The sequence below is a fragment of the Phacochoerus africanus genome, chromosome 1 (genome assembly GCF_016906955.1).
Source record: "Phacochoerus africanus isolate WHEZ1 chromosome 1, ROS_Pafr_v1, whole genome shotgun sequence".
In the NCBI taxonomy this organism is placed as follows: domain Eukaryota; kingdom Metazoa; phylum Chordata; class Mammalia; order Artiodactyla; family Suidae; genus Phacochoerus; species Phacochoerus africanus.
In genome coordinates, this window is record NC_062544.1 from 43,965,257 (window position 1) to 44,037,345 (window position 72,089).

Below are 72,089 nucleotides of genomic sequence, written 5' to 3' on the forward strand. Positions count from 1 at the left end.
GAGTGTCTTTTAACTTGGGCCCCTCTTCTCTCTGCATCCACTGGGGGAAGGAAAGACTTGAACATGACAGCTGTCAGCTATGAGGATGCAGCTGCCATGCATATCTGATGCCATTTGAGGGGTGAGGGTTTCTGAGGCAATTTGCAGGTTGTTATTCCCCATTACTTTGTTACCATCCCTTAAGGGCCAGAGTGGTCTTCTGTGTACCTATTACACCCATCCACCCTTTGAATTCTTCCTCCTTCACACATACACACACACACACACACACACACACACACACACACACACTCATACACCTATCTGTGTAACGTTAGTCGTACACTGCCATTTTCCTATCCTCATCAATCAAATGTCTATCAACCCATTGATTCTTTGATTCACTCACTGATTTGTTCATTTGTCTATTCATTCATTTATTCGTTCTTTTGTAGATCAGCATCAAGAAGATTTATATGCAAGGATAACTCAATCCTAGCACAGAGTGCTTTGGAGAGTAACCTGCATTCTGCATTCTCTCTACCATTTCCTTTTCACTGTGCTTCCAACTCTGACTTCCATTAGAACTGGTCCTTTTCCCTCCCCCATTCTTATTGTCTACTTCTCTCACATTTAAACACCTCCGATGGGCTTTAATCAAAGCTGGCTGCCTAGAAAGCACACTAGTGGCAGGCGCAAGGTGGCACCAGGGAGCACTGAAGTCAGCCAACAATCAATTGCAGAGAATATTGTGAATTTTGAAAATGTCAAGCCAGTTCCCTTTGTGGCTCGTTGGGTTAAGAACCTGACTAGTATCTACGAGAATGCAGGTTCAATCCCTGGTCTCGCTTAGTGGGTTGGTTAAGGATCCAGCATTTCCACAAGCTGTGGCATAGGTTGCAGATGCAGCTCAGATCTGACATTGATGTGGCTGTGGTGTAGACCAGTGGCTACAGCTCTGACTTGACCCCTAGGCTTAGAACTTCCATATGCTGCAGGTATGGCCCTAAAAAGAGAAGAATGAGTTCCTATTGTGGCTCAGTGGTAACGAACCCAACTAGTTATCCATAAGGATGTGGATAATCCCTGGCCTTTCTCAGTAGATTAAGGATCGAGTGTTGCCATGAGCTGTGGTGTAGGCTGGTAGCTGCGGCTCTGATTCAACCCATAGACTGGGACCCTCCACATGCCACATGTACGGCCCTAAGAACCAAGACAAACTAACAAAATCTCAACCAGAGAGTTTCCCACCTTTTCCTTTATGTGTAATAGCTCTGTGGTATGACCCGTGGGGCTACTCCAGGAGCAGCACATGGGAAGGGAATGTTCTGCAGCCCAGGGCCTCTGACATGTGTGGTACCATGCTCACTGTGGGGCAGCAGAGGCAGTCAGTGATCCCACTGCCTACTGCAGTTGACATCCCCTGCCTCTTTCATCTAGTCGGAGCCTGGTGTCTTCCTTTTTCTCTCCCCAGAGAGCAGCCTTTTTACTCCAGCTCAGCTATAGACAACCTATCTAGAGATCTAATTTGTTCCTGTGTTCTCCATCTTTCACAGGCCCCACTTCTTGAGTCTGGGCTTCTGCATTTGAATCTGTTCTCAGTAACCTGGGCCGTGTTCCCACCTCCTCTTAGATCAGGAGCCTCCCTTGGCCTCTCCAGTCCATAGCCCTGGGATCAGAATCATAAATATCCCCAGTGCTGACAGGCTCCTGGCTGGGGGTCCCAGACTGCTCACGGTGTTCCACCTTGAATGCCCCACTCCTGTGCTTCACATGCTTGCTGAGTTCCTCTTCCTTCCCAACTGCCTGCTCAGCCTTCTCCAGTTGCACAAAGCCGGAATTCACTGCGGCTGCAGCTGCCGGGTCCCTCTCCCTCCCTCGTGTTTGACCCTTTGGGACAGAGATATGTCCAAGCCCTGCTGCCTCCTTTCCTTCCACCCACCGGTGAGTGTTGCCAGGCCTGGCTGAATCCCACAGAATGACACAGGAGACAGTCATGCATGAACTAAAGGTTATGGCACTTGCTGTTCTGTAGATCCATGCCACAGACAGAATGGCCAAAACTTGAACAAGCAGAGAAATGTTAGGGTAAAAAAAGAAAGGACAACTAGTGAGTAGTTTCACTATTTCCCAATTTTAAGTTCTGGGACATGACTTTAAAGGTATTCTTAAGATATATGCTGTGCAGCTTCCTGTCATGCCAGGCTGTCTTATAATGTGATTATTTTGTATTAAATGTCTTTAAAACCTGATTAGTAGCCCAATATCTTTACTGAAGGAACACTGATCTGTGTTCTGGCCCAGTCTCTCTGAAACATACCAGCTATTTAAGCCACGTAAAGCATTAACCTATGCTGGGTTCAGTTTTCCCATCTGCGAAATGAGAGTAGCATTCTCATCTTGTCTGGGGAAATACCAGGGGCAGGGGATGGGTGGTCTATGAATATATATGCTTATATTTATATACATTAAAAAAAAAACAAGTTGTTTTCTTTGACAATTGCTAAAGACTTTTAGGTTATTTGTAAACCTTTCTGAAGTTGCCTTTATGTTATCATTTTATTACAAACCATTTTGTGAAACATGTTGAAAAGTATTATTGTTTCCATTTTATGGGTGAGAAAAGTGAGTTTAAGAAAAAGTCAGTATGAGATTGTACCCAAGATATTGTAGATTAAGCAGTAGAACCAGGGTGAGAACCTAGTTCTTGTGTTTCCCTAGACCAGACTTCATTTATTTTCTCATTTGGGACCTTTCTTTTTTTGTTTGTTTGTTTTTAATTTAATTTTATTTTTTATTTTTATTTTTTGCTTTTTTAGGGCCACACCCGAGGCATATGGGGTTTCCCAGGCTACAGGTCAAATCGGAGCTGCAGCTGCTGGCCTATGCCACAGCTCATGGCAACACTGGGTCCTTAACCCACTGATTGAGGCCAGGGATTGAACCCGAAACCTCATGGTTCCTAGTCAGATTCATTTCCACTGCACCACAATGGGAACTCCCTATTCAGGACCTTTCTTTAACCAGCTATAACACCTATGTTCTCCCTTCATCTAATCCCCTCTGGGCCAGGGGCAGAGCTATAGCAAACACTTAGGTGCCAGGCAGAAGGGTGAGATGCTGAACACTAGTGGATGGGCAGGGCTGGGTTCTCCAGAGAAGTGGACCGATGTTGAATTGCAGGTGACAGCAAAGTTCAGATATCCAGCCAGAGATCCACTACCAAAAGAATAAAAATAAAATTCTTGGTGGGTAAATATGACAGATGGAAGCAGCATAAGCAGCTGACCAGCTGTAATATATACACAAGTCAGATAAGGAACAGAGTGGTCTAGATTAATTTTCTGGGAAGGGATCTGTTTGTGCCTCTTTGAAGTCTTGGGGCCTGACTCTGAGGCTATGTCCTCACTTATCTTAGAGACTACTCATTCATTTAGTCAATTTGCATGCATGTACCAACCCATACCTACTTACTGTAGACCATGAGTTGTTAAGTGCTAGAGATAAAATTGTCAATAAGCACCTATGTGATTACTGTTCTCCTAAAGCACACAGTTTAGTACAAGGTTTTCCTCCAGGGCACTATTGACATTTTGTTGTGAGGAATGTCCTGTGCACTGTGGCATGTTTAGCATCTAATCACCAAAGACTAGTACTATACCTCTCTAGTTGAGACAGCCAGAGATGTCTCCAGATGTTGCCAAATGTTCCTGGACTGGGGGAAGGGGGGGTGGGAGCAAGGGGCAGATATCCCAGGGTTAAGAGCCACCAGTCTAGTATTAATAATGTTTATAAGGGAGTTCCTGCCATGACTCGGTGTTAACAAACTTGATTAGTATCCATGAGGACTCAGGTTCGATCCCTGGCCTCGCTCAGTGGGTTAAGAATCCGGCATTGCCATGAGCTGTGGTGTAGGTTGCAGGCTTGGCTTGGATCTAGCATTGCTGTCACCATGTATAGGCCAGCAGCTACAGCTCTGATTTGACCCCAACCTGGGAACTTCCACATGCCATAGGTGCACTCCTAAAAAGGCAATAAAAAAAAATATATCTATATCTATCTATCTATCTATCTATCTATCTATATATATATATATAAATATAACAACTACTTAACACGCATCAGGTGCCAGGCCTAGTGTTCAGCACAACAAGACAAAAGGCAGATAACGATGGAAACTTCTAAGCAGACCCCACTAAAACCACTCATCAGATTCTCCAAGGCTTTCCATTTCCTCCATGACCCACAAGGGTGAATTCCAAGGCCACATGAAGTATTTATAGCCAAGGATTCTGGTTTGCCTGTGCACTTCTGCTCTCACATATTGAGTCATATACTTAGGAAAAGAAATTGCCTTTGTTCTCAAACCTGTCTGTGCCTATTGTACTTGCTACAATCATGCAATTTGATTAAATAGTACATAAACATTAAATGTGATTGTGAAGAGTTATTCCCAAGAAAGTTAAATGGACTACTTTGGAAAGATATGATAAAAAAAACTTTAATCAATTAAATATGGATAAGGACAATTGTAATAGGTAGAAAAAATTTGTAAAAATCTAGAAGAAAGAAATTCATGACATACCTTAAAGACTCCCAAACTGGAAATGATTACCAATGCATTATGGATCAGATTAGGGAAGAAAAAAGATGTGATGTATAGTTAGCCAAAGAAAAGGTCTATATAAAGATGTATAAGTACATATTGTATATTTTAAGTCAAAAGAAAATGTTTAATATATTTTTGGCATTTTATGATTCTCCATTTTTAGTTGATCAACTGCTTATCCCAGTTGCTACAAATGGACAGGATTCTCTTATATTACACCCATTTAAGAGATGAGAAGTTGAAAGAGACATAACTTGCCTAGATGTGCACATCTAGGAGATGGTAGACCTTGAATGAAGTCTGGGTGTTTCTGGCCATGGCTCAAGCTTTTGACCATGATGTGTTACATTAACAACCCTCTCCTTCCCCTAAGATTATTGATATGAAAATGAATGATTTCTGTTCAATCCAGGATATCATGGTAAATTGGGAGATGTTTGCAAAGTCTAAAATTAACAAGGGCTCAGTATCTAGACTATACAAAGTATTCCTTAAAATCAAGAAGAAGAAGAAAACAATCCCAACACAAAAATAGGCAAAGAATATAACAGACAATTTACAGAACAGGAATCTCTAAAGACTAAAAAGCATGTAAAGAAATGATAATAACTTTAGTAATCAGAGAAGGGAAATTTAAAACAACAGCAAGATAGCACTCAATGCTTGTTAGATGGACAGAAATGTGTTGATACTGTCACAGAGACGTAGAGATGAGAAGATAGAGGAATCCCATGTGTAGCTGTTGAGAATGCAGGTGGGAGCAGCCCCTGCAGGGAGCAATCTGGCCCACCTTAGGACCCAACAGTTTCCCTCCTAGACAGTACATCCCCAAGAAGTCTTCATACAACTTTATTAGGGAACACACATGGGAAAGTTTGGTATAGCATTATGGATTAGCCTTCATCTTCCAGAAAACAGATACTAAGATGTAGATTAAGTCAATTACATGTACAGAGACTTTATTGGGGGCTATGCCTGTGAGAGAAAAGGGGAGCATTGGGGGGACTGTCATACCACGAGACAAGCCTCATCCCAAGTGAAGGAGAGAGGGCAAGACCATGGGTGGAAGTGTCCTAGACTGAGGCACAATCTAAGGAAGGTCCTTCAAGTTCACCAGGAAGTCTTCATGCCAAAATCAGCTATAAGAGGAATCCCATGTCTCTCAGGAAGGGGCCTGTCTAGTGTCCCTGCTGCACGAAGTCACTGGCTGGAACAGACGGTGGGAAGTGTGACCTCAGGTGAGACACAGAGATGGATTTCAGAGTGCAGCAGCTGGGGCCGTTGCCGTCACCCTTCCTGTGACTGGAGGTCTGTGAGGATCACTCTCACAGATGCTGTGTATTACTGGGGTAGCAGAGAGAGGAAGGCAGCCTGTGTGTCAGTCATGCGGAGAGGGGCAGGTAATAAGTAGTGGACATATACCAGTGGGCAGTGGGAAACAAAGATGTACACCTGACAGTGTGGATATGTCTGTGTGCAGAGTGGAAAAAAAAAAGAACCAGAATGAGATGACTGATGAAACAGTATTTACTAAATTTAAGAATACATGCCTACAAAACAATAACACTTGGTATGCGCGTTTACACATACAAACCAAAAGATGTTCTTTATGCCCACTTTATGCTCGGATGGAATATAAGAGTAAAAAGAAGGAATATAAAGGAATATATCCCCCACTCAAAAGGCCTTATATGGGATCACTGAGGATAAAGTGTCTTGAACTGACTATGAGTAATTCATTTTCCTATTCCTGAGGACCTAAAAAAACAAATCAACAGGGTGCTCACCATTTGCCCTCTGAAAAGACCTGAACACAGAAACAGCCTCTTGGAACTTTCTGATAGCAACTATAGAAGCAGTGTTCTGCCATGAAAACAGCAGCTTGCTGTACAGTAGTGTCTAGCTCATCCCCGGCCCTTTAAATTGAGCTTGACCTATCCGTGTGGCAAATACAGACCTGCAACAGCACACAATACCTGGCCTAGGAACTGTCTCGGGCCACCTGCTTGCTTCCTCCTCCTCTCTGGCTAATTTCTAGGCTTTCCATTCCTGTCCTGATACCCTGTTTGGTTTTTCTTATAATAACATTATTGAAATATAATTCACATAACATATAGTTCATTAAAGTGTATAGGTCAATGACTTTTAGTAAATTCAGAGTTGTATAACCATCACCACAATCAATTTTAGAATATTTTCATCACCCCACAAAGAAACATTGCCCTCCTTATCCAACAACCCCCAAACCTTCCATTTTCCACTCCCCCCCCCACAGGTAATCATTAATCTACCTCTGTCTCAGTAGATTTACCTATTCTGGGATTTCATGTAAATGGAATTATACAATATGTGGTCCTCTGTGACTGGCTTCTTGCATGTACCATAATGTTTTCAAGATCCGTCCATTTATATCAGTGATTCATTCCTTTCCATTGCCAAATAATATCTCATTGTATGGATATACCACATTTTGTTTATCCTTTTTTTCAGTTGATGAACGTTTGAGTTGTTTCCACCTTCTGGAGATTATGGATAAGGCTGCTCTGACATTTGTGTGCTAGTTATCTGTGGGCACGTTTTCCTTTGTCTTGGAAGTACACCTAGGAGTGGAATTGCTGGGTTATGTGGTAACTCCATGTGTAACCTACTGAGAACATTCAGAATGCCTTTCAAAAGAGCTGCACCATTTTACATTCCCAGCAGCAGTGTATGAAGGTTCCAGTTTTTCCACATCCTCATCCACAATTATCTGTCTTTTTGATTACGGTTCCCTAATTCTTGCTCTTGGCTCCCAGTATCCCCTAGGCTCCCTGACCTTATTTGTCCTTCCTTTTTTCAGGGCTCTTCAAATTTCCCTGCAAAAGAAATCTTCCATCACAGAGGCAAAGGCATCTTCCATCACTTAGGCATCCAACTAAGGAAGAGGGATTGTAGGTAGTGAAGTTCATATTCCACTCCCAAAATCAAAGTGGAGAAAGAGGAAAGTTGAATGTGATCGACAGTTATCTTAGCCCTTTTCATTCTTTTTTGCTCCAGTTGCTGGAATGACAGGCTGAGGGGTCCAGGAGGGGCTGACTTGGGGACAGCAGCTCTTTTGGAACTCCAGCCTGAGAGTGACAAGGATGACAGCATGGCCAGTGCAGTTACCAGTTTAGAGGTACACTCTCATTTCCTTGAGTCTTTTCATTTTCTGCAAATGCAGGGATAAAAGAGGAGGGTCAGCAGTAGTCATGGAAATAATAAATCACAGTTTTTACTGATAGTAACTTATAATTGATAATGTTAATTTTTCCTCTTATCAACAACTTCTCTTTCATGGCTGGTTTATTTAGAAACAAGTGTTGGCATTTGTACCATTTCTATGTGTTCCAGGCTGGAGAGTCCTAGTTCAGGGTGAGACAGATTTCAAGATTATCACAGCTAAGGAAGAATTGCTATCAGCACAAAGAGAAAAACTGTCTGAAAATTCAGGGGTTGTGTTTCTGCTTAACCCTTTATTCTGAGGCTGGGATCATTTGAGTAGAGTTTCTCTCTTGGAAATCTGAGTTGGGTTTGGCTTTCTCAAACATATGTGAATTTCACTGTAGGAAAATGGGTCCAGTGAGTACACTTTCCTACAGTAATGATTCTATACACAGCAGAAGCCTTTACTTAACAACCATTTAGACTTGGAAATAGATTAAATTCATTAACTAGGCTGTGTTTTCTCCCTACTGTGGTCATTATCCAAATTGCTCGCTTTTGTTGTAACACAGATAACCATGTTTAAAGATAACCAGACCTACTGATTTAGCATTTTTATTTTAATAGGCATGACTAGAAAATACATTCTCAACCTATTTAGTTTCATAAAATTCTACTCTAAACTTTTAAACAAAACTCTTGAGGTCGAATTCACTTACATTTAAGTGCACTTGTTTTAAGGGCATTGATTGATGAGTTATACATTTGTATAGCCACTACCGTAATCAAGATATGGAGTATTTCCATCACGCTTTCCTCCTGCCTATGCTGTCAGTCCCACCCACTTTCTGCTGCCAGGCAAGCACCAATTTACTTTCAGTCACTAGATAGTTTTGTCATTTTGTGAATTTAATGTAAATGGAGCCATAATGCTTTTGAGAGTCATCCATATTGTTGCATGTTGTTCATTCCTTTTTTACTGCTCAATAAGATGAGTGTATCTTACAATGGGAATGATAAAAACATATCCCAGGAATGAAAGATTGGTTAAACATTGGAAATCACCATATTGCCAGGATAAAAGTGAAAAAACAGGGAGTTCCTGCCATGGCTCAGAGGGTTATGAACCCAACTAATATCCATGAGGATGAGGGTTGATCCCTGGCTTCACTTAGTGGATTAAGGATCTGGCGTTGCCATGAGCTCTGGTGCAGGTCTCAGACACAGCTCAGATCCTGAATTTCTGTGGCTGTGGTATAGGCTGGCAGCTGCAGCTCTGATTCTACCCCTAGCCTGGGAACTTTTATATGCTGTGGGTGGGCCCAAATTCAACACTTATTCATGATACTCTCAGCAAACTAATAATAGAAGGGAATGTCCCTATATCTTTATCACGTTACCTATATCATGGGCATATACAGGAAACATGATACTTAATGGCTGTATTATTTATCTATTGTGTAAACGGTTACCCCTAAGTTGAGCAGCTTAGTAAATACTTATCATCTCATAATTTTTGAGGCTTAGGGATTTGAGAGTAGCTTAGTAGGGTGGTTCTACCTGAGATTCTCTGAAGTTTATGTTCAAGACATCATTTAGGGCTATAGTCATCTGAAGACTTGACTCTGGCTAGAGGATTTTCTTCCAAGATGGTTCATTCATGAAGCACTTGGGGTAAGGCTTCAGGTTCTTATTCACTCTTTGTAGAAAGCCTCAGGTTCTTACCATATGGAGCTCTTCACAAGGCTTCTTGAGCATTCTTGTGGCTTGGCAAACGGCTTCCCCCAGAGTGCGTGAACCAAGAGGAAGGAAATAGGCAGGAAGCCAGAATACCTTCTATGAGCTGGTGTTTTGGAAGTCACACACCATCATTTCCATCAGAGTCTATTCAGAAACAAGTCAGTAACTATGGTCCACATTCAAGGGGAGGGGTATTAGGCTCTGCTTTTTGAAGGAAGAAATGTTACAGAAATTTTGCATGTATTTCATAACCACCACATTGGTAAAAACAAACAACAACAACAAAAAAACAAGATGCCTTTCACCAGGAATATCAGAATAAGGAAAGATAAGTACTCCCAACACATTTTTTTTTCAACATTGTTGACCCTAGCCTTTGCACTACATCAAGGAAAAGAAAAATGATATTTGGATTAGGAAGGCAGAAGTAAAACTGTCTTTTAAAATTTTTTATTTTATTAAAAATTGAAGTATACTTGATTTACAATTAAAGATAATTGAAGTATACCTGATTTACAATCAAAGATAACTGAAGTTTACCTGATTTACAATTAATTAAAGGTATCTTAATTATAACTGACATTTTATGAACAGAAAATCCTATGGATTCTACAAAAGAGCTATTAAAATAATAAGTTTAGCAAAGTTGCAGGATACAAGGTCAATAAATAAAATTTCTTTAAATATTATATACTGGCAACAATCAATGGTGGAATGAAAATTTTAAAAAGCCATTTAAATAATATTGAAAATATATAAAATATTTAAGGGATAAGCTTAGTAAAAGATATGAAAGACCTGTACACTGAAAACTATAAAGCACTGCCAAAGAAAATAAGATCTAAATAAATGAAGAGATACATCATATTCATGGATTGGAAGACTTCCTCTTGTTCAGATGTCATTTCTTTCCAAACTGATCTATAGATTCAATGCAATCTCAGTGAAATATTGGTAGGCATTTAGTAGAGATTGATGAATGGATTCCAAAATTCATATGAAAATAACAAAGGATGCGAATCACTAAAATAATTTTGAAAAAGAACAAAGTTGAAGGTTTATACTATCTGATTTCAAGATTTATTTACCTCTTACTATAAGCCATCAAGATGGTATGGAATTGTCTTAAGGATGGACATAGAGAACAATGAACCAAAATATGAAGCCCAGATAAAGGCATTTTATATATAAAATATAATATATATAAAGATTAAGTTAAAGATTAAGGTTAATTTTTCCATATACATATGCAGTTGTCTTAGCATCACTTGTTAAAAAGCTTTCTCCATTGAAATAACCTGGAAGCTTTGTCAAAGTCAGCTGAGAACAGTGGTCCCTCAGTATCCAGTGGGGATTGGTCCCAGGATCCCTTCTTCAGATACTCAAGTGCTTTGTATAAATTGGTATAGTATTTGCATATAACCTAAATCTTCCAATAGACTTTAAATCATCTCTAGATGACTTATAATACCTAAGACAATGTAAATGCTATATAAATAAATAGCTGTGAATACAATGTAAATGCTATGTAAATTATCACCAAAGTGTGGCAAATTTAAGTGTTGCTTTTTGGAACTTTCCGGAACTATTGTTTTTTTTTTTTTTTTAATATTTTCTATCTGAGGTTGGTTAAATCCGTGGATGTGGACCCACCAGTATGGAGGGCAGACTGCATTACACAGTTTTACATAAGGGACATGAGCATTTGTGGGTGTTTTTTTTTTTTTTTTTTCCCCAATCTGTGGATTTTGGTATCCATAGGTGGTCCTGGAAACAATCCTTCAGATACCCAGGGTGACTATATATAATACATATGGGTGTGTATAATATATATATATTACATACATAAAAATATCCCAAAATAGAGCATAGGTCTAAATGTTAAAGTTAAGGAGTGCCTGTTGAGGCTCAGCAGTAACAGACCCAGCTAGTATCCATGAGGATGCAGGTTCAATTCCAGGCCTCGTAGAACATAACTTTAGGGGCCTTGGTGGAAGGGTTTGAGAAGAAAGTGAGATGGATTAGGAAGAAGTCTTGAGGATAGAGGACAGAGAGTCATGTTTTAGACCATGGCTGTAGGAAAACAAGGACAAAAGTCCAGGAAAATTTAGTCCTCATGTTCTCCTAAAGCAGTAGTCTTCAAACGTTTTTGCTTAAATACTTTCACAAAAAGATTTTGAAGAAAACCTTTACTTTTTTGGCTTTTATTACAATATAACTTATAAAGGTCCCAGATTTTAAGTGTATGGCTCTATGAATTTTTTCGTATTTACACACTCATGTTACCACACCCCGAGATCAAGCTGTACGATGTTTCCAGCACCCTACCAGGCTCTGTCATACTCCCTCCTTGTTGATTCCTGCCCTCTCTTACCCATAGATGACCTCTGTTCTGGCTTCTACCCCCCACCTCACATTTTTAGGTTAACATGTACATTTTTAAATTACAAATCTAGATAATTGCAAAGGATGTCATTTCTGGCCTACGGATTTTGCCAATTAAGTTTATGGAAATGTCTGCTCTATAACTGAAATGGCAAAGCCAGTCCTCATTACCCAGATTGCATTTTCAGTCAGAAAAAGTCTGACTTCATTTATCACTTCATATAAACATGTTCATCAGTTTCCCTGTGATCAACTCATTTTAGATTCCAAGACCTATAGATGGCTGCATAAGGTTCAGAGATTTGCCAGGAGTTTGTCACCTGCATGAAACAAGGGTTTAATGTTTTTATGAAGCTCTTTTGCTCTGCACCCAGGGAGCTGCCTCATGGTTCTTCCTCACAGGAGAGAGCCACACACTCAAATTGTTCCTTATTGGTTGCTTTGGAAGTTTCTGTACCTGGGAATATGTCTTTGGGATTTGGGGAAGGGTTATTGTAAAAGGAAGGTGGGAAAGGAGAATTGGCAGACTGCGGAAGACCCGCTTTAGGAAAGATTACAAATGGAGTGGAAGATAAGCAACCAATCAGCTTGGAACAACCTGTGCCTGCTCACCCTGAGAACACTATGCGTACCTTTAGGGAGGGATTTCTCAATCTCAGAATTACTGACGTTTTGGGTCATTTAATTCTTTGTTGGGTGGGGGGTGGGAGGATGGGGAGTTCTTTCCTATGCATCATAGAATATTTACCAGCATTCTTGACCTCTGCTTACTAAATGACAGTAGCAACCCCCTCAACCCAGTTATAACAACCAAAAATGTCTCCAGATGTTGCTAAGTGTTCCTTGAGGCGGGGGACAAATGGCTCCTGGTGTACTTCAGTTTGAGGACTACTGTCCTGGGAGATAGTAGCTTCACAGAACTGACCTGCAACCTGGAAGAGGGGCCTGCTGTTGCAGCGTGGGACTGTTTTCCTTCTCTTTTGATCCACAGAGGTGGAACTTGATCTCATTTTCCAATAGGCTGCATGGCAGCAGGAGCAGGCAGCTGGGCACGTGGACCAAGTGGTCCATCTTGCAGGGGTGAGCAGAGATGGTGGGGAGTGGTCTTCACCCTTGCTTCTGGCCTTCGCCACTAAGGAAGGGTGGGGACCATCTATAAATGTGGTTTGATGACATCATCAGAGATGTCCCTTAGAGACCCCAAGAAATAACTGAAAAAGATTTCGGAGGGCTGGGGATCATTCAATAACAGAGAAGCAAATGTTAGAAAATTTCTTTCCTACTCTTAAAATAAGCCATTTTTCAAACTCCATTCAAGTGTGGCTTAGGGCAGGACTGCTCAAAGTGTGGATCCATGAACTGTTTGGACTAGAGAAGAAGCTTGAGCCAAAATATGAATCAACACACTACTTCCTTCATTGAGAATATCTTGCTATGAAAAAATGTCAGCTGAATTCAGTGCTTAATGACTTTAGTGCATAGTGACAAAGTTTATTTACATTCTGGCTCCAGTTCCCTAACTTGTCATGGTGGCAGCCCACACTTAGAGCAGCTAGGAAAATGAACTCAGGGTCTTTAGAGGGTCATGAAATCAATTTTGGGACTTGAAACCTTTTGTTTAAAAAAATCTAATGAAATATAAAGATATCAGAGTACATGCTACTTAGAATAAGTATTGTTTAATGAAACTTTTGTTTCAGTTATATGTGTAAGCATACACACACATACACATGTGTGTGAACATGTGTTCACAATATAAAAATATATTTCTAACTGTGGATATTGGTTAGAAAAATTTGAAAAGCACTGGTCTGGGGAAATATGAAAGCACAACTGTGCAGATTTAAGGCTAGATTGTGGCACATTATGATTCCCAGATCTTTTTCAGTTATACATCAGCAATAGATACTGCCAATGTCTGATCCATATTCTTCAGTCTATCCTGGAGTTGCCTTTAGATGGTACCTGTTACATACCTAGTCCGCATCTCTCTGCCTAAGGTGGTTCTCTGACTGCGATGGTGAGGTAGGAGGGCAGGCCAAAAGTGCCTAGGAGTGGACGTCAGGGGGATCTTCAGTGAGCATGGGTATTGGTGGATAAAATTTCAGCTTCCTGACCCCTCAGTGGGACAATGCTAAAGTATTACACATTGTTTGTAAGAGGGTTGGAATACAGATTGAAAAGAGGAAACTGAGTTTCAGAGTTTCAGATAAATTACTTCTCCAAGGTAACATGTGCTAATAACATTTTTATTCCAATGTCCACTGTGCAGTAGTGTACACACACACACACACACACACACATTTCCCCAAAGGTACAGTTCCCTGACCTGTAAATTTATTGACCTTCTAACCATTTCTCCAGGTTAACCCAGCTTGTTTTCTGGGCCCTTCTTTGCCCTGTGCTGTTGATTTCACTCTATATCCTTCCCTTGAACTTCTCCATACAGCAGGTGCTACCTCCTGCAGGCTGCATTTCCCAGGCTCCTGGGTCAGCAGGCTTCTCCCCAAGTTCAGGAAATGGGAGGAACTGGTAGGAAATTGGAAGGGGAAGAGAAAAGCCAGGGTATTTGTCCTCCTCTACTCTGTCCCTGGATGCATCTCCAGCTCAGCTATATCTTCAGCTGTAGCTAGTCAAGCATACAATAGCTCCAGTTTACCCCAGTGATGGACCTCTGGGCTGTGGTAACACCAATTTTCCTTTTGTGACTCCAGCTTAGAAATGGTAGCACTTTCTACTTTTGTAAATCTGTGTTTGCTTCACAGTCCTCTCTTTGACATCTCAGCGTTTGCATGACCTGTGTAACCAATTGATGGATTAATTCTTTTGTTTTAAATCTTAGAATGTTTTCTGTTTCCCCAGTTGGAACCAACTGTTATACTTTCTATTCTCGTATTTCATGAAGATTGATGACAAGCCCTCTAAACACAACATATATAATGTAGGAGCATGTTATTGATTAAATAATATTCAGCTCAGAATCTGCTCTAAGATGTCTTGTCAATGTTTGTCTCTAATAACAGAGGTTTTGGGTTTTTTTTTTTTCCCCCAGTCTCATTTTCCAGCTGGCAGGTATGCCAGGGTTCTATCCTAGATTCCCCAGAAATAGAGCTTAAGGCAAGGATCAGAGATGATGGTTTGGGCAAGTACAAACCCATGGAAGCCAAGAGTGAGGAAAAAAGGAAGTTAAGGGCACAGTGGGAAGCAATGCAAGGTGATGCATGACCATGCTGCTCATTGCTTCTTGACAAAGGCACAGGAGCTCCAGCACATTGCTCACCAAGTGTATATACTGGATATCTCAGGGGAGGCTGTGCGCAGAAATGCTGCCCCGGAGTCATCCAAGGGAAGGAGGAAGGGGAATTTAATTGCCTGGCACCCTTCAGTCTCCTCTGTCCCCATTCATCCAAGTTTGCCTCCTATGCCTATGGAATTAAAACTCTCAAGTTTCTGGCTTACACCATCTAACCACCCCCACTCCCCAACAGTCACTAGGGAAGCCAGATTCCAAGTTCTGCCGCTGGTTTATCATCTGAGTGCCGATGTGGCAGAAGCCAGACACCAGCACAAGCTGCCAGCATGTTGGTTGGTCAACAACAGTGGAGACTGCAAGTTTGAGAGGCAGATGGGGTGGGAAGAATTTGAGGGGGCACATTTCATAGATTGAGTCATTTCCCCCCAAAATCATTTGTTCTAATTCCTCAGTACCACAGGCCCTGACTATACTTGGACATAGGGCCTCTAAAGACATGATTAAGTTAAATGAGATTGTTAGGGTGGCTTCTAATCTGATGGATGTCCTTAGAGAAAACGCAGACACACAGAGACACCAGGGATATGTGCAAACAGAGGAAATGCCATGCGACTGTACAATGAGATGGCAATTGTCTCCCAACCAAAGAGAGAGGCCTCAGGAGAAACCAAACCTGTGGCCACCTTGGTATTGGACTTCTAGCTCCAGAACTGTGAGATTAATTTCTGTGTTTAAGCCATCCAGCTTGTGGTACTATGTTCTGGCAGACCTAGCAAACTAACACAGTACATGAGATGTTTCTGATATGATCAGTTCTTAAAATTCCTTCTTTCTATTGAGAGAAGTTCTCCCAAAATTTAGGCTTGTTTTTATTGTTTGTTTGTTTGTTTGTTTTTGTCTTTTGCCTATTTAGGGCTGTACCCAGGGCATATGGAGGTTCCCAGGCTAGGGGTTGAATTGGGGCTGTAGCCGCTGGCCTATGCCACAGCTACAGCAATGTGGGATCCAAGCCACATCTGCAACCTACACCACAGCTCACGGCAACGCCAGATCCTTAACCCACCGAGCAAGGCCAGGGATTGAACCCACGTCCTCATGGGTACTAGTCAGGTTTGTTAACCACTGAGTCACAATGGGAACTCCAGGCTTTTCTCATACAGCCTTTTTTTTTTTTTTTTTTTTTTTTTTTTTGCCACAGTATGTGGAAGTTCTCCAGCCAGTGATCAAAAAACATCAAACCTGAGCCACAGCAGTAACAATGCCAAACCCTTAACCGCTAGGCCACCAGGGAACTCCTCTTATACAATTTCGACATAGTAATTTTGGAGAGAAATCCACCCAGTGGTGGGGTGGATTCATTTGTGTGTAAATATAAATGTTGAGTGTAAGTATTTCAAAGGTTGAAATAAAACTTAGTGAGGAGAGCTGTTTTGCAATATAGATTTATAGTGAATCTCCTTATAGATCCCAGCACACTGAGATCACATGCTTCTTTTTCTCCACAATAGAAGGCCAGGTAGAGTTGATGTGGCCAGTATGGGGCTTATATGGACCAGGAAAACTTACAGTTATGGATGAATGGAGGTCTTAGGGAGAACACTGAGTAAAAGCCAAAGAAGCATGTCACAGTGATTCATACAAGTAAGGGACATGGCTCTGTGATGTGACATCAAGGAGAGTTAGGCATCTGAGACATAGGAAGGATAAAAGACACAACAGCTCAGAACAGGTAAGCAGGAGGGCTGCCTGAATGCACAGTGGAGTCAGAGGGCTGGTGTCTGTGACTGCGCTTCCTGGTCCATGTATCACATGGGCAGGCCCAATCCAACCAAAGGCCAAAGGTGGAAATGGTTCGTAAATGGATTAATAAGTGAATGAGTTTTGCCTCTATAATGCCTTTCCAAATGATGCATTAGGACATGTCGCCTATTATCATCATGACTATATACCTTAGGTCATTTTCCTCTAAGGGAGCAGCTACCATTGAACTAGATCCTGATTCATTCATTCAGACATACTTACTGCGTGTGCATGCACTATGTGCCAAGAAGTGTGCTAGGCCAGATTATGCAAAAAGGGACTGAGAGGGACATGGTCTGTGCTCCCTCACATTACCACCTTTTAAGTATTGTATAACTTGGATGATTTACCTTCCTGTACTATGTTTAGGATGAACAGATCTGGTACACATTTTTCTTTTATCCAGTTTCACAAGTTATTGTAAAAGTCCCTTCATTTAGCACTTTTTATTTCCCCAAGAGATTGCTTAATTTCCTTTATAATTCAAGATTTCACTTAAATGCTATCTTTTTGTTTTTTAATTGTTCTTCATTTAGTTGTTAATGTTCAATATGAAGAAAAGAGGTCAGGCTTTAAATTCAAGCAGACTTGGGCCCAGACTCAGCTCTATCATTTATAAACTATTTGAATTTGTCTGAGCCTCAGTTTCTTTATCTATAAAATGAAGACACTAACAACTACCTCCAAAGTAATGATGGAGAAGATTATATGAAAAAATATGTACTCAATAGGTACTCAATAAATGCTCATAATGTGACACTGTGTTTACATTTAGTTGTGTAAATGAAATGAAAAGAGGAAAAACTATTTAAATAGCATAATTTTGATATTCCTGAAACATTTCATAATAATAAAAAGAAATTAAACTGAAAAAAAAGTCTTGGGAAAGTGCCACATTGAAAGTGGACATAGAGCCTCTCAAAAGTCCAAAGGAGCCAATTTTTCTTCAGCTGAACACCAGATAAAGGAGTAAAATACTAAGGCTTGTATTTGTAGACCATGCTATACCAAAAAAAAAAAAAAAGTATCCATATCTGGAATTATACTCAAGACAGCAAGAGTCTCACACTGTGAGAAGTCAACCAAGAGTACAAAAGATTCCAGTTTCCCATCTCAAGGTAAACCCAGAGTATAATTATTCAGGGGAATGGAGAGCAAATTCACTGGCATTCTTTCTTTGCGATAACTTACACAGCCATTAAACAAGTGTAGTTCTGCTAATACTTGCCTTGGGAAAAACTAGTATTTCTCTGTCAAGAGAAGTCCCTGTTTTTCCCTTGCCTTGTGTGTTCTATCTCAAATCCAGTTCTCCAAGCTAGTTGCGCCCAGTTATTTTTAGCTAAAATTCTAACATTGTCAAATTAAGTTTTTCCAGAATTTTTTCTAGCTTATATTCTGTTAATACAAAGCAATTGTCAGTACTTGTTGTTCTGTTCAACCTGTTTTGGTCAATCTTAGAGAAATTTAAAAAAATTAATCCAACTTAATAAGATATAAGAAAAAATCTTCACAATATATTTTTAGAAATACACATTGAAATAAAAGGAATATATCCTGTGAAATTGGATTGTGATGATCTTTATATAACTACAGATGTGATAAATTCATTGAATAATAAAAAAATTTTTTTAAAAAAGGAATATAATTAGCCTTTAGGCCATTTTTAATACATGTTAAATCTCCCTGTCTTATATAATTTTTGTTGAAGATTAAGCATAGTGTGAAGAATGGAGTATTTTGGTCCTTGTTGGAATTTTCTGATATCAGAGACATATTGTGGAATGTAGGTAGTGAGAGGGAGAACACTTTTTATTTAATGACTTTCTTCTCTCTCTTGATCGTTGTCAAAGACTGCATTGCTCTCGAAGGAGGATTCTGGAGAGAGCAAAGTCAAATATTGCTAGGAAATACTAAAAAACTATTTAAATTTTAGCAAGTAGTTTCAACTAGTCTCAATACTCAATACCATTTCTTTGAGAGAAAACTGAAATGTTTTCAGACTTCTGCATTTCTATGAACAAGAGATAAAAGCCAGAGGTAAAAGTCCTTGTATGATTTCATCTTATAATGTTTTTCCACTTCCTATTAAAAATAAAATGAAAGGCTAACTCCTGGGCTGATTATTTTTAGCAGCATATGTCTTTCTCTGATACCAAATACGTAAGAACAGTTTGAACACAAATGGAATTAATGGAGTATTTCTGATTTTTTGTTGATACTTCTTTTTTTTCCTACAGCAAATAAGTTCAGTAATAAATGTACACGTGGTTACCAAAGGAATACTGTGCCTTTTATCATATTCCTTTTAATATAAATCACTAAATTTTAGCTACATATTACATTGAATGATAGCAAACTAAGTAATGAGGAACTGTATATTGATTAGTCTTTTTTTTTAACTTAGAAAATGAATAAACTAATTCTATTAGATCTTACATCATTTTAATCTTGAATTGCCTCCTTTCAATAATGAATCTTAGAGTACATGGTTTGCAATTTATTTCTCAGTGGTTTTTAACATGCTTCAAAATAAGATTTAATATGCTCATTAGGATGAAAAAATGAAGTCAGGCTTTTCTAAGAGAAAGCAGGTCTGACGGCACTTTGGTTTGACAAAGAAGATAGTCTTTGATAGTTGGGTTATTATGGCAGAGAGTTTCCACAAACTGAAAGGGCTAAATTCACAGTTAGAATTAATACAGTTATTCATAGTTCATTTGAGGATGTCCCTTAAATTAAGGGACATTGCTAAGTTGTTAGATCTTACAGTTGGGTTGCCTTCCAAAGATATGTGATCCTGATACATCCATCTTGTTACAAGGTCTGGTGGATTCTGATGTTGTGGACCAGGTTCCTTTTTCCTTTGTAATGATCTTAAGGTTCTGATTAGAATGTTTTAATAAAAATATATTTAAAATGTGTAACACAATGATATAAATTTTATTTAAAATGATATTCAGAAGAAATTATTGAAATTAAGAATATTTAAATTTTCCCTCTCTTCTCTGAATGTGTTGGGTTAAACAGGTGTTTCTAAGTGAAAAAATTGCAATGAATAGTCATTTGATAAGTGTTGGCAAAGTCTTTTCTGGTATTCTTCATCAAAATTGGAGTGATTATAGTGCAGGACTATAAGGGCCGGGTAACAAATCCTTTTGCAAGTCAGGTAGCTGCTAATTTTTTGCTTTCATTAAGACTGAAGACAATCAAAATATCAGTGTAAGATCATTAAAAATGTTTGATAGAAGATCATAACATGATACATTACTAAAGAGTTCAAACAATTGAGTGATGGCTTAATAATAAAACCCTTCAATTCCCAACTTCTTATTTTATGAGTATAGTTTCTCAGCGCTTACAAATAAAGAATATGATTGATGTTGAACTTATTCTAGCATTGAGTAATATTCATCCATACGTACATGAACTAATTTTTTAAAGGTGCCATTCATCTTATTACGAGATTGATTTCCAATGTAAGTTGTATTTTTGTTCAATTAGATTTAATCAAAATTTGTAATACATTTATATTATTTTGATCAATTGTGAATTAGTATGATTATATTGATAATCTGGAGGAAAATTACTTAATTTTGAGTGTCAGTTTAGAGAGATATTTTTGTGGCAGAGAAAGATAGTAGGGTATCAACAAAGACTTCTAGGCATCAAGGATATAACACTGGGATAAAATTCTTCAGAGGAAATAGAATGAGAATATGAATTCAAGAAGAAAAAGAAATCATGTAAAATTTCCTATTGTTGAAGAAATATATTCTTTTTTAACAGAATGATGGACATATCAAATTGCTATGCTATTTAGATTCCACTGCATACATTTTTAGTGTTATATAATAGCTTTATTTTTATATGACTACCATTACAATATGTTGGAAAGTATATCCTTTGCAACTATTTAAATTTATAATGAAAAAAATTAGATGTCTATTTGGATATGTGGAAAGGGATACAGTTATTCAAAATCTTTTGAGAATGTCCCTTAAATTAAGGGACATTACTAAGTTGTTAGATCTTACAGTTGGGTTGCCTTCCAAAGATATGTGATCCTGATACATCCATCTTGTTACAAGGTCTGGTGGATTCTGATGTTGTGGACCAGGTTCCCTTTTCCTTTGTCATGATCTGAAGATTCACTGTCTCTTTATATCTCTGTGAAAACTCTTTTCTTCCTCTCTCCCTCTCTTTCTTTCTCTTCTTTCTGTCTCTTCTCTCCTTCCTTCCTTTCTTCCATTAGTTATCACATAAACCACCTTCTTTCTGTTAACAATCTTTGGGCAAATCTTACTACAATGAATTAGCTTTCTTAGAGAGTAGATATCCATTCTGTCAAAAAATACTTGCGTTTTCACACAGGAGAAGTGGGTATATGTAGAAAAACACAAGAAATTTGATGTGATGGAGGGCTGAGATGTTGGTATTCTAGTCTGACCCAAAGGCATGTTGAAAAGTAAGGTTAAGAAGATAACCTCGAAGTTCACAGTTAACATGATTTACTTAACGTGATTTATTTGACCTACCCTGTGTTGAACATTTTTTTAATTAGTTGATAAATTTTAAAAACCAGGAGATTCCATATAAAAATGTAGCTTTCCAGCTGTTCTTGGAAATTGAGAATGCTTGGAAGCACTCAGCTCACCTTTTCACAAGGCAAAGGCCAGCCTGCTGAGACTGAGTTAGGGGCTGTTCCTCTGGCAGGGTTACCGTCTCCTGGTTTGCTATTGCCCCACTTTACCACTTTAGTCTTCACAATGGCCAATTTCATTCATTTAGTGCGCCTGGCTGACTACCACAGACACTTGAGATTGAGGCATTAACTTTGGATAGTCCATTATTTTCCCTTGGGTTAGATGGAATTTGTAGAAAGCTAAATATTTGTATTGCATTACCATGGCCCTATTAAAACTGCTTTCAGTAGGTCATACATCCATAGGCTGCCCTCCACTTTCATGGATGATCTCTAAAAGAAAGTGTTATAAACCCTGCGAGTGCCCTTTGAAGATATGGAAGTAATGTAGACTTCCCTCTACATTACTACGTTACTATATAGCTCAAGCAAGACATTTCTTTAAAGGTTCCTAAAAGCTTTATTTCCATGAAAGAATTTGTACATTTCTTCTCAGGGACAATGAGAATGGAGCAACTGATTATATTAATTTTTTATTTTTTGCTTTGGCTCCAGAAAGTTCTCAGTCAAATTTATGGTTTAACTCTCATGTTGTACATTACACCTCATTATCTGCACATTTTTTTCTTTTAACTTTTTCCCTGGTGTTAAGCTCCTAGGTTAATTTGTTTCACTGGTCCTCATTTTTTTAATTTATACTTTCTTATTTTATTGTACATGTTTACTGTAACACATCTCAAACCACTCATTTATGATCTTTTCTTTTCTTAAATGATTTTTATTTTTTCCATTATAGTTGGTTTACAGTGTTCTGTCAGTTTTCTACTGTACAGCAAGGTGACCCAGTCACACATACGTATATACATTCTTTTTCTCACGTTGTCATGCTCCATCATAAGTGACTGGATATAGTTCCCAGTGCTATACAGCGGGATCTCATTGCTTATCCATTCTATGATCTTTTCTTGATTTATTTCTTTTCTAAAGATGGCTAGAGGATCTATTACATTTTGGTTCTCCTTAGGGTTACCATGGTTTTGGTTTTGAGTTTCCCTTGCTCTGGTTCCCATCCACCACATATAAAAATTACTCAGATACATTGTAAGCTTTTAACAAGGACTTTTATGGTGATTCCATAGTGTCCAATGTCCAGCATAAGACTTTCTATATAATGCCACCTGTTGTGCAGTGACGGTATAATAATAACAACAGTAAAAAGTTTTTTTTTTTTTAATTTCAACTCCTAGAACAAGGGGACTTTTTATCTGTACCAACTCCTGGAAGTCTTGTCATCAAAAAGAAAGATCCATGTACAAACAGTAGACTTTACACACTTTATCATAAAAGGAATGTGTTATGTAAGACTGGGTGGAAAACTTTTTCCTTAGGGATTAGGAAAGGGAAAGTAGCTCTGTTTTCTTAAGATGCAAATTATTTTAGCTTCATTCTTCTATGAATCCTTATGTAATACCTTGGACACAGGCTATGCAAATGACATACTAGGATGGAGAGTCTATAAGCAATCAAAATTACAAGTGCCTTTACGAAATCTTTACAGATTAATAAAAAGAGAATCTACAGAAACTCTACTAAGTTTATGCAAGTACTTGAGTCCATATATTTCTCAAATATGGCAAATAGAACCTAAGGCTACTTTTATAGTTTGGAGTAGCCACATTTTGCTATGAAGAAGACATTTCTTCTTAGTGTTAGGTATGACAAGGCAGGCTGCTAGAAATCTTTTCTTTCGGACTCGGATCCCAGCTCCAGTCTGGTGAAGCTCAGGGCACTGTTTAATGACTCTGTCCACAGGGCGTGCTCACTGCCACATTTCTGAAGTGAATCACTTGCACTTAATTTCAAGCCTTTTTTTTTTTTTTTTTTTACCTTGAAAACTCTAAACGCCTCATTGAGGACAGTACATACAATGTGTGCCAAGCCCTCTGGTTTCAAAGTTCAGCTGTTTTTGTTATTTGACTGGACAAAAGGTCGAAAGATAGCTTTCGCAGCAGGGAAAGTGTAATTTTCCATGTCTTTATGATGTTTTGAAATGGTGGAGGTGACTGTTCTCCTAAAATTTCCATAAATAAATAACTTTTACCAGTGGGGTAACTTTAATTTTCAGATGCCTTGCTTATAAAGGTTGAAAGTAACCCTCTCCCCTCCTATCCATAATCCAGTCTCCAGCCTCATCCTCTGTATGTGCCCTTGGAGGGGAGAACTGAAGGTGACCCCAGATTAAAATCCAGACCTTTCATGCTTGGACTCAAAGTATGGAAAGTTTTAGCTTCTAAAAAAATCCCAAAAATCTCAATTTGTGAGATTACAGCAAATAACCACATGCTTTTATTTAATATTAGGTACTGCAGCAATAGTTAGGAGAAGAGCTTTGATGTCTGAGATTATGTTCTTCTCCAAGTTTCTGTAGGGCCTGCCATACTTCTCTGATTGTGTTTGCATCTCACTTATCCAGGACCTTAGAGTAAAATTCTCTTTTCCACATTTTTTCTTTGTTTTCCATACATATTATTTCTGGTCTCCTGCCTCAAGACAAGCCATGTCCCAAGGCATGCAGACTTGATTTCTTGCAGGATTTGCCTCTGTGAGCTACCAATTAGTTGTTGGTGAATATTTTTGTGCAATTTGCTCAAAGTTATTAATTGTGAAAATGGACCTGCCAGGAGTTACACTTAGGTCTCCCGGTGAAGATCAAATGGCCATACCGCATGCTTAGGATCAGGTACACCTCTTAAGCCTTGTTCTCCCTCCTCAACCCATCCAGTGCCCACAGGTCTCCTTTCCCATTTGACCCTAAGCAAATGTTTGACCTTTTTGGGAAGGAGGTGGGAGGTCGAGTTTTGGGACTCAGTTCAGAGCCTCTGATATACTACTATATTCCTGCCCTTCCATAGGTCTATCAAGTGTGTACCTCTGGGTCATCCCCTGGACTATTTGGTGATTAACAACCTCTAGCACTGTTCAAATTTTCTTTTCGCACGTGCACAGTTTATATTTTGTAAGCATCTCTTTGAATTGTGCCAAGTCTACTCATCATCACTTCCTTGCCCTGTTATCTTTTGTCTTATCTTCGGTACTGTCACGATCTTCCAGAGCCTGTTTGGTAAATGACGACTTCCACCATGTACTCCATGGGCTGATCAGCATCTCCCACTCCTGCAGGTCTCTTAGGCGAAACTGAAAAATGCCTGGTAGCTGTCCTCTCATCCTGGATTGACCCTGCCGTCCATCAGTCTCCTCTCCCATTTCTCGGGGCTTCCTCTCAGCCATCAATATACTCCGTCGACCACCTCCTCTCTTCTAACTTACGAAAGTCTGTCGAGTTGTCCCTCCAAGTCTGTCGCTCACTTCCCCCACGTCCTCCCGGACCGGAGTATCGGTCGGTTGTTCCGTAGCCACCACGGCTGGCTCTTGGGCCTGGATTTGCTGGACGTGGTCTGTCCCGCGCTCGTGTTTCCATCCGTCCCTGTCCGCCTACAATTTGGCAGGAACTTTACTACAGCCAAGAAGGGAAAGGCGGGTGAAAGCGGGTGCGGGTCGACCGGTCCGCAGTGGGCGCGGGGAGCGGCGAGGGGCGCCGGGAGGGGTGTGCTGACGAGCGGGCCGGGGGTGTCGCGGGCCGCCCTGCCCTATAAGGGGCCGAGCCGCCTCCGCCGCCGGGCGGGTGCCGGGCGGACCGCGGCGGCGGCGGCGGCTGCGATTGGCTCAGGCGCCCCATCCGGGGACTGGGCTCGGCGCTGCTCGTTCGCCCTAAAGGTACCAATATGGCGGAGGTGAGCAGGAAAACCGGGCAGGAGCGGCCGGGCTGGAGCGGGCGCCCGGCGGCCTCTCGTGGTCCCCGAGCCGGCTTTGGGGGATCCGGGGCCCTTCTCACGGCCCCACGGGGGGCGGCGCGGCGGCGCGGGGCTGCAGGGCGGCGACGGGCGGCGGCGGGGCCGGCCGGGGGGCGGGAGCGGGCGCGGGAGCGGTCTCCCTCCGGGACTAGGCCGCGGCGGCTTCGGCCCCTACCCGGCCGGGCGACGGGGCTGGCCGGGGGGCGGCGGCCCGCGGCAGCGAGCCTTGGCCCAGGGACGGCGCCGTGCCTTGCCCTCGGGCAGCTGACGCGGGCCGCCGAAGCCTCCGCGCCGCCTCCCGGGGCCGGGGTGGGTGGAAACCGGCCGAGCCCCCCCACCTCCGCGGCCGGATTGCAAAACGGGGAGCGGGCTGCGCCACTGCCCTGCGGGAGGAGTGTTCTCCGTCCCCAGCCCACCGGGTCCAGGCTGCGGCGCGGCGAAGCCTCACGCTCCACTTTGCTCCGGGCTCGGAGGCGAGCGGGATGCGCGGCCGCTGGGCTTCGCGGGAGGCGAGCGGGACTCTCCGCCCCGCAGCCCGGGAGGTGCGGGAGCTTCTGGGGCTAAACGGGGAGGACCGAGACCCTCGACGCTCTCTCTCACGGGCTCTCTCCACTGGGCTGAAGAAGGGAGGCAAGGCGAGCGAAGATACCCTGGCCGTGTCCCCAGGGACTAGTGAGCTAGGGGGACGGGGTGGCGCTACAGAAGCCCCTCGACTGGAGCTGCTGGGGCGAGGTGCTCGCTGGAGGGCTAGGGGAGCGACTGAACCCGCTGGAAGAAACCAGCATCTCTAGGACTGCGAGTTCTCATCTCTGGACGCGGGAGAGAGGATGGGGGGCTTGCGCTTTGGTTTGGGGGCAAGTGTCCGGTTGCGAGCTGGCCTACGCTCCAGAGCAGAGGACAGCCCCGGAGTTGGGGCTTCCGGGCCCCAGGGGGTGGACTAGGTGTTCGGAGGGCGAGTCCCCTTCCTGGAAAGGGTATTGGGTTTCGAGGTGTTGTTTCGGGCCTGGAGAGCCGGGTGGGATTTGGGGGAATCCTGAGATGCCAGGGTATGGGGCACTGATGCTGCGAGCCGACTGCTCTGGGTTCTGCTTCTCTGCTTTGTAACTTGCTGAGCTCCAAGGGGCGGCTTGGAGTTGCCTGTTATATTCCGGGCTTCGTCCCGGGTCTGCAAGTTTGTACACTAGGGACTTGGGGAGGAAGGCGAGGCAGCCAAGAGGGGCCCGAAAGGGGCCGGGAGCGATCCGAGCGAAGCTATGTCTCGCACTTTTGGCAGCTGCGGAGGAGCGCTGGACTCCGCCTCCTCTGCGCCCTGTTGCCGGCGCTGCCTCTTGCCTTGGCTGCGCGATCTAACCGCACGTTTTCTTCTCTCTCCTAGGCTTCTTTTGGAAGTTCGAGCCCAGGTTTGTCCTGTTTTCTTACTTCTTCAATGGGTCCCAAGGAGTAATGGGAGCTCAGAGACCTATTTCTCAGTTTTAACAACAAAAAATTTGTCTTGCGAGTTTTTCATGATTTTTAAGAGTTTCGGTGTTCATTTTGGTAATTAAGTTGTTCAAGGAAGGAACAATTGCACCACTTTTTTTTTCTTACCTGTTGAAAAAAATACTTTGTTATAAAGCTGCTGACAAATTTTTAAGTAACATAGCTTTGATTTTCACATATGTTGTTTTTCTCTCCAAGTCTGAAACAGTTAATCCTAAATCTTTCCCAAACTTTCCACTAACTTTATCAGTTTAGTTTAGATTTTAACTTCTTTGAGGCATGGACTCTCTATTTGTCAGAACTTTGGTGATGCTTATATTGATTATTAATCATCACTCCCCGTCTTTATTTTGTCTCATACATTTTTCACATTTGAGAAATGTCTGTAGCTATGTGTTAAACTGAAAATTGAGAGTTAGGTGAAGCTGCCCTAATCAAAAGAAACACTTTCTGAGTTTGGCACAGAAAAGTGGTAATAGAATTTTTCAAGTGAGACAACATTAGATCATCCAGGACAGTGTTTCTTAATAGTTTGGTGTCAGAAACCCCTGTCAGGATCCGATGAAAGCAAGGGCCTCTGTCTCCAGAACTCTGCCCATAATGGATAATTGCATACAATTTGGGATTTGTGGAACCCCTGAAACCCATCCATGGCAAAGACCTTTCCTCATAGGCTAAAATGTAAGGACAGCTTTGTTTCAGTTTCTCATCCCCTTTCCAGCCCCCTCTTGGCTGCCTCTTTTCCCTCTCATGGTCTCCAGGAAAAGTGCCTCTGAACTAGTTCAACTCCCTTATTTTATACTTAAGACTTTTAAAATAACTCTACTGAGAGTCACCTAGTTAATAGCAGAGCCTGGATGGGCTGCCAAGTCTTCTGTTACCACATGTTGCCTTGGAGTGAACAATCCATTTCTTTGCATATTATTTTGTGTATTTAGTCAACCTTAAGGGTCTCACTTGACTATCATTTATGGTAATATAAAATAGTCAACACCAAGTAGAAGAAATTTGTGGCTGTTTGAAAATAGCTGTGTCCTTACATTTAAAAATTGTTTTAAAAATTTTCTTTAGTTTTGAGACAAACATTTCTTTGTTATAACTGATTTCAGGGAAGGAATATTTATGTGCATAATGCCAAACATCTGGATGATAGTGGAATTTTTCCATTTTGCATCGCTCTGCTTTTAACAAGTTGTAATCTAAATAAAAAGCAAAAAGATGGTGTGGTTTTGGTGTTTAAACAAATGTATAACTTGTTTTTAATCAATTAGCCAATTTTTGAGAGAATTTTAGGACCAGAAGAGACTTGAGGTCATCTGCAAATGAAACTTTGGATCCAGGCCCAGAAAGTTTAAATGAGTTGCCTTGGGTCCCAGAAAGCCAGCGACAAAGCCAAGAGTAGACCCTCAGGCCCTTCAATTTCTGGTTCTTGTTGAATGAATACCTTCTACTTTAAGGGGAAGCCTTAAAGTGTGCCAAGTGATATGGGGATTGTGAAAAAGGGTAGAGCTCTCTGTTCTCAAAGATGTAGAAAAGTTACCATCTATTTCCTACTTTACACTTTGGTGTACCTAAGAGATTTCCAGAAATTTCTCAAAAAAAGAAAATTAGTAATTGTGGATGTTCTGCTTTTCAGATATTTAATAAATATTCATCTTTCTCTAAAATTAAACCACTTTTAGAATGAGCAGGTTAGTATCTCTAGCATTCAAAAAATAATATCATAATGTAAACTTCCTAAAGAATAAAGTCCCATAGAAATTTTATTATTTTTAGGACTGATGACTAGAGTTCTCTGAACTCAGAATTGAAAACATTGAATTGTATCTGTGGTTTTTTTCCCCTAGTGAAAAATCTTTGGTCTAATTCAGTGTTTTGATAATGATCTCTCATCCTGTCCTTAAATGTTTGAAATGTTAAAATATTTAATAGGTCAAAATTTTTGTGTAAAATATATCCTTCATTTCACTTCTCTCTTTTTCCACTCCAAGATTCTGATACTTCTTTCCACTCCCTGCTCTGGGAATCTTTGGTCTATACTAGAGTAAAACAAGTGGTTGAAAATCCTGTTTTTCATAAATTTGATTTCATTCTTTTAGGATTATAAATAGTATTCATTCTTTGCACCTGGTTTTCAGGGTATCCTGTGGACTTCAGATTTGCCATAAAAAAAGCATTACCATTTTATAAACAGGTTTAAATTGACCAAAACAACTTGCAATGGGATACATCTTCCAAAAACCTTTAGATATGATTTTTTGCATTCTTTTCACTTCACTTCATTCCTACTAACAAAATAAGAACTTTATTAGTCATCCCCAAAAAAGCATCCTCTTACGGTTTAATGTTAGGGAACTTAAAATACTGTTAAAGGGAGTTCCCATTGAGGCGGTAACAAACGCAACTGGTATCCACCAGGACGCAGGTTCAGTTCTTGGCGTCACTCAGTGGGATAAGGATCTGGCATTGCCATGAGCTGCCGCCTAGGTCTCAGACATGGCTGGGATCCTGTGTTGCTGTGGTTGTGGCCTAGGCCAGCAGCTGTAGGTCTGATTAGACCCCTAGCCTGTGAACTTCCATATGCCTGTGAGTGCAGCCCTAGAAAGACCAAAAAAAAAAAAAAAAAATTCTGTTATAAACATGAAAGGTGAAGTACTGCTGTACTCCTTTTGTTGGTCAAATAGCTGTATAGCTGCTTTACTGGAACTTGTATTTGTTCTAAAAACCAGATTTCTGTTGTGTTTTAAACCTTTATTTGAGGGCTAAAATTTGAGTAAAATTTATATTTTTCATTTTTATTTATTTATTTATTTTGCTTTTTAGGTCTACACCTGTGGCAAATGGAGATTCCCAGGCTACTTTTTTTGGATTACTCTGTTTAAATCACTTTGCTGCTATTATAAGTCAGGTGTCTAAGTGGAGCTACAGATGCCAGCCTACATCACAACCACAGGAATGCCAGATCCGAGCCACGTCTGTGACCTACACCACAGCTCACAGCAACCCTGGATCCTTAACTCACTGAGAGAGGCCAGAGATCAAATCCACAACCCCATGGTTCCTAGTCAGATTCGTTTCTGCTGTGCCACAAAGGGAACTCCAAAATTTATAATTTTTTTACAAGTGGAATTTATATTCACTTCTCCTTTTCACCTTAGTATATAACAGATTCTTGTGAAATCATCAATTCATAATCCTGACATTTTTCTACTGCTTTTAGACAAATGTATTAAATTAACTTACTAGCAAATTTGACTTTTCTATTGGAGCATTTTTTGGACTACTCTGTTTAAATCACTTTGCTGCTATTATAAGTCATGTTCTCATGACTTACAATAAAAGTGGTTATAAATCAGCCTTATTCTTTTGCCGATTGAGATATTTTTTCAGAACTGTATGGTCTTACCTTATAGCCTGTAAAGTACATAGTAATTCATTTAATAGAGCTCGCATATAATCCTTGAAAGGAACTGGCAGTAGAACACAAATTATTTTCTTTTGTAAATAGCTTTGTGAATCTGTAAAGTGATTGTTTGTTTCCTTCCAGTTGGGTCTTTGTCTTCTGAGGATCATGATTTTGACCCCACTGCTGAGATACTGGTCCATGACTATGATGATGAAAGAACTCTTGAAGAAGAGGAAATGATGGATGAGGGTAAAAACTTCAGTTCTGAAATTGAAGACTTAGAAAAGGTAAAGGATTTTACTTTAGGGTTTTAATATGACTTATAGTAAAGATTCAATACAAACGTAAAGATTTTAAAATTCTATTGTAAATTATTTTACAAACCACCTGAAATAAAAGTATTACCAAAAGGACTTACTATATAGCATAGGGAACTATATTCAAAATCTTGTAATTACCTATAATGGAAAAGAACCTGAAAAAGAATACACACACACACTTTGCTGTACATCTGAAACTAACACATTATAAATCAACTAAACAGTATCAGCATATTTGTTTTTGACCTAACTTATACAGAATGTAACTGATTTTCTTATTATTTTTGAAAGACAGCCTAATAAGTACATTTTCATTTAATTTTTAAAAATTATTTTGTATCTGTTAACCTAAGTTTTAAGTTTATACCAGCACAATGAAGTAAGTGCATTTGTAGATGAGAACATTGAGATACAGAGAACTATAGGCCCTAAACTTAGTTCTGAACCCTAGCCCAGCCTCTTTGCATTATACCACACTATTCTACTAAGGGATAAACTTGAGTTTAAGTAAATACTGCAGCAGATACAGGGAGAAGTCTTTTCCTTCAAGAAACTTAAAATCTGGTAGACTGCTATAAGAAATTGAAAGAGAAAATGTTTTACTTTATATATTATTATTATTATTTTTTTTAGGGCCGCACCCATGGCATTTGGAAGTTCCCAGGCTAGGAATCCATTCGGAGCTACAGCTGTTGGCCTACACCACAGCCACAGCAATGCCAGTTCTGAGCCGTGTCTGCGACCTACACTTCAGCTCACGGCAGCACTGGATCCTTACCCACTGATTGAGGCCAGGGATCAAACCCGCATCCTCATAGATACCAGTTGGGTTTGTTACCACTGAGCCATGGTGGAAACCAGTACTCTACTTTTAATTGTGAGTTAGTAATATTCTATTTCCTTTCTACCTCCCAGTCTTTTTTTTTTTTTTTGCTTTTCAGGGCCACACCTGCAGCATATAGAGGTTCCCAGGTTAGGGGTCCAATCGGAGCTACAGCTGCTGGCCTATACCACAGCTCTTGGCAACACTGGGTCTTTAACCCACTGATGAGGCCAGGGATTGAACCCATAACCTTAAGGTTCCTAGTCAGATTCGTTTCTGTTGTACCACAAGAGGAACTCCCCAGTCATATTTTTGAAAGTTGACAGGGTGAATGTAGTTTATAACTTTTAAAACCCCAAATGAATATAAATTGAAATGAACTGGATTTTAAATAGATATTTATACCAGTGTTTCAGAGAGAAGCACTTTTAGGGGGTCCCTTGAAAAGATTTTACTTATCTATAAGCTAACTTTATTTGCAAATTTCTGATCAGCCCAGAATATCAAAAGTTTTCAGGAATAATACTGAATTTTCGTACCTCTTTTTCTTGAAGAAGACAATGCACATTCTTATGTAATCTCTCTTGCTATCTTTGTAAGGCAGAGCTGGGCTATTATTGCATTTTTTCCTTCATGTTAATACATAGGGAAACAGAAGGAGAGTCCTCAGGGCCTAGACCCCAGACTTGCTTCTGTAGACCTGAAATTTTCTTTCTTTCTTTTTTTTTTTTTCCCCGATTTTTAGGGCCACACGTTCGGCATATGGAAGTTCCCAGGCTAGGGGTCGAATCAGAGTTGCAGATGCCAGCCACAGCCACAGGCACAGCAATGCCAGATCTGAGCTGCATCTTTGACCTACACCACAGCTCACAGCAATGCCAGATCCTTAACCCACTGATTGGGACCATGCATCAAACTAGCATGCTCATGGGTACTAGTCAGGTTCATTTCTGCTGAGCCACATGGTAATGCCCTGAAATTTTTCTAAACATGTTCATTCCTTTGGCAAATTAATCCAACATGGTCGCAGTTAGATTTAGTCATTAAAAATAGATGTATCTCCTATAAAAGCCAAACAGATTAGGGAATATAGAAATCAAATGGTTAGGAAATACTCAAGAAGAAAAGTCTTGCCTGTTACTTCTTTCAGGGGTGCTCATTAGACATTGCCTGTTGAAAAGAAAAGATTTTTTTTTTTTTTGAAGAGAAAAGATTTGTATTGCTTCAATAGAACAGCAAAACTTTGCCTTCACCCAAAAAAAAAAAAAAAAAAGATGCTCCAGTCCCAAGCTCTGCCTTGACTTATTCAGACAATTTCTTTCTACTTCTTATGCGTAGGTAGCATAGAATAACTGAAAATTATAATCCAGTTAGCATTATCACAAGTCAAGGACAGTGGTAGGTCCTGGGATTGCAAAAATGAGAAATTTGACTATGTCTCTGAGTGTAGTGTAGTGTAGTATAGTGTAGGGTGACAAATGAGAACAAAGATTTTTTTTTTTTTTTGGTCTTTTTGCTGTTTCTTTGGGCCGCTCCCGCGGCATATGGAGGTTCCCAGGCTAGGGGTCCAATCAGAGCTGCAGCCACCGGCCTACGCCAGAGCCACAGCAACGCGGGATCCGAGCCGCGTCTGCAACCTACACCACAGCTCACGGCAACGCCGGATCGTTAACCCACTGAGCAAGGGCAGGGACCGAACCCGCAACCTCATGGTTCCTAGTCGGATTCGTTAACCACTGCGCCACAACGGGAACTCCGAGAACAAAGATTTTTTGATGTACTCAGCAAAGAACTATGAAAGCACTAAGCAGTGGAGAGCTATGGGGGAAAGGGTTTATGGTAAAAGATGTTTGGCCTCATCACAGGGAAGTTCATAGAAGGCTTCTTAGAATAGATACTTCTGTCCTGTAGTTATTTACATTAGGACAGTGCTGTGGGCATGGGTGAAAGACCCAGGTGGTCTCATAATGCACCTTCCTTGATGATGTGTTTGCTGTTAAAGACAGGGAGACAGTGGTCTAGTTACAGCACAACATAAGAAAATGGTATCGTGTTAGATTACACTTCAGCCACTCAAATTAGATATTTTGTCAATAAACTAGTAAGAACTTAAAATTTTTTTTTTAATGTGTTGTGGTGGTTACTTCTTGAGTATGGATAATCTGGTGGAAATTTTTATGAGCTGAAAAACTTTCATTTTTCAGATTTGTAGGTTTTATTCTTCCAGCTAGTCCTATATTATTCCAGCTGTAGGAATAGCTTCTTTGATCTGTGGTTGGTGAGTTTTAGAAGAGAATTCGGGAAAATACAGAGAAATAATCAACACAATGAGTTACTTACTTAGCTAGTCACAGAAATTCCTAGTTTCTGTTTCTATAATTTTCACTTGCTTTAGTCAAACTAACTCAATCCTTGTTTTGTAATGATACCTATCACTGAATTTGTAGATTCAGAAAAATTATAGGTCTTTAAATATTTCATTTTCTGTGAACTTAGGCAGTTTTGCTTTTTGGCATTATGTCACATTCTTGAAAATTGGAACAGAAAAATACAGGTGATTTTAAACAAAGTCTTTTGAAGCCCTAAGAGCTATGTCCCTGTTCAGAAGGCTGATCCTTCTCTCGTTGAGCAAGGAACAAGCAGAGCTGTTTCTAAGAGTAACTGACTGTTCACCTCCTCAGAACTGTGATTCTTATCTGTAGTAAAGATAATTGTGTAGACGTGTTCTTTATTGATGTTTATTGAAAGATAAAAAAGAAAATGAATAAAAGAAACGGACAGATATAAAGAGTAAGAATCATTTAATTTTTTAGAAGAAATTTAAAATTATTTCTATACAGTTTAAAGTAATGTATTAATCTTACATTGTTATAGCAGTGATTTAGGTATTGGTACATGGTAACAGTCTTGGGGGCTTGATGTTAATGTTTATTTTTAAAAATTATAAGTTTTTATACTCATATTTGATAGTTTGTAATCTATACACACGGTTTTTATTTTGGTGCTTACAAATTTTTAATACATTATATGTTATGGAAAGTAAGTTTCTTAGAGTAGCACTTTGGTAAGTATAGGGAATAAATTATGTGACAAGATTTTAGTTATTAAACCTACTAAAATAATATTTATATTTTCCTGTATTTTAATTTATTCACTTATTGTTTCCTGAGAGATTTTGTTTGTTTGTTTTATTTTTAGAGCCATACCTGCGGCATATGGAAATTCCCAGGCTAGGGGTTAAATCACAGCTACAACTGCTGGCCTACACCACAGCCACAGCCACGCAGGATCTTTAACCCACTAAATGAGGCCAAGAATTGAACATGCATCCTCATGGATACTAGTCAGATTTGTTACTGCTGAGCCATAATGGGAACTCCACCTGAGAGATTTTTAACAATAATTTAAAAATCCTAAATTTAGAGCTATAGCTTTTTAAAAAGTAATTTTTATATTTTTGCTTTTGTTAATATATAGATTTCTCCTCTGATATTATGAAATGAGAAAAGTAGAAATTACCTTTTCTACAGTTTAGACATTGGTATAAGTCCTTTTTAATTTAATTTTATTTTTTTTTGTCTTTTTGCTATTTCTTGGGTCGCTCCCGCGGCATGTGGAGGTTCCCAGGCTAGGGGTCGAATCGGACCCCTACGCCAGAGCCACAGCAACGCGGGATCCGAGCCGCGTCTGCAACCTACACCACAGCTCACGGCAACGCCGGATCGTTAACCCACTGAGCAAGGGCAGGGACCAAACCCGCAACCTCATGGTTCCTAGTCGGATTCATTAACCACTGCGCCATGACGGGAACTCCCCTTTTTAATTTTTAAAGAGCATTTGAAAAAGTTATATATATACTGTTCTGCAGCCTGTATTTTAAGATATCAGATTGGTGATATATTAAAATTATCTGTACCTCACTTAGACAGTGTCAGTTGACCCATCCAGCAACACCATCAAGTGTGTCAGACAAGTATTAGCATCATTTCCTTGGCTGAGAGGCCTTGTTGACTATAAGATGAACTGTATACTTAGAAATAGCATAGATGGGAGCAGGCAGGGCTATTACCATGAGAAATCTGTACATGATAATGGGATGCATCCTGATTTCTGATATGGGAAGCTGTGGATCATAGGATTAAGGAAGTAATTTATTTTTCTATTTTCAAATGAGGAAATAGAGGTGCGAGAGGCTAGGTCATTTGCCCACAGTAGTAGTTAGCAGTTAGTGAGTCTTCTGTGTCTAAATATTGTGCTCTTACTATTTTAAATCCTTTGACTTATAAAGTAGTTCATTTGTAAGTGTGACTAGGTTCACATGTGTCCCTTGAAATTTAAATAGGTTCAACATAATAGCTGAGAAACAGAAGAGAAAAATCCTCATCACTGGAATAAGGTGCTGGATCAAACTAAGCTCATCTAGCCACCACAGATCCTTCAAAACTTTGAGATTTGCTAATTCAATTTTGAAAATATTTCTGTGCTTTGAGGACTAAGTGGTTTATTAATAGGCTCTAAAAGAAAGCTCATCTGTAAAGTGCTTTAGAGACTGGATTAACCTTTTCCAGGTTTGCTTTAAAGTTTTAGTGCAGGTAATTTCTGTGTTTTAGCACCAGCACCTTCTTGGGGACTCTATAGTGTCATCCCTTGACTGTATTAATGAAGTTTCCACCAAGGTGGTCACTTTGTCCCTCACCAGGTGATCATGCCTGTGTCTTCATAGTGAAAGTAGGATTTTCATGAATGAGTACCCGGAACCACCTATTCACCCCACACATGCAAACTCAACTCTTATGCTCATTCTTCTTTAACTTCCCTCCAGTCCCTAAAGTATCTGCCACATCCCAGACTAATTGCTTCAGCCCTCAGTTTATTCTTTTACTTGTTTTTATTTTATTTATTTTTATTTTTATTTTTTGGTCTTTTCTAGGGCTGCACCTGTGGCATATGGAGGTTCCCAGGCCAGGGGTCTAATCGGAGCTGTAGCCGCCGGCCTTCACCACAGCCACACCAATTTGGGATCCGAGCCACATCTGTGACCTACACCATAGCTCAGAGCAATGCTGGATCCTTAATCCACTGAGCAAGGCCAGGGATCGAACCCGCACCCTCATGGTTCCTAGTCGGATTTGTTAACCACTGAGCCACGACGGGAACTCCAACTTGTTTTTGAATTTCAGTATACATTTCCCATCTTTGCAGATTCTCTTTTGACCCTCTGTTGCCCTTAGTCATTCTCCTTTTACAGTGTATGTACTTTCTCCCCTCCAAATTCAGTCCTCATCTTTGCTTCTCCCAGCAGGTTGTCAGATCACCAATAATTCCTGATTCACAGGTACAAAGAATGCATGTCTATCTTTATCTTGCTTGATCTCTCTTTGATATTTGACCCAAGTGACCATCCGTGGTTTCTCCACCCTTGCTTCTTCCTTAAGTTATACAACCTGCATTTTCTCCTAGTTCTGCTTCTTCTCTCTGATGTCTCCCTCTGTCATATTTATGGGTTTTCTTTCTTTACCCCCCCAGTTTTAATTGATTGTATTCACCAAGGTTCTTGCTTTGTATTCTCCTTCTGTATGCCTTTTCTGGATGATACATTCAAGCCCATTGCTTCAGCTTTCACCTTAAGTCATCATTCTGCCATCCCACCCTCCACCCTTAAGTTTATTTGTTTTGTTAGTCTCTTAATGGTGCTGTAGTTACATAACCTTCTCAGGCCAGAAATGGGCAATCCACTAAGACTCCTTTGTCACTTGCATTCCCTCTATTAAGTCAGTCAAGAAACAGATTCCTTTTTCTTAATTTTGCTTATATAATTCCCTTCTTCACTTCAGGCTCTCATTCTTCTATTCCCTCTAAATCTTCTATTCCCTCTAAAAAGTCATTTCCAAAATGTAAATCATGTCTAAAATTTTCCATACATATCGCATAGCCTATAGGGTAATATATCTTAAAATTCTTCTAATAGAACATAGATCCCCTTCTCTTCACTCTCTCCCTGGGTGAGCTCATCAACTACTGTGGCTTTAAATATCATCTAGATACTAATGAATGCCAGATTTATATGTTTAGCCCAGCCTGATCCTCTGAACTCCAGGCTTTCAGCCAAATTGACGTTTCCTCTTGGATGTTTCATAGTCCTCTCAAACTTAACTTGTGTCTTCCACAGAACTTTTAATTTTTTTTCTCCTCATAAACCTTACCTTCCTTTAGTCTTTTCTATCTCAATAAACGTTACCACTACCTTGGCAGTTGCTCAACTAGAAATCTGGGGAGTTGTCCTTTCTTCCTTTTACTCCCACATCCAGTAGCCCATTTGATCCCACCTCAGAGTGTATCTCATGTGTTCACTTCTCTCCATGTCTGTATCACTACCCAGACCCAGCCTGAGACTCCCAAGAGGTGTCTCAGCTTTTATCTCTCTAGCTCCCCAAATTTTCTTCATGCAGCTGCCCAGCACTAAAGAAGAAATAAAGCCATATCATTCCATTTTTACAATTTTCATTGGCTTCCCATTGCCCTGGGAATGAAGTCCAGGTTTCTTTACCATGAGGTCTTTTGTCATATGTCTCTGCTTGTCTTGCTCCTTTTAAAAAAATTTTAATGAAGTATAGTTGATTTACAATGTTCTGTTAATTTCTGCTGCACAGCAAAGTGACTCAGTTATACATATGTATATATTCTTTTTCATATCCTTTTCCATAATGGTTTATCACAGGGTATTGAATACAGTGTGCTATACAGTAGGACCTTGTTGTTTATCCATCCTATGTATAATAGTTTGCCTCTGCTAATCCCAAACTCATAATCCTTCCCTCTCCCACACCACTTCCCCTTTGGCAAATGCAAATTTGTTCTCTATGTCTGTGAGTCTGTTTTGTTTTCATAGATATGTTTGTGTTGTATTTTAGATTCCACATATAACTGATATCATATGGTATTTGTCTTTTCTAACTTCACTAAGTATGATAATTTCTAGGTCTCTCTATGTTTCTGCAAATGGCACTATTTCATTCATAATGGCTGAGTAGTATTCCATTGGGTATACATACCACACCTTTATCTATTCATCTCTTGATAGGTACTTAAGTACCTTCTCTGTTTTGACTATTGTAAATAGTGCTGCTGTGAACATAGGGATGCATGTATCTCTCCAAATTATAGTTATGTCTGGGTATATGCCTGTTGAAATAGTGGGATCGCTGGATTCTATGGCAACTCTGTTTTTAGTTTTTTGAATAACCTCCATATTGTTTCCCGTAGTGGCTGCAGCAATGTACATTTCTACCAACAGTGCAAGAAGGTTCCCTTTTCTCCACACCCTTTCTGGCATTCATTATTTTTAGACTTCTTAATGATGGCCATTGTAACCAGTGTGAGGTGGTACTTCATTGTAGTTTTGATTTGCATTTCTCTAATAATTAGCAATGATGAGCATCTTTGCACATGCGTATTGGCCAGCTCTTTGTCTTTTTTTGGAGAAATGTTTAGATCTGCCCATTTTTCAATTTTTTGTTTTTGTTATTCTTGTTTTTGAATTGTGTGAGCTGTTTATATATTTTGGAAAATAAGCCCTTGTCAGTCATAACATTTGCAGTTATTTTTCTCCCAGTCCATAGTTTGTCTTTTTGTTTTGTTTATGGTTTCTTTTGCTGTGCAAAAGCCTAGAAGTTTGTCTTCTCTGCTTTTGAACAATTCCTAAGTCTTCTTTCTGTGCTTTGGTCATTGGCTTAGTGGAAAGCCACCTTTAGGCCCCAAGTGTGTGGTTTCCTTTACCTTGAATGCTTTTCACTGGAATGATTGGTCACTTCTTAGACTTTGGACTCAACTTAAGGTCACTCTTTGTCTTCTACTGTGACCTATGAGAGTAGGCCCTCCACATTATTCTGTATCTCATGATCCTGTTTATTTCTTTTGGACTCTTCATAATTGGCAGTTCTATATTTGTGTACTGTCAATATCCCCCAAGTATATAAGTTACAGAAGTGCAAGACCTGTGTTTCTTACTAGCGCCTGGCACAGTGGCTTCCTGACACAGTCATTGCTCAGTCAGTATTTCTGATGACAAACCATAAGTCCTTAGTACTCAACTCTCATTTGTTAAAAATCTCATTGTCTTTTGGTCTTTGCCTTCTGTGTGATACTTCCCTACCACATACTATTATTCCTGGAGTCTAGGTCTTCCCTTCTCTGTACCCACCACTTCATAGCACCAATTCCAGAGTTATTACAGCTCACAGTGTATTATAATTGTTAACTTATCAGTTCCTTCCACTAAGACTGAATTCCTTGAGAGCAGGGATTTTTTTGGGGGATGGGGGGAGGTGTTTCTTTCTATAGCCACAGCCAGTAGTCCTCCACGCAGTACCTGGAGCCCAATAAATGCTGTATTGATGGGAATGTGGACTCTCAGTGTATGAGGAGGGAAAATTGCCACCTCCCCAGTTCATGGAGGGAATCTGAAACTGTAAAGTTTTGGAGAAGTATTGCTAACAGGTGGTTGGCAAAGGCTGCAACCTTTGCCAGTCTCCTCTTATAACTAGTTTGAGCCAAAGGGAATGGGCTGCGTGAACTCTGCAAGGAGCAGGATTGGAGAAACTCACTGTGGTTCTAGCACTTTTGAGGAATTCTTTGATTTGTGAGAAGAATAATTCATGAGGTTTTCCCATGGCACAGATGAACTTCTGTCTATCCTGACCATTCAGCTTAATTTATGCTTCATTTATCCATGGTCCCAGAGCAGCTCTTACTGATTTTAATCCCAACCTGAAGAGGTTTCATGAGTGGCCTGACTGGTATGGTCACTGAAAAGGGGCATGTCTCCTACTGCAAATTTACAGATTAGCATTCTGTCATATGCCTTATTCTGAGCTCATAACATCGATCTGTTTCATTCAGGCATAGTGAAAAATGTAAGTTCTATACCACAAAGGTGGAGGCCAATTCTTGGGGACCCCCAGATTCTGTGTCCCCTATTGACCCTGGTGGGCAGCCAGCTGTCTCTCTGGGAGTCATCACCAGTTCTCCTCAGCTCACTTTGTGATCCCCTGTAGGCATGTGTTGCATATTCTTTGTGTTTTCATGCTGTTTGCTTCATGACTTAGATATTTTTTCTTTAAGGGAAAGCTAAATCATAAGCAAGTTTTAATCTCTTAATAAATGGACATAAATATCTTTAAAATATTAAGAAATTAACAAGTTTGTGGATATATGGTTTTGAAGTTATTTAAGTGATAATAAATAGTTCTATACACTTTAGTGGTTGAATTAAAATACTTTTAAAAAGGAAGTACAGTACTTAATTTCAGATTAGCAAAGGGAAAAAGCAGTGATTGGGTGCCACTGTGTGACATGGCCTAGGTATTCACAACATAGGCATCACTGCAGCCAGAGTATATAATTTTATCAAAGTAGCACAGCCAGTAAGAAAACCGGGAGTCCTGGCATTCAAACCCAGAACTGAGCCTCAGTTTTCTCATCTGTAAGGTACTGGTAATGCAAACTTCATCAGACAGTTGTGGGGAAAAAAACAACTGGTATAGGATATAGATACAGTAGTAGGAGTATCAAAGGATAAACGTATTTTGAACATTTCTTTGTAAACATTACTAGTGTTAGCAAATGTTCAGGAAAGATTTCCTATTAGGTATCTTCTATTAAAGAGTAAACCAAATGTCCAACTGTTAATTGCGAAGAAACAAGCTAAAAATTACGTCGTTATTGATTGCTTAATTGGAAATGTTTCAAGGCAAAAAAAAAGTCTGCACTAAAGCAGATATTTGAGGAAGTTTTTAAAAAGTGAAATGGTGCTGGAAAATGAAAACTAAGATATGAATTATTAGATTTTTGTTCATATATTAGTTATAGCTCTAGATGTTCGATCCTGTTTTCTGGCTATGGTATAAAAGGTAGAACTAAAACTTGGTTTATTTGATTTGGTGCTGCTGTTTTGATAATGTGATTTATGAACATTAATGGCATCACAATTTATCTGTGGTTCAGCATGGTGGTGGCCACTGAGTTCATGTTTGTGCTTTGGCTTGAATAGGAAGGAAACATGCCTCTAGAAGATTTACTGGCATTCTATGGCTATGAATCCACAATTCCAGCAGTTGCAAATTCCAGTGCAAATAGCTCCCCAAGTGAACTTGCAGATGAACTACCAGATATGACACTAGACAAAGTAAGTACAATCATTTCAAAGAAAAATTCCCTGTTACCATTAAATATTTTTATTAGTTTCTTTAAAACATTTCATAATTCTGAATTATAAACTTTTTCTGGATCCATTGCTGTTATCATTTCAGTGACTGATTTGAATGTTATTTGGGTTTGATCACAGTACTTTAAAAGTAGTAATAGCTTTATTATTTTGAGATTTGAGTTTTCTTCCATAACTTTTCATTCTTCCTGTTGATGGATTGTATCTGAATTTCGATTTTGCCCTAACTTCTTTTGATCCTGTGGACACTTGAATGCATTGATAAATAAATCTCACAGAAGTTTTAAACCAAGCTGGCCTAGGTGTGGAGTGGTTGGAAATAAAGTTCTGTTTCCTTGGCCTCTAGGAGAGACAGCGGTCATAGCAGCCAAGGCCTCAGTGATAAGTATTTAACATAGGCTTGTTGTAGGGGAGGCCTAGTCCCTGCTGAGGAAAACTCACAGTCATGGTCTCTGCTAACAGATCCCTGGGAAGCTTTCCTTGCTCTTCAGGTCTCAGGCTGGGAGAAGAATCCACATTTTGGAACTTGTCACGTTGAGTTATGTTGTTCGCACTTTTCAGTCAGGTGGGATATTAATGTACCACAGACCTTGATGACCATAGTCATTCAGCAGGTATTGAGTACCTGCTATATGTCAGGCACAAGTATAACTCTACACTTAAATAAAAATTAATTCAGAACTGATTCTTTTAAAATTATGTCACTAGCCAGTCTGGTCATTAGTTGGATTTTAAAAAATTATGAGAAGAGTGGAGTTTGGAGACTTTTTTGTTTTCTGTTAGTTATTTAAGTTGGCAGAAAGTGAGTTTAGTTTTTAACCGCTGAGAAGTGAGATGATTTTTATTGTAAAGTAACTACAAATTAGCCTGCAGCTTCAGATAAGCTTTCTTCATACGCACAAATTAGGCAAAATGTTTTTTATATCATAAATGTATAAAAGTATTGTTATTCAACACTATTTATAATTAAATAGTGAAGTTATTAAATAATTCTGTACATGAATACATTATAGGAGAATTTATTTATTTATTTATTTATTTTTTTGGTCTTTTGTACTTTTAGGGCCGCATAGGTGGCATATGGAGGTTCCCAGGCAAGGGGTCTGATCAGAGCTGTAGCCGCCAGCCCACACCAGAGCCACGGCAATGCCAGATCCGAATCTTGTCTGCAACCTACACCACAGCTCATGGCAACGCTAGATACTTAACCCACTGAGCAAGGCCAGGGATTGGACCCACAACCTCATGATTCCTAGTCGGATTTGCTTCCACTGTGCCATGACAGGAACTCCAATCATAGGAGAATTTCAAGTTTACTTTTCTCAAAACTGAGGCTTTAACTAGTTCTTAATTATATTTTATCATAATGTTTAGGAATAGTGTTATAAAGCTTTTTTTTTTTTAAATCAAAATTGATGAGATGTAATCATTTCTAATTCTAGAATTGCATTCTTCTTCTTACAGGAGGAAATAGCAAAAGATCTATTGTCAGGTGATGATGAGGAAACTCAGTCTTCTGCAGATGATCTGACACCATCTGTGACTTCCCATGAAACTTCTGATTTCTTCCCTAGACCTTTACGATGTAAGAAACTCTATTATTACTGATTAATAATAGCATTGATTCTCTAGCCCGAGTACATTTTATTGCATTCAGTAGTTTATGTCAGACTAAGTGTTCTAAGTGTTTTAGTTAATTGAAATAAAGTACTATTATAATCTGAACAAGATTATAACATTTTGCAATGGGAAGAGATGTAAACTAATAAGCTGTTTTAAAATGAAAACATTTGCTTAGTTTTGCAGGGATGGTTTCTTTCCCAAGACTCATCTGTTGCTATGGCAACCAGTCTTAGTTCAGCGATGAAATTTTATAGACTTTTTTTTGTACTTCTGATAAAAGGCTCTTAACTCTATTGGTTTTGAAAACTCTCAGTTGCTCGAAACTCTCAGTTGCTCAAAAAGTATTTTTTATTTTTAGTGATTTACTTGATCCTTTCCTTTTAATTCTTGATGTTATCCCTTAATGTATATCACCAATATTTAAAAGGTCTTTAAATTGAAATAATTTTTTAAATGCCATCTTGCTTATTTCTCAGGTATTTTTATGTTTGAAGAACTGTTCAGTTAAGTTTCAAATCACATACATGTATGTGTGCAAAAAAAGATAATTTTGATGCACTCAAAATGCAGTGTGTGTCTCACTTGGGATTAGTGTAATCAGTGTAATCCATTGCTTTACCTTCTTTTTTAAGGTGACCGTAATGGTTTTCCTCTTGCCTTTCTGAAGTATTTGACTGAATATAAAATAATTTTAAGGATACTATGTACTTTCTTAATGTTTTCAGGTGTCTTGTTTTGACTAGTGTCAAAATGTGAGAATAGTGTAAGAGCTTTTAATATATTTGTGCTAATCTCATTTATTCAACAAATTTTTGTAAATTATCCTAAGTAAAATATATTAGGTGCTCTTCCACATGCTGCAAAAATAGGCAACAAAAACCATTTTTTAAATGTAATTTTTCTTTTAAGCAAATACTACATGTGATGGAGATAAAGAATCAGAAGTTGAAGATGTTGAAACAGACAGCGGTAACTCACCTGAAGATTTGAGAAAGGTATGTTAACCATCATAACTTAGTGGACCATTTGGATTAAAGTAGCTTTTAAAAACATTTCTGAAATAATTTAAGGTAATTTTGTTTTTGCACGATAACTTTGACTTGTAGGAACTGATGAATTGGAACTTTTTTTCAGTATTTATTTTTATAGTAAGTTGTTTTTACTTCTAAATTTTCCTGTAGGAAATAATGATTGGTTTACAATATCAGGCAGAGATCCCACCTTATCTTGGAGAGTATGCTGGTAATGAGAAAGGTAAGGAAGGCTTTTAATTTTGATAATATTTGGGAAGCCGTTACTCTTCAGTATGTTTGTTTGAATATCTGGTTGTGCATTCTTCTTGTCAGTATCAAGATAATTTGGAGTCAGGGAAGAGCTAGGCCTGATTTAGGAGTAATGTATCAAAATTAACCATGAGTTTCAGAGAACCTCTCCCTCCCCATACTGGCTTCTTAGCCAGTATGCTCAGCACTTGTTAAAATAAGGGAGCTGCTCTTATATCCTGCTTCAGTGGAACTTGGTAGAATCTTATCACCCTGAGATAATGGGAATGTTAGGGTTATAATCCTCTTAGAAAGAAAGCCTTGAGGAAAAAAGAAGCTAGAAGAAATTCTCCTGCCCCAGCTCTAAAAGAAGTTTGAGGATTATAAAGATTCTGCTGCTTTTATTATATATCCCTACCTAAGTGTCATCAATTAACCTCATATTTTTGATAGATTCCAACTATAGCTGAAAATACAGAGGGATGAGGTGGTGGGAAGTAAAAATCTAGCTATGCCTTCCTAGCTGAACTTGGGAACCAAATAGATTTGGCCGTAGGCATTTGACTTTTCCCTAATGAGTTGATGTCATGAGGGCAAAAGCAGCATGGCAACAAATATTTCCTAAGTTCTTTCTTCCTTTCCTCTGTGTCAGGTCATCCGCCATTGCAAGACAGGACTGGTTACCTTGGGATTTTTAGCCTTGGCAGCCCCTAGCCACACCGTTTTCTTAAACTGCTTTCAAAGTGATAAAAAAACATTTGTCCCGGGTAGGTCCAGCCTCTCCACCTTCCCACCTAAATGCCACACACACCCTTGGAGCCAATTTACCTGCTCAGCAGTTGCCGGACCTTAGATTAAACACAAGGGAGGTAATATTCTCTCAGCTCTACATCTTTAGGAAGGAAGGTGTACCTTCTTTATCTTTTGAGGGAATAAACCCGAACTATTTTACCTATTTCAGTTTTGACCAAAGAGTAAAGAAACTGGCTCCAGAAACTAACCTCAAAAGTCAGTCTTACTGCTTCACAAACACACTTTATTTTTAACTTTCCTGTTCACTGGGAATAGTAATGCCTGCCTTTTACACTTGTGAATATAAAGCCCTTAGCACGGCTGCTACGTAGTGAGTTTTCAGTAAATTACCTTTATTAGCTATTTTTAGTAGTTATTATACACTTAAAGAATGGATTGCGGTTGAAGCAATGGGATAAATACTTGGGCCATCTGTATGACTTTATTGTGTGAAGTTGAAGCTTTGAGTAAGGCGGCAGTGTTCGCATTAATGAAATAGAAAGTTTGTTTCAGTGACATTTCACTTATAAATATGTGAGCCTCTTTAAGAGGTGGACAGTTTACTTCTCTTGCTGTTTATCATCTTTTCATTTTTGATTAATCTGCTTCCTTTTTTTAAATAAAAATTTACCTTTTGGAAAGAAATCAGTAAAAAGAAAATGTACCTTTCTTAGGTATTTCATTTTTGGAATATATTTTGATTTTTATTTATTTTTGTTTGTTTTATTTGTTTGTAGTTTTTAACCTCTAGCCATTTCACAGAGCCATTTAGGGAGTTTAAGAGAAAATTCCAATGAGGTCATTAAAGAATTTACACAGGTTATTTTACCTCCTTATTAGAAGAATGTAAGATACCACTATTGGGTTTTACATTAGACTTCTAGGCCTAAAAAGCCTTCTCACTTGTTAGTAAATCCTGCCACCAAAAAAGCTACTTGCTCTTGGCTCTGGAATACTTGGCCCTTAGTAAAGTAAAAAAAAAAAAAAATTGTTTTAAACCTTTACTAGTGGAAGGCTTGGTTTATCAAATAATCAGATTACTGGTGTCCTGAAAGTTAGTCACTTGCATTGGAAGAGGAAAAACAGTTTGCATACAACTTTGATTGTGTTCACTATTTTTAATGTGTTAATGGGATTTTTCTTTATCAGTGTATGAAAATGAAGATCAGTTACTCTGGCGTCCTGGTGTGGTTCTGGAGAGTAAAGTTAAGGAATACCTTGTTGAGACCTCATTAAGAACTGGAAATGAGAAAATAGTGGATAGGATTTCTGCAGGAACACACACAAGGGACAATGAACAGGTAAACAGTAACTTGAGTTGAAACAGCAGCTAACTAATATGTCAGAATTTTCTTATGTTTGGTTCAAATATTTCTTCATATGAACCAACCATCTCTTTCTGATTTTTAAAACTTGGAAAATACTGGTTTAAAAAAAAAAACAAAACAAAACCCCAAGATCTAGTGATAACCATTCTATATTGTTTCATGTCTTAGTCTGGCCTTTTTTTTTTTTCTCTATATATATACACATATATCTTACTTTAGATACCATTTTATATCCTTTTAATCACTTAATCTTATTTTTTTGCCATTGATGTTTAATACTTTAGTCTTCTAAAAAATTTGTTTTATTTATTTATTTATTTATTTGGCCACACCAGCAGCATGTGAAAGTTCCCAGGACGGGGATCAAACCCATGCCCCAGCAGTGTCCCATGCCACTGCAGCAACAGTGCTGGATCCTTACTCACTGAGTGAGGCCAGGGATCGAACCTGCAACCCCATGGTCCTAGTTGGATTCGTTTCCACTGCGCCACAATAGGAACTCAGAGACTTTTGGTAGTAATAGTGATTTGAGGCCTGCTTTTGCTTGACAATAATACATCTAAGGTCTTTACATTAAGAATAATACTAGCCTTGGTTTGATATAGACTGTCTTTATTATACTAAGGTAGTATCCATCTGCTGCTGTTACGGTTTTTGTCTTTTTTTCTAAAATTACGCAATGAATTTTATTACATTTATAGTTGTACAACAATCATCACAACCCAATTTTATAGCATTTCCATCCCCCAGCGCATTCCCCCCACCCCCCAACCTGTCTCATTTGGAAACCGTAAGTTTGTCAAAGTCTGTGAGTTAGTATCTGTTCTGCAAAGATCATTGCGTCCTTTTTATAGATTGCACATGTCAGTGATAGCATTTGATGTTGGTGTCTCATTGTCTGACTGACTTCACTTCGCATAATAATTTCTAGGTCCATCCATGTTGCTAAAAATGCTAGTATTTCACTCATTTTAATGGCTGAGGAATATTCCATTGTGTATATGTACCACATCTTCTGGATCCACTCCTCTGTCGATGGACATTTAAGTTGTTTCCATGTCTTGGCTATTGCATATAGTGCTGCAATGAACACTGGAGTACGTGTGTCTTTTGGAGTCATGGTTTTCTCTGGATAGATGCCCAGGAGTGGGATTGCTGGATCAAATGGTAGCTCTATGTTTAGTTTTCTGAGGAATCTCCACACTGTTTTCCACAGTGGTTGCACCAATTTACAATCCCATCAACAGTGTAACAGGGATCCCTTTTCTCCACACCCTCTCCAGCACTTATTGTTTGTAGACTTTTGGATGATGGCCATTCTGGCTGCTGTAAGGTGGTACCTCATAGTGGTTTTGATTTGCATTTCTCTAATAATGAGCAATGTTGAACATCTTTTCATGTGTTTTTTGGTCATCTGTATGTCTTCTTTTGGAGAACTGTCTGTTTAAATCTTCTGCCCATTTTTTGATGGGGTTGTTTGTTTTTTTGGTATTGAGTGGCAGAAGGCGTTTATAAATTTTGGAGATGAATCTCGTCAGTTGATTCACTTTAAAAGATTTTCTCCCATTCCGTGGGTTGTCTTTTTGTTTTGTTCAGGGTTTCCTTTGCTGTGCAGAAACTTTTAAGTTTGATTAGGTCCCGTTTGTTTATTTTGGTTTTTACTGTCATTACTCTAAGAGGTGGATCTGAGAAGATGTTGCTGTGGTTTATGTTGGAGAGTGTTTGGACTAAGTTTTTGTCTTTTTAAAAATAGAAGTGGATACTGATTTGTCTGAAGCTTTTTTAGCAGCTGTTGAGATTGTTTTTTAATGATTGATTATAAATGTATTAATTATTAATCTATTGAATACGTTTACTAATATTGAGCCATTTCCGCCTTTCCTGAAACTTACTTGGAAAAGTGGATTTTTTTTTTTTTTTTGTCTTTTTGCTATTTCTTGGGCCACTCCTGCGGCACATGAATGTTCCCAGGCTAGGGGTCTAATCGGAGCGGTAGCCACCGGCCTATGCCAGAGCCACAGCAACGCAGGATCCGTGCCGCGTCTGCAACCTACACCACAGCTCACGGCAACGCTGGATCTTTAACCCACTGAGCAAGGGCAGGGACCGAACCCGCAACCTCATGGTTCCTAGTCGGATTCGTCAACCACTGCGCCATGACGGGAACTCCGGAAAAGTGGATTTTTATTTAACTTTCATTTGACTTCTGTCTGCTGCTATTTAGTATATTCATGATTTCAGACAGATTTAATGAGAAGAAATTCTAATTTAAAGGTATCTTCCATAGTAGATGGAAGTAACTAAGACCATTATAAACTCCAGTCACTTAAGTATTAATCCTTCTGTTACAGGCCTGCTGCTGTTCTCTTTTATTAAAACTCTAAAAAGCAAGGGGTGGATGATATTAAGAGCCAAGACCGTAATTCTCATTTTTCCCAACGAGAATTAGTTAAATAGGGGGATTCCCCCAACTCAGAAAGCCTAGCAATAAAAATTAAAAAAAAAAAAAACTAAGAATGATACTGGTAGATGACTTCTGAGAAGTAGAATGAGAGTGAACAAACTCATCCAGAGTCAGTCTACAGGATAGTACGTAGATTGACTGTCTGGGCAAAATTACCCCCAAATGTCCTGAAATTAGAGAACATTTCACCTAATATTTGTCAGGACTCTTACAATGTACCTGTTTTGTTTTGTTTTCAAATGCTGTTCAATATGAACTTTTGGTAATTTTTAATGAATAGTTTTTTCCCCTCTGCCCTAGGCATTATATGAACTTCTCAAGTGTAACCATAACATAAAGGAAGCAATCGAAAGGTACTGCTGCAATGGAAAGGCATCTCAAGGTAAGAAACACTTGGGTTCAAGAGAGGGAAATAATAGGGATGGTCATTTGGGGATCAGAATAAAGCAAAGTATCGATAAGGACAGAGCAATCCTGTAATACTTTTGTATAAGATCCATGTTCATCTTCAGAGCAAATAATTTTTTCCTTTTCTTGCCCTCTGTTTTTAGACGTACCAGAGATTGTTCAAATACAAATTAGTTACCCCCCTGTCACCTCCACTTTCTTGAAGAAATAGTTACAGAACAAAGCAGACCCCAGAGATGACAATATATCCAAAGTAATTAATAAGAATGATTTTATGATTTCATTGGAAAACAAAAATGGTTTTTTCTTTTTTTTTAACCAGACAGGAAATGGAAAGGAGATTAAAGATTAAAACAAGAAACATGTATAATATGTTCCAGTCAATGTATTATAAGGAGTGTATTTTTAGTAATCATGTAATAACATTTTTGCAATGCTTAGGTTTTGGTTTGTGTGTGTCAAGGAAGAAAGTTAACTTTAATTTCAGTATTTTAGTTATTACGTAAATGCATTGCATGCACCATAGCTTTCATTAAGTATATGTAGAGTGAAATAGTACTTAGTAAAATTGTATAAATGGCTTGGAAAAGTAGAAAAGCTGAAAGTAATACATTTAAATTTGTAGCTTGAGATAGTCTATTGAAATGTTTCCTTGTAAAAGCTGCTTCTTTGAAAAAATTAGTTTAAGCTCTCAGAACTCTCAAAAACTAAATATATTTAGTGTTTCCTTAGTTCAAGTTTTCTAAAATTTCTTCCTTAGTCAAATTATTTTCCTCCTTTGTGGCAGACTACTATTAATGGCTTTGGAGACTTGGTCCTCAATGTGAGTGAGGCACTTCAAGTCTCCTCTGCCCTGGATAGATTTGATTCATCGACATTAACATCTGCTGGGAAGTTCAGTGGGATTTAGTCTTCTGAGAGCATAAGCTGTTTCTTATTCCCTTTGTATTTCTACTTGTAGCACTCTACAGACCAACTTTAAATAAATAAGTGTTGATTATTTGTGGTCACTAATTAAAGAACTTACAGTTTTTATATAAGACCAAAGTTAGGCTTTTTTTTTTTTTTTTGCCTCAATGAAATAACCTTTTTTTCTAATTAAAAAAAAAAAAAAAAGCTCAGTGTTTTAAAAAGTCAGAAAAACAGTGAGCATAATTAAAAAAAAAAATAGCTTCTTGTCCTGCCATGTAGAGGAAAAAAATAGTGTTTAAATTTTGGTATTATAGATTTTTTTTTAAGTTAAAATTACTAAAAGTATATTTTGTGGTAATCCTAACTAAAATCTCTAAATACAGAACGTGTGTGTGTGTGTGTGTGTGTGTGTTTATAGCTTTTTATAGGGAAAACATACTGAGTAAATCAGTGATTCATATAAAAGAGTTTTGAGGCCAGTGTATTTTGTTTTAAAATTTCTTTAGAGGGAATGACTGCATGGACAGAAGAAGAATGCCGGAGCTTTGAACATGCACTCATGCTTTTTGGAAAAGATTTTCATCTTATACAGAAGAATAAGGTAAGTTAGGTAAATTAGTACAGAGAAATTGCTTAATGTTACAATGAATATAAGCAACTAATTTCTAAGTCACTTCGGTAGGAAAACAACTGTAACTTGTTAATTCTCCTCCTCCATTAACATTTCTGTTACTTTCTGATTCATTTTTCTGTGAGCCCAAAACTGCTCTAAAATATAAAATCTAGTTTAAAAAGCAATAGGAGTTCCTGGAGTTCCCATTGTGGCTCAGCAGGTTAAGGACCTGGTGGTGTCTCTGTTGACCCCTGACCTCACTCAGTGGGTTAGGGATCTGGCATTGCCGCAAGCTGCAGGGTAGGTTGCAAATGCGGCTTGGATTTGGTATTTCTGTGGCTGTGGTTTGGGCACAGCTACAGCTCCAATTTGACCCGTGGCCCAGGAATTCCCATGTGTTTCAGGTGCAGCCTTAAAAAGAAAAGCAGTAGGAGTTCCCTGGTGGCAGTTGAGGATCTGGTATTGTCACTACTGTGGCTTGGGTTTGATTCCTGGCCCAGGAATTTCCATGTGCCACAGGCTCAACCAAAACAAACAAACAAACAAACAAAAAAGCAAAGGCAATAGGCGTAAAATAGTGACCTACCCATTTAAATATTTTAATTCTGGAGTTAAATCTGACTGTCGTGGCTCAGCAGTGGAAAGAAATCTGACTAGTAACCATGAGGACACAGGTTCCATCCCTGGCCACGCTCAGTGGGTTAAGGACCTGGTGTTTCCATAAGCTGTGGTGTAGGTCACAGTGGCAGCTTGGATCTCACATTGCTGTGGCTGTGGCTTAAGTTGGCAGCTACAGCTCCTATTTGACCCCTAGCCTGGGAACTTCTATATGCTGCAGGTGGGGGCCTAAAAAAAGTAAATAAAATCCTATGTTCCTTAGAACAAAGAGAATAAAGAATTTTAACGAGATTTAATTATCCCATACTATTAAAATGTACACACATTGACACACACTTTTTGAAAAATAGACTATTTTTTTAGAGCAGTTTTAGGTTCACAGCAGAACTGAAAAAAAAAAGTATAGAGAGTTCCCTGTACCTCCTTCTCCTACACACACAGCTCCCTCCCCCACCAACATCCCATACCAGAGTGGCACACTTGTTACAGTCGTGAGTCTACATTGCCATGGTTTTATCCCTCAAAGTTCATAGTTTACATTTGAGTTCACTCTTTGTGTTATGTACTCTGTGGGTTTTGAAAAATGTATAATGATACCTGTCTACCATTGTAGTGTCTTATATATAGTATGTAGCTTTTGCAGATTGGCTTCATAATTCAGCAATATGCATTTAAGATTTCTCTATGGTTTTTTTGTGGCTCATTTTTTTTTTTTAAATCACTGAGTAATACCTCATTGTACGTATGTACCAGTTTGTTTATACAATCACCATTTGGAGGACTTCTTGGTTGCTTTCAAGTTTTGGCAATTATGAATAAAGCAACTGTAAACATCAGTGGGCAGGTTTTTGTTTTTTTGTTTTTTGTTTTGTTTTGTTTTGTTTTTTGACGTAAGTTTTCAACTCCTTTGGATAAATACCAGTGAGTGTAATTGTTGGATAGTATCGTAAGAGTATGAGTAGTTTTGTAAGAAACCACCAAACTGTTTTCCAAAGTAACTGTGCCATTTTGCATTCCTACCAGCAGTTTCCAACTAGCAGTGAATGAGAGTTCTTGTTGTTCCACATCCTCACCAGCCTCTGTTTGGATTCTGGCTATGCTACAAGTGTGTAGTGTTATCTTGCTTTAATTTGCATTTCCCTGATGATGTATGTGGGTCATTATTTCATCTACTCATTCACCATCTGCATCTTCTTTGGTGAGGTGCCTGTTAGGGTCTTTACTGCACTTTTTAATTGGGCGGTTTGTTTTCTTACTGTTGAATTGCCAGTGTTCTTTATATATTTTGGGTAAAAGTCCTATATCAGATATGTGTTGCAGGTATTTTCTACCAGTCTTTGGCTTTTCATTCTCTTAATAGTGTCTTTTGGAGAGTTTACATTTTTAATTTTAATGAAGTGCAACTTACCCATTTTTCTTTCATAGTTTGTGCCTTTATTGTTGTTTCTAAAAAGTTATCACCATCCCCAATCTAGGTTTTCTCCTGTTATTTTCTAGGAGCTTTTATAGTTTTGCCATTTACGTTTAGGTCTGTAATCCATTTTTTGAGATTTTTTTGGGAAAGGTGGATGTAAATGTCCAGTTGTTCTAGCACCATTTGTTGAAAAGATGGTCTTTCCTTCATTGAATTGCCTCTGATCCTTTGTCAAAGATCAGTTGACTATGTTTGTTTAAGTCTGTTTCTGGGCTTTCAGTTGGGTTGGTCCATTAATGCCCTTGTTTATTTTTCACCAGTAGCACAACATCTTGATTACTATAGCTTTATAGTAAGACTTGAAGGTGGGTAGTATCTGTTCTCCAACGTTGTTCTTCTCCTTCAATATTGTGTTGGCTATTCTGGGTCTTTTGCCTTTCCATATAAACTTAAAATTAGTCTGTCAGTATTTACAAAGTAACTTGGTGGAATATTAATTGGAATTGCACTGAATCTATAAAATCAAGTTGGGAATAACTGACACCTTGACAATAATCAGTCTTCCTAACTATGAACATGGAATAGCTCTCCATCTATTTAAATCTCCTTTGGCTTCTTTAATTAGAATTTCTCAAATTTTTCTTTTATTAGACTCATACCTAGGTATTTCATTTTTTGGGTGCTAATGTAGATGTTATTGTGTTTTTAATTTCAAATAGCAATTGTTCATTGTGGGTATATAGGAAAGAAGTTGACTTTTGCATGTTAACTGTGTATCCTGCAACCTTGCTATAATTATTTATTAGTTCCAGGAGGGTTTTTTCCTTTGGATTCTTTAGGATTTTTTTTTTATAATTGTCATCTGTGAGCAGAGACAGTTTTATTTCCTTCTTTTCAATCTTATGTCTTTTATTTTTCTCTTACTGCATTAGCTAGGTCTTCCAATATGATGTTGAATACTTCCATGCTTTTTTTGTATGTATGAAAACCTACTGTTTTCTTAAAGATGAGATTAAGGGTTTAATTTAGTGAATAGATAAAAACGTTTCTTAAGAAGTCTGGGTTGCCCTTTTAAGTCAGAATAAAACCTGAGTTTTGCAGTGACTTAAGAAATGCATGTATTTATTTCACAGATAAGCTCTACCATTTACCAGACATTATTTTAAGCACAGAGGTACTTCAGTGAATAAGTCAGGAAAGGTCTGTGTTCCCAAAAAGCCTGTATTCTTTTTGAAGACTCATATAATGAGTTTATTGACAAGTATACTTTATTTCTTGGTTTAAAAATCCTGTTCTTGGAGGTCCCGTTGTGTCTCAGCAGTTAACAACCCAGCTAGCATCCATGAGGACACAGGTTTGATCCCTGGCCTTGCTCAGTGGGTTAAGGATCTGACGTTGGCATGAGCTGTGGTGTAGGTTGCAGACACGGCTCGGATCTGGTGTTGCTGTGGCTGTGGTGTAGGCTGGCAGCTACAGCTCCGATTCAACCCCTAGCCTAGGAACCTCCATGTGCAAAAAAAAAAGCTTATTCCTGTATTATGATTTTATATCACAACATGCTCACTAATCAAGATAGAGATGCTGGAACTTTCTTTTTGGGTACTGATTAAGCAAGGGAGAAAGTGTTTATTGAGTAAAGATACAGAATCTTGTCCTTCTGAACTCATACCTATAGCTGTGTATAGTTAGAGAAGCCCTAGTCTGGATGTGAGGCTAAGTTAAATAAGGCTCAAATTTTATTACTAGTGTTGTTGTTCTTACCAAGCTCTGTTGGAGCTGAGAGCCAAATGAATGTTGTTGGAGGAAAAAATCCTTCCTTTTGCTAGCAATCATCTTAAATTCCAGATGCAGTCGAGTACTGGTCCCTTTGCCAAGGGTTCTTATTCTCTTTGGGGTTATAGAACCCTTTTATAATGTGATAAAGTGTACTTGTATGAAATTTTGGGAATTAATAGATTCCAATGAAGCCCATTCATGGATTGCTCAGAGTTAAGAAGAAGGCCTGCTATAGTCAGAATCACAGTGAATGTTCAATGAAGAGAAGGATGCCAGTGTTTTAGGATTTTCAGTAAGGGTGTAACGTAATTTCTGGATATACATTTATTGTTATTTTTATTCTCATTTACATTCTTGGGATTTTGAAGGTAGCCTTATTATTAAATAGTATAAATGTAAAGACAGTTCGCTAATAAAATGTTCAGAATTTCATAATTGGGAGGATAGAAAATAAGATCCCTGGGTTGAAATTATACTGAAAAGTTTGTAGACTTTTTACTGAAAAGAAAAGTTTGTAGACTTTTTTTTTTTGGTCTTTTTAGGGCTGCACCCACGGCATGTAGAAGTTCCCAGGCTAGGGGTCGAATTGGAGCTACGGCTGCCGGCCTAAGCCACAGCCACAGCAACTCGGGATCTGAGCCTCGTCTGCGACCTACACCACAGCTCACAGAATGAGGCCAGGGATCAAACTGCATCCTCATGGATCCTAGTCGGGTTCATTAACTGCTGAGCCACAAAGGCAACTCCCAAGAAAAGTTATTTTTTTAAATGTGTAGAGTTTGTCGGTTTTTAAAAATCAAATTTTTTTTGTCAGGTGAGAACTAGAACAGTTGCTGAGTGTGTAGCATTCTACTACATGTGGAAGAAATCTGAACGTTATGATTACTTTGCTCAACAGACAAAATTTGGAAAGAAACGATATAACCATCACCCTGGAGTTACGTAAGTACTATAGGCTTGACTTCCGGGACTTTTGTTTTTAACTGTGATATGCAGTCATAAAATTATCGGGGTGTGTTTTTTTAGGGACTATATGGATCGTTTGGTAGATGAAACAGAAGCTCTAGGTGGGACAGTAAATTCTTCAGCCTTAACTTCTAACCGACCTGAGCCTATTCCTGATCAACAGCTGAACATACTCAACTCTTTCACTGCCGGTGACTTGTCAGGTAAAATGAGCATCCTTTTGCATTTTTTAGTATAGCTTGGGGCAAAATTATATCCTGTTTGTTTCATGACATAGGACCACTTATTTAACACATTCTCCATTTCTTTTTAGCTTTGACCAACAGTGTAGCGACTGTCTGCAGTTCAACGGATGTGAATTGTTTGGATGATAGCTTTCCTCCACTGGGCAACACACCCCGTGGACAAGTCAATCATGTGCCTGTTGTAACAGAGGAGTTACTCACGCTGCCCAGCAATGGGGAAAGTGATTGTTTTAATTTATTTGAGACTGGATTTTATCACTCAGAGCTAAACCCCATGAACATGTGCAGTGAAGAGTCAGAAAGACCAGCAAAGAGATTGAAAATGGGCATTGCTGTTCCTGAATCCTTTATGAATGAGGTTTCTGTAAATAATTTGGGCGTGGACTTTGAAAATCACACACATCATATCACCAGTGCCAAAATGGCCGTGTCTGTGGCTGACTTTGGCAGCCTGTCTGCCAACGAGACCAATGGTTTCATCAGTGCCCACGCTCTGCATCAGCATGCCGCCCTTCATTCTGAGTGACAAGAGTGAGGGCCTAGCAACAGTGGGTGTGCAGTACCAGTAAACTTGAGGGAAGTATCAGGTTTGCTTAGTCTTTCACTGGAAGTTTGAACCTTTTCAACTATGACATCAGTGATGTCAGTATGTATAGAACTATATCTTGATTTATCAAGAGTATTTTCATTTTCAATCCATAAATGTGGAAATGAACTATGATTAGCAGAGTTGGGAACTAAGATTGAACTCTGTGGTGCAGCTTTAAGCTCTGCTTATCTCTTCCTCATCCCCAGTACCTCTTCCCTATTCCCTTCTTTTTCTATTCTTTCTGTTCCCCACTGCCCTCACTCCCACTTTTAAAACCTGTAGACGGAGGCCACCAGCTCAAAACCAGCACAGATGTTCTGAACTGAATGGAGTGGCTTCTTTTTGTGTAAATTCCTTTTGCCGTAATGGATGCAGTGGAATAACAATGTTTACAGGTACCGATCCTGATCCCTGCTCAATGTAGCATTTTTTTGGTTTTATTTTCTTAATTAAATAAAAGCAGGGGTAGGTTTCTTTAAACTGCACAAACATGCAAGGATTTTTTTAAAAATGGAAACTTCTCTCATGTTATTCAACTAGAGCACTTCAGTTTACAAAACAGCAAGTCCATCTTTATGGGAGCCAGCACGAGGAGCTGCGTGCAGATTATGAAGACGCTTGCTTGGATCCTGTTTCAAAATTCTAGACCAGGGCTACCTTACACAGAGTTGGTCATTTTATTGCCAGAAGATTTCTGTGTAACTTCCTATTCATTGGCTAAAAATTTGGCATTTGAAGATGTGGTATTCAGATGGGGTTTTGTCCACCATTATCGAGATTGTAATCATAAAAATCATACCGGTCATTGATAATTTAGTTTATCCTGAGGCAGTTGACTTGCAGGGTACAGTCTACAAAGCCTAGGATGTTGCCACTTATTGGTTTACATTTTGGAACACCTCTTAAGTTGTTTTGTAGCACTGCAGTTCAAGGTGTTAATATTTAGGGGGGATTTCTAGATTTTACACATAATGCAGTAGAACCTTGAAGTATATTTAAACTTCTCTGTTTAGCTTGAACAGTTGGCAAGAAAAAATGTGAGTTCCTATCCGAAATAGAATGGTACGTTACCACTTTAGAAAATGATTGACATTCAGATGCATCTCAAACTCAGTTTTATTTTTATTCCAAATATTGTGAATGAGAAGCCATTGTCATGAACTTTGGCCATTTTTGCTCTGTAGATGTGCATCTTTAAGTTATAAGGTGAATTCACACAATATGTAATTCAGTATTAGGATGTGATAAGCTTTGCTTTTATAGTTTAGTTAAAACAGAATTTTACCTTTTTTTTGCACCATCTTTAAAATTTTCAATTTCCACTAGTTGTCTTGCTTTGCAAAAAAACTTAAATGTTTGGCTTTATTGCTGATATTTGTTAGTATAAAATCGCTTCAAGGTTGTGCTGATGAGTAGATAGAATGTAGTGACCTTAGTGTTGGAAAGGGAGGGTATTTATTATACAAACTGTGAACTGCAATGACATCCTTAGTTTTGGATGATGTGTATTCTTTTTTTTTTTTTTGCAGCATTTTAATGAAGATTGCTTTGAAGTGTTTACGCATTAGCACATTTACTATAAAAGTTAGTTTAGCACATTGGACAAAAGTAGTTAAATTAATAACTTAAAGTCAGTCTCTAATTTATACATTTAAGTCTAGCATTCCTGTATGTACACAGTAAATAATGGGTAGCCTGGGCTCTGTGTTGCTTTCAGATATTTTTATCCAAGTTGTCAGCTTCTTATTGCTGTGGTGTTGTGCTAAACTTTGAACCTTAGTTCTTTTGTTAAAAAATGAGTACATCTATAATTTAGTAAGATACTGGCCATAATCTTCCATTGTTATAACTTTAATTTTTACTCTGGGTTTACAGTGGCTGGTTTGTATAAAATAATTTACACAAAGATGACTGAATGCTAATACCAGTTGCACTTAAATGAACATGCCCATTCTCAGTAGCTGATGCAGTAATATATTCAGTTTATCTATGCATTGCTGGGATCTTGATATAAGATGGAAACAGTGTTTCTTATCTAAAGTTTTGATTATCAGCAAGTTGAATGGACACTTTAGTTATTTAAATAAAGATTTTTGACCAAAATCCAGAAATGATATGAGAGAAAAATAAATTCCAGCTAGTGTAATAGATTTTTAAAAACTAATCTGATTTTAGCCTCTTAGAGAGCGCTAACTAGCTGGTAACGTTTACTTTTAATTCCTTGTTAAAATGAGGCAATAATTTGCAAGATTTTTGTATATATATGTAAATTCTTCATATCTTTTTAGATCTAATTCAATATTTTCTGACTGCTTCCTCCATGTATAATACCATTTTTGTGCATGCTTGATGTGACATTCATAAATTGTACCACTATGACTTTATTCATGTAAAATAGCTATTTATTGAATTTCCTTTTAAATCTGGATTTACTGGGGTTTTTTTTCTCCGTTTAAGCATCTTAACAGAGAATTTGTTACTGTTTATTAGAAGAATTGCGTTTGAAAGCATGAAAATAACTGATTTGCAATCATATGAAGAAACAATAATGCCTTTACTATCAAGTGTTAAGCACAATTCTTATAACAAACTGTGATAAATTCTTTTGTTTTTTGTTTGTTTGTTTGTTTTTCCTTTGCCACATTATTTTTGTATGAACAAACCAAAAATCCATGGTGAGCAATTGCAGTGTTGGCTGGATGTGTCTTTTATGTACAGGGAGTTTTGAAGAGGACAGCGGATTCATTTAGAAGTGAAACTGGTGCTGTGATTATAGCAATACTTTACTTTTGTTAGTTGTACTCCACTTTTTCATGCTAGCTTTTTCAATGTTTAGTTTTCCTCTTGTCATGGTCAACTGCTGAATTTACTTGAAGGATATAGAATACTGTTTAAACAATACTAAAGTGTGTACAATTAGGTCAAAGAATTGTGCAATTATTTCCTTTTTAATTTTTACAATTGAGGGTCATAATATTTGGAAATGTCAGATCTAACAGAGCATAGTGATACTATTTAATTTAACCAAAGTCTCTAGTGAGTATTTCAACTTTGAATGTAAACTAATGAATAAACCTGACCACCAAGGAGATTGTTTGCCCAGAGTTTCAAAGCACATTGTCTACAAATGGAAATTGAAATAATTTATAAAAATATTGACATTACTATGTTTTTTAAAAAGTTCTTAATTTTTTCACTAAAAGGAGGAAACTATTAGTTTTATTGTTAAATATGGTAGATATTAAATTCCTCTTAGATCACCAGTGATTCCAATTGTCCCAGTTTGAAATAAGTACCCTGTGAATATGAGATTAATTAGTGACAATCAGAACAAGTTTTAGTATCAGATGTTCAAGAGGAAGTTGCTATTGTTGCATTGATTTTAATATTTGTACATAAACACTGATTTTTTTGAGCATTATTTTGTATTTGTTGTACTTTAATACCTGGTGTACAGTTCCAGAAATAAAAATCTGGAAATCTTTTTTTTTTCTTGGTTCGTGTGAGTATTTGCCATAAATAGATTTTTATTTAATGACTCTTAAGGTTTAACACATGGGTAGATATTTAGCCACTGTTAAGTTGGTTTTAGATGTAGTAAAATACTAGATAGACAAGTAATAAAATAGGTAGAAAAAATAAGTTTTCTTTAAATCCTCTAAGATAAATTTCCATTTATAATAAAATTCCAGCCATCCCAAAGTGAGGACTTTATGTAATTTTAGTTTAATTCGGGAAATATTTATTGAATGTCTCGTGGTTTCATATACCATTCTACCTGTTACCACTTAAGAAGACTTGAAATCTGAAATTTGATCACATTATTTGACAGTATATTTATAGTAAACTAGTCTTCCTTATTATAATATTCATAGTTTAGTAGACTCTAGAAATATCTAAGTCTTCATCTTTTCAAGCTAAATATCTCTTAGTCTAATTTCACAAGTTTGTCCACGTTTCACTTGCTCTGACAAGAGCTTTCTCTATTTCCATTCTTAATATGCAGTGATCAGATTGCACAGTGTCCAGAATTTGTACAAGGACAGCAGGATAAAAACCTTGACGTCTTCCTTGCTTCTCTGAAACCACATTTTTTCATTCAGACACCAAAGAGCCTTAATATGCAGGGTTCTCTGGTGGACACACACAGAAGTGCCTTCAAAAGTGGACACCAGTGTTTTGAACGCAGCCAAGAGTTCAGCCATGTACATGTAAGAGCATAGGACTTTAGGCTTTTAGGGGAGGGAGGAGAGCCTTGTGGGAGCGAAATACTCTGTAATCACTTCTAGACCTTGCCCATTTTTGCTATACTTTCTATCAGTGGTACTTTTTGAGCCTATTGCTTCTCTGACTTCTCAAAGGCATCTGTAAATTGGGTATCTATACACACTTTCATTTTTAATTTAAATTAGTTTCTGGGACATTGCACTGTTTTACCATTTCCCACCCAGCTAGGTGATCTCTAATCCTATCCTCTTCCATGTTTGTGTGGCTTCTCTGACAAAACTGCACAGGGGCACTGAGTTTATGGTCCTAGACCAGAAATGTTCCAATTTTTCAAGGTTTAATATACTGTAGCTGACATTCACTTTAGAGAGACCCATGCTCTGTCATGTACCTTGACTTTCATGAGGTTGTTTTTATGGAAGTAAAGCCTATTAACTGCCAGAAAGTTGTTTCTTGGTGTAGAAACAATGAAAGGATTTCGTAAGCATGTCAAAAGGAATCACTTGTAAATCTTAAAAAATGATTCTAATAAGAAAAATGGTTCCATTTTTTAAAATACCAGTTTTATTTTTAAAAAGTGTCTTCACCCCTCTAGTCTACAGAAAGTCCTGATATTAGGCAAGCTTTAAAAAATATCAGTTTTATTTTTTAAAAAAATTCGTCCCTCTAGTCCAGACAAAGGCCTAATAACTGCTCAAGCTTTATACTCCCACTGTAAGCATTTTATCAGCAGGAACTATGTTTTATTCTTTGAATTTCCTAGGACCTGTCACATGGTAGGTAGTCACTAAATGTTTGATGACCTATATTACTCTTAAGCTCATGGTGACTTTTCCCCCAACTTTATTTCTTTTTTTTTTTTTTTAGGGCTGCCCCCGCAGCATATGGAGGTTCCCAGGTTAGGGGTCTAACCAGAGCTGTAGCCACTGGCCTATACCACAGCCACAGCAACATGGGATCAGAGCTGTGTCTGCAACCTAATGCCATAGCTCACGGCAATGCCGGATCCTTAACCCACTGGGCAAGGCCAGGGATCAAACCCACAACCTCATGGTTCCTAGACGGGTTCGTTAACCACTGAGCCACGACGGGAACTCCTTACCCCAACTTTAATGAAAGGGTGGTTTTTTTTTTAAGAAAAATTTAAAATAATGGCATAAAAAACAACTCAGATTGAACAGTTATTATTTTATCATATTTGATCTCTTTCTATATAATACACATTTTTCTAACTTATTTTTTAAACGTTTTTGGCACTGCAACACTTCCCTCCTAAGTATTTAGGTCCATGTAACTTCTCCACATGTTAACATGGAGTTAAGTTTCCATATTTTACATAAAGTTTTGGGTAACAGCATCTTCTTGATCAAGTAGCTTGGGTTTTTTTTACAAAATGAGTACCCTCTGGTCTCTCAGAATCTTGGTGGCACAAATAAAGGACAAATGAGGCTGAGAAAAAGAGTTGCTCCCATGAATTTATGTGCACATGCATGATAAATGCTATAGAGAAGTGGCATAGGGAGTTTCAGGGGTGGTATTTGGAGATTGTAAATTTCAATAGGTTGGTTAGGCAAGGTGACAGGGAATGAGATACATGACTGTGGGGAGGTTTTTGGTGGCAGAACTAGTGCAAAAGCCCTGTGGTAGGAGTGTGCCTGGCATGTTGAAGGAGTGGCAAGGAGGGAGCTGTGGCTGAGTAGAGTGTGTGGGACAAGAGATCCTATAGGTGTGAAGGACTTTAGCATTTACTCCAAGGTAGTAGTAGAAGAGTTCTGAGCAGAGGCTGGTTGAGGTCTGATCCATATTCAATATAATCACTCTTAGTGGTCTGTTCTGTAAAGCAGGCAGGAAGAGAAACAGGGAAGGCAATTAGGAGGCTACTGCAATTGCAATAAAACTAAGGAGAGAAGCTTTTGGTAGAGCAGTAAGGTGGTCAGAATCTGGTTATGCAGGTGCTGCCGTTTTGGGATTTGAGGGTCCCAGTAAATAACACCCTCCTCCCTATCCCAGTTTGGAAGTGAGACTTGGATGCAGGAGTCAGAAATCAAGTAATTCTTACTTTATTATAAGAAAAAAGAGAAGGTAATTCTTACTCATAAAACTGGAGAATATGTCTTCAGAGCTGAGGCCACGAACTAGACCACCACCTCTGAACTAGACTCACTCCTTCACTGGCTGGGCTATCAGCTATTCCCTGCACAGGGCTGAAAGCAGCCCAGAACACACTGTTGGGAGAGTCCACAGAGAACGAGGTAGACGGGTTTGGTTCGTGGGTGCCTAGTTCTTCTCCAAAGATAATCTCAGAAAACCATTCTTCCAGTGGGTGGAGAGAGAGAGAGAGAGAGAGAGAGAGAGAGAGAGAGAGAGAGAGGGAGGGAGGGAGGGAGGGAGGGAGAGAGAGAGGCAGAGGCAGAGGCAGAGGCATTACTAATGGAAGCCTTCCAAACACTGGAAATGGGAAATAGCTGTTCCTCCTACCACTATGTTTTAACTATATTTCCACATTGAAACAATCTCTCTCACACTCTCTTAAACGTAGTGTGTGTATGTAAACGTTCAAACAGAGGAAATAGGATAATGACTACTCATTTCCCCTTACCCAGCTAAAACTTCAGATCACATACATATACCTCAATAAGCTCATGACAACACAACAAATGCTTCTGGCTTTATTTTGTAAAAATAAAGTTTTTATTGAAGTTTATACACATCAGCAGTACAAGATTTGCTGATGACTAAAATATGGTAAGCCACCACAGAGATAAAATAAACAAAAGAAAAATTTAAATTATAAATTCAGACAGTGGGTTTTAATTTAGTAAGCTCCTGTGTACTTAGGTGAAAACTAACACTAGAATTGTATTACAAACGTGAAATTGTAATGAAGAAAACAGCTTTTATAGATAGAATTGAGACATAACTATCTGGTAGAACTCAGAGAAACAACAAAAAATATTTGGAATTAACTAGCTTAGTAGAAAACCTAATTTCTAGTTTATAGAGTCAGCTGACAATTGTATAATAATTTGAAAAAAGCTCTTCTCCTTGTTTGATGTCCCTGAGTGCAACAAGAACAACACATCGGAGTGGACTGAAAACAAAAAGAAACATGGACAAAAGTTAGGAGTATTACCAGATACATATTTTTAATATAACCAATATGGATTTTATAATTTTATTCAGTTTCCTTACTATCATCTTAGTTTATGTATTTGATTTCCAAGACGAAACAGTTCTTATGCCTGATGGAGGTATTTTTGAGCACAGTATGTTTACATCATTCAAAAAGACCACAGATCAATAAGTTTATACAAATGACTGCTTCTTCAGAAAATGTTTCTATGTCCAGGCTCTCAAAACTGGTATCACAAAAAGCATTTTAAAATGACATTCATTATGGTTTAACACTTTTAAGAAATTATTTTGTATTTTTTATTCTGCAAAGCTGGAAACACTTATAATGTATTGGGATTTTTTTTATTATTATTATTTTGTCTTTTTAGGGCTGCACCTGCGGCATATGTAAGTTCCCAGGCCAGGGGATGAATCAAAGTTGCAGCTGTCAGCCTATCCACAACCACAGCCATGCTAGACCTGAGCCGTGTCTGCGACTTGCAACGCTGCTCATGACAACACTGGATCCTTAACCCATTGAGCGGGGCCGGGGATTGAACCCATGTCCTCATGGATACTAGTTGGGTTCTTAACCCACTCTGAGCCACAAAGGGAACTCCCTGGAATTTTAAAAAATACTTTTTATGGACACAAGAAGACATATCCAAACATTCACTGTTCCTACCCATTCAACTTTTCATGAACTTGTTGAATAGTGATAATATTGTGCCCCCAAATCCTCATTGTTAAATGCACAAACACATTAGTGAGACAAAAAAGTTATAAAGTTTTAATGACAGGAAATAGTTTTAAATATCATTCATCTTCAAAGGACAATAGGACCCATACAAAATAAAGTCTGCTAGCAACTGGCAGCTCAATGAAATGATATAGATAATACCTTTCTAAAGTATTGTTAGTAAAGAATGCTTAGCTCTACAGAATTATTTAAAAATTCTTTAATTATTAAAATTTTAATTTAATATTAATTTATGCAATGTAATAATATGTGCCATTAATATGAATAATTAATATTTAATTAACATTAATTTAATTATTTTAAAAATACAGAATATTTAAACATTGTTTCTTGTATTCTCAGTGGGCTTTCCATTTAATCATCAGATAATAAATGTTATGTTAAAAATAGGTATTTTCTTTTATGTGGAATCTGAAAAATACAACAAACTAGTGAATATAACAAAAAAGAAGCAGACTCACAGATATAGAGAACAAACTAGTAGTTACCGCAGGTGGGGGCGGGGGGAGGCGGGGAGGAAGGGGCAATATGGGGTGGGTGAGCAGGAGGTATAAACTACTGCATGCAAGATGGGCTCAAGGATGAACTGTACACACAGGGAATAGAGCCAATATTTTGAAGTAATGGTAAATGGAAAGCAACTTTTAAAAATTATATTAAAATTTTAAAAAATTATGGTAAAAACAAAATATATAACTTCTGAATATTTCATTTTTTTCATTGTTAAATTTCTGAAGCTAATAGCGAGATAGGCAAAAGAAATAATTTGGCCCCTTTCAACCCAGTACTCTCATGTAAGGTGGAGAATGGGAGCCTTAAAATGATTAAAGTAAAAATTCATTTGAAGATTGCGTAAGTAGGAAAAACCACAGAATCACCTGAAATAAACTTTAAGATTGATATTTATAAAGAACTACATAGAATAAAAGTGGGTAATAATAGGCAGAATGAGCTAAGTTAATGGAAAATTTAAAATTTTAAGCCTACATTAAGGTGTGATGAACAGAAAAATGTTAGATTTTTCACTAAAAAAAAAACTTACCCCAAACAACATACTTTTGTGCTTTTTTCCTAGAAAATGTATTTTGTTAGGTACAGCATAAGGTAGAAGATAGGAAAAGCTCTTCTAGAAGACTAACCTTTGTTTGTCATAGCTGTAGGCAATATTTGGAAGATACTGCTTCAGTTCTATAGGGAAAACTGCAGGCACATCAAATTCCTGATAACAGACATTAGCTGCCTTGTCTAGAAAAAAAGCACAAAATTTTTAGAAATAGAGCCATTTTACAAAGTCAAGGAAAACAGTCCTGAATTATGGCACCTGATGTATGGTTTTCTAAATTATCAGAAAATGCTCAAATTAATAATCATTATTATGTTCCAGGTACTGCTAGAGTATATATATACACACGTTTGTATGTTTTATTATTTACTTTTTGAAGAGCAGGAAACAGAGGCTCAGAAAGGGTAAAAGTGAAGTAGAAGAGTCAGGCTTCATGTTCATGTCTCCCTAACACCACAGTCTATGTTAAATGTAGCCAGAGGATCAAACTTATAGGAAGGATAAGCCCAAGAGAGGGAGGTGATTCACAAACTTAGCAACAGAAAGGGGATAGCAGTCTAGTGATTAATCCATAAGGTTATGTTAAGGCGCTAACAAAATACTCTCTAAATTAACTATTAAAAATATTAAAATAATCATCAAAAGGGAAATTATCAATTGCCTACATTTACTGCAAAATCAGAATTAAAAAGTAAATTAAATAATTCCAATTAAAGTATATTATTAGCTCCCCAAGTTTTCTCTTTGATATCTACCCTTAAAAAGTTAGGAGTTTACTCAAGGGCTTGGAATAACTGAGATGTTAAGCTTAACTGCCTCTGGCACTCAGTCATACGGCAAAGGAGAAGCATTACCACTGATGTATTTATATCTCACAGCCCCAAGGTGCCAACTTACCATTTGAACAATTGTTGACATACTGTCCTACAGCCAGTGGATTATGAATTTCTGATGTTAGCCATGTACTATCACTCATTTTTAAAGGGCCAAGTCGATCCCTCCCATTGCAAGATCTGAAACAGGTAAAAGCTTTGGCTGAAAGATCGTTCCCTCTGTTATCTTAAAATAGAAAGTTAACTCTAGCATTAAACAGTGCAATTTTTCTGAAAGAACTTTTGTTTAATCACTAAGGCAGCTGCCTAAATAGATTTTTATTTAAAAAGAACAAATACTAGTGGTCATAGACACTGTAGGGTGATTCTGTTTCCTATAACTAAATTTGAACATGGCACTAACTTACCTATACACAACTTTTGATATTCCTTTGTCATTTCCATCAATGAGTACCCCATCCAGGCATCTAAAAATAAATGGATTTCCAATGGACTGGAAAAAGACTGGCTCATATTTCTGATATACTGTACCTAGCATATAAGATAAGGCATAGCAACATATAAAAATCATAAACATCATGATAAGGACCTTTTTCTGGGACATAAACATAACATGGAAGAATTTTCTTTCATTTATCTACCTTTTTCTAATATTTCACTTCTAGACCATCACATTCTCTTTGGCTACTTTCTTTCATTAATGAGTGCCCAATAGCAGATGGAGCATAGAAACAACTTGTCCACACAGGCAAATAAAATATGACTATTTTGGTTAACAAAAATGTGAATATCACATTTTAGGCTCAGTTTTTGTTTGTTTGTTTTTTAGGCCCACACCTACAGCATGTGGAAGTTCCCTGGCTAGGGGTCGAACTAGAGCTGTAGTGCCGGCTTACGCCACAGCCACAGCAATTTGGGATCCGAGCCGCGTCTGTGACCTACACCACAGCTCACCTCAACCCACTGAGCAAGGCCAGGGATGCAACCTGCATCCTCTTGGATACTGGTTGGGCTCATTACCACTGAGCCACAATAGGAACTTCCTAGGCTCAGTTTTACAAAGTCGTGTTTTTGTTTTTATTTTTTAAAGTAGAGTGTGATTTGGCTTTTAAGAAATGTATTTTATTAAGAATCGAATATATGGGAATAGATGAGTCTAACATTCAGGTTGTTTTTCTTTTCATTAGCAATGGAGAAAAAGAATAAATACTTACAGAGTGCTTCCTATGTTCCAGGAATGTGAATCTATTTATTAATTTTAGTATTTTTGCTGGCTTGTCCTATTTAGTCTTTACAGAGTTGGGAGGAAACTGAGACCCTCTTAGGGACATAAGATGAGAAAATAGTAGAATGACTTTTTAAAAACATAGGTTTATCTGACTCAAACATTCACACCTCCCTTCCACTATACCAAATAATATGTTTAGCAAATAACATAGTCCACTGGGCATTCTAGCCAATGATCTTTTGCAAAGAAGTGGCTTTACTTTTCAAGTTTAGAAATGACAGGAAGGTATTTATTCAGTGATTTATATGTTTAAATTTTATCTTTCAGGCTTTAATTCATATCATATTTTAGCTTTAATTATTTACTACCTAAGCCAAATTGACTTATTCTCCAGTGCTTTCTAAGTAATCAATCTTATCAAGGTAGGCCATACTATAATCTCCTAAATTTAAACATTAATTAGAAAAATTTCCTTAAAAATGCATTCATCCCAACAAATACTACAGTATACTTTCTAACACATTAAGATAATTTACAAACAGTTAATTTCCAAATCAGGATTTTAAAATCTATGGAAATGAGAGTTTCCAATTCAACCTCTTACTCTAAGGATCACAGTGCTAGGTATTTTGTTGAACTTTTATTTATCTGTATATAAGAAACCCTTAGCAAAGTACTAATTGTGTCATTACCAGGATACATAGATACAACCGCATCTTTTGGTACCAATCCTTTTGTAACGAATACACCTTTTCCAGCAGAAATTAATGAGCTAGGTGCTCGGGCAACACTGAAACCCAATGTCTTATAAAGAATTTCTTCTGGTTTAAGGGTAGTTCGCTGTTGATGTCTGTATTCAAGGTGTTTCACCCTTAGATGCTGAACTGACAGTAGCTCTTGATATTTTGATTTGACAGGTTCTGGAAGCACAGTCAAGATATCTGATTGTTTATCGAGATCATTTATAAAGAGTGCCTGGAAAACTTTCAGTAACATTCCCAGGACATCTTCATCTGAGATAATTTTGTCTCTGGATTCATCTGGAACATATCGGAGGGTCCTGAAAATGGGAAAAGTTTCTATTCACTACCCTTCCGTTGATAAAAGCCACGCTGTCTTCCGTGTTACTGACCTTTATGAAGATTATTCCCATGTGTATGAAGGGCATAAAACTAAGAAGTTCTGAAGGGTTGTTTGGGTATAGTTCTAGTTACCTGACTCCCAACAATAGCTACACAAGACAATAACAGCCAATATATATGAAAGGATTATTCCATGCCAAATTCTCTTGGGTACTTACATTCATTATCTCATTTTTGCAGACAAGAAAACTGAAGCTTAGAGATACTAGAGAACCTGCCCAAAGTCCTAACTAAAACTGCTAAGTGGGAGAACTAGAAACAGAAAGAGGGCTAGTTCCTCACAACACCCTCAGCCTTATGTGAATGCTATTCCATAACAAGACTCCTCGTATTGCAAATAACTCTTTTTTTACAGGCGTGTAGTTTCAAAGACAAATTTAACATATACTTTGTCACATTAGTCCCTGGAGTAATTACTTCTTCAATGACGACATCACTTTTTATTTCCGTAAATAATTTTCAAGTATTCTAGTTCTGAACAAAAAGGAACCAATTTCAGCTTCACAGTTTGATAGTAATGATTCATTTGAATTTACGTTTCCATAGTATGAAACATTGGGAAAGCTCTCTGGTTATTAATTTGCCTTCAACAGAGCGAGTTTAGTGAGCATTGTCGACTTCTTCAGATCACTAGCAGGCAACTTGCTAAAGCTGGCAATAATAGTGATCCTACGGCCACCCACTCAGCTAGATCCTCTTCTTCAGGCGCTGAATCCGTATTCTAAACCCAAAACTACGGCGTGCTTTTAGCGATTCTTTTAGCTCACACAGCTGGGCTACTTTCACCATATAAACTACGGAGTTGTGAAAATAAAATTACAGTTTGCCTTTTCTAAGGAATTTCAAGCTCCCAACTATACCTTGGCAGAGAAAAGGCCACACACCCTCACGCCCTACAACTTTTCTTTTTCAAAAGTTTCTATTTTTTGCCCAAACACTGGTACCCCAGCCCTTGAGGACAGCGGAAAAAAGCCACCACCCGCGGACAAGACCTAGCTGACAGCGCAGCGCAGAGGACGACGGGAAATAGCCCTCAGGCCCCGCCCACCCAAAGCCCCAAGCCCTTTTCAGGACCCCAGGCCCCTCTGCCTCATCCACCTCTGGCCCCGCCTTCCTCGGACCCCGCCCACTCAGGTCCCTCCCGCCTCAGGGCCTCTGGACCGTCTTAGGCTCCGCCTGCTTGAGGCTCCGCCCATCTCGGGCCCTCTGTTTTAAGTTTCAGCGGCCACAATGGCGTCCCTGGGCAGAAGAAAAAGGCTTCTGGTCCGGCCGCCCAGCCTTCTCACCTCGGGTTGTGGCTTAAGTTCAGCGCAATCCAGGGTACGAATCGATACTTATAACGGCGCCATCGCTGCTGGAGGTCCCGCAACAGGCGGCCCGGCATGGCTGTCCCGTGGCGGCGTGATGGGGACTGCAGGGGAGTGAGTCGCGGTCTCGGGCCCTCCCCGCTCCGAGGAGGAGCGGAGGCCGCCCCGTCCCGCCCCTTCCCGGTCTCCGCCCTCAGTCCCAGGCTCGGTGGCCCGGGTACCTCTGGCTCCTGTCGCCTGTGTCTCGGTGCCTCCGCGTTACTGACCCAGCTTGCTGAAACAGGTGCGTAGAGCCGTGGGAGAGCCCCTTGTTCCCTTTTAATTTCTCCATTCGTTCGTGTGTATTTACAATCACGCGCACTTTTAGAAGTTTAGACAACGCTTATTTTCAGTGGAGATAAACTGCCAGAATAACTCAACCATCTTCACATCAGCAGGTGTTTATTGGGACATAAATGTGTTGATGCGTTTTCCTCAGGCTGGAAATCTGCTTTCCTGTTTTTTAAGAGTGAGCGTAGATCCTAGCCTAAAGTCTAAATTGAACAAGTCAGATTTAGTGACTATTTAGGCAAGTTCAAGTAGCCTTAGGACTAATCTATTTCAAAAAGTAATAAAAAGAGAAAATATATCTCCGAGTTTCACTCTAGGTAGAGGCAAGTTTGCAAACTCTAGAGGCTCTGCAGTCAGGTGCCGTGTTTGCTAGATTGGCATCCTCCAGATTTACCTGATTTGGTAAATGGGAGCAATTCACCTCCTGGGTGTGTAACGAATGGCATTCAAAGAGTAACATTAAGATCTCCAAATTTATAAGGAATCAAAAAGAAGCATTTGACTCCTTACCTGTAGTATTATGCTTATCTTCAAAAATAAAAAAGCAGTTTTGTGTGTATTTCCAGTGCTTTTTTATCTTTAATTTTTATCATTATGGTTTAATCATCTATAATGTATATCCAATATAAAGGACCATTCTGCCCAGATCTTACTTATTTGCTTATTTATTTACCTTTTGAGGTATAATTGACATATAACATATTAGCTTCAAGTGTGTAACATAATGTCATATTTGTATATATTGCAAAATAATCACAAGTCTAGTTAGTGTCTGTCACCGTACCTAGAGTATTTTTTTCTTGTCATGAGAAGTTTTAAGATGTACTCTCAATGACTTTCAAACGTGCAATAGAGTATTATCAACTGAAGTCACCATGCTGTACATTACATTCCCATGACTATTTTATAAAAGGAAATTTGTACCTTTTGACTTTCACCCCTTTCATCCTACCCCAACCATTAATCTCTTCTTTGTTTCTGTGAGTTTTCTTTCTTTTTTTGTTCTACTTCTGTTTTTTTTCCTTTGATTCCACATCTAAGTGAGATAATGCGCTATTTGTTTGTCTCTGATTTATTTCACTTAATAATGCCTTCAGGGTCCATCCTTGTTGCAAACAGCAAGATTTCATTTTTAATAGCTGTGTGCGTGTACACGAGTACCACATCTTTATATATTCACCTGTTGTTGGTCACTTGAGTTGTTTCCATGTCTTGGCTATTGTAAGTAATGCTGTAAGGAACATGACAGTGCAGATGTCTTTTTGAGATTGATTTGGTTTCCTTTGGATACATACCCAGAATTGGAATTGCTGGGCCACATTGTAGTTCTATTTTTAATTTTTGAGGAATCTCCATACTGTTTTCCATAGTGATTTCACCAAT

At 38.5% G+C, this 72,089-nt stretch overlaps 2 protein-coding genes across 2 annotated transcripts; one reads left to right on the forward strand and one right to left on the reverse strand.

The window, feature by feature from the left end:
- Window positions 1–25,326: 25,326 nt before the first annotated feature.
- Window positions 25,327–60,188, forward strand: MIER3 (MIER family member 3). The gene is made up of 13 exons (XM_047757590.1): window positions 25,327–25,382; window positions 26,818–26,842; window positions 30,469–30,614; window positions 41,519–41,653; window positions 43,157–43,277; window positions 44,225–44,310; window positions 44,497–44,569; window positions 46,519–46,670; window positions 49,462–49,543; window positions 50,988–51,082; window positions 55,717–55,844; window positions 55,929–56,071; window positions 56,182–60,188. Exons 1-13 carry the CDS (start codon window positions 25,374–25,376, stop codon window positions 56,637–56,639), a joined length of 1,653 nt encoding a protein of 550 aa, XP_047613546.1. The 5' UTR covers window positions 25,327–25,373; the 3' UTR covers window positions 56,640–60,188.
- Window positions 60,189–63,611: 3,423 nt separating this feature from the next.
- On the reverse strand, window positions 63,612–70,531 carry SETD9 (SET domain containing 9). The gene is made up of 6 exons (XM_047757703.1): window positions 70,356–70,531; window positions 68,620–68,987; window positions 67,107–67,230; window positions 66,764–66,879; window positions 65,943–66,048; window positions 63,612–64,020 (listed from the first exon to the last, which is right to left on the reverse strand). Exons 1-6 carry the CDS (start codon window positions 70,451–70,453, stop codon window positions 63,933–63,935), a joined length of 900 nt encoding a protein of 299 aa, XP_047613659.1. The 5' UTR covers window positions 70,454–70,531; the 3' UTR covers window positions 63,612–63,932.
- Between the last annotated feature and the right edge of the window lie 1,558 nt (window positions 70,532–72,089).

Coding starts and splice junctions, on each gene's coding strand:
- SETD9 (XM_047757703.1), bottom strand. CDS start 70,453: ATGCCGGGCCGCCTGTTGCGGGACCTCCAGCAGCGATGGCGCCGTTAT. Junction 66,880..67,106: donor ATATCAAAAGTTGTGTATAG/GTAAGTTAGTGC, acceptor TACCTGTTTCAG/ATCTTGCAATGGGAGGGATC. Junction 64,021..65,942: donor TACAGCTATGACAAACAAAG/GTTAGTCTTCTA, acceptor TTTTGTTTTCAG/TCCACTCCGATGTGTTGTTC.
- MIER3 (XM_047757590.1), top strand. Junction 51,083..55,716: donor ATCTTATACAGAAGAATAAG/GTAAGTTAGGTA, acceptor TTTTTTTGTCAG/GTGAGAACTAGAACAGTTGC. Junction 55,845..55,928: donor AACCATCACCCTGGAGTTAC/GTAAGTACTATA, acceptor GTGTTTTTTTAG/GGACTATATGGATCGTTTGG.